The sequence below is a fragment of the Phragmites australis genome, chromosome 5 (assembly GCF_958298935.1).
Source record: "Phragmites australis chromosome 5, lpPhrAust1.1, whole genome shotgun sequence".
NCBI lineage: Eukaryota > Viridiplantae > Streptophyta > Magnoliopsida > Poales > Poaceae > Phragmites > Phragmites australis.
The window spans coordinates 4,533,104-4,604,605 of NC_084925.1; the positions used below are offsets into that span (position 1 = coordinate 4,533,104).

A 71,502-nucleotide genomic window follows, 5' to 3' on the forward strand; every position below is an offset into this window, starting at 1 on the left:
TCGGTTGCCTTTCGCAGCTCTTAGCTAACACCCGTATATAGACGGATCCAGTGACTATTCAAAACAAAATATTTATCTTATTCTTGAACGGAGGGAGTTTCACTCTTGAGCTGCTGCCTGCAGGTATGGGCATGACGCATGGACATAGAAATTTCGTCGAGTAGGGGTGCAGAGACGCGACTGAAGAAGGACGTGAGTCTTGCGAATCGTCAGACGGCCGGCTGAGAACGAGTGGCCGGTCACTTGCTTCCGGCAGTTCGGTGCTGACTCGGCATGGCTGAGGGAAGCTCGCAGAGACTTTGGGCACGGAGATATCACACAGATATAATATATGCTTCCATGGCGCACAGAACTTGGACTTGCTTCCAAAGAAATTACCAGCACCAAGGCAACGATCGCATCGAGCCGATCCTCTGTCGAAACTCGAAACTGAGTAGTTCAAGGCAGTGGCGGATCTAACGGGAGGTCTGGGTGGGATCTAGCTCCCCTACTGCTTGAACCCCATTGGCGAGAGAAGGTGGAAGAGGAGAAAAGGAGAAAGGAAGAAGAAGAAGAGAAAAATGAGGAGGAAGAATGTCAGTACCCTGCTTCTTTACTTGCGTCCACCACCAATTCATAGTTACCCAAACTGAGTATAGCGGCGAAGCAGTAACGAACGCAGACTCGATTGGTTGATGTCTCTGTTCTTTCTCTTCTCTTCTGGTTTCTCTTCCCCACCACCTCTAGTCTTCGATTGAGTTCCAGTTAAAAGGGCATCATCATCCTTGATTCCTGCCGACAGCGACGTCGAATCCCACGGTCATTTTTGACGATTCCATGGTTCTGTCCGTCAGCTAGCCAAGCGATAAATATGGTACACCAAATTAAACACGGCACGTACGGGAAATTCCATAAAATACAACTCAAAAGAGTAGTGATTCGAAAAATACCATCTTAATCGTTACAATTCATAAAATATTATCCTATCCATTAGCATATCTACTAAATACCATTTTCTCTTATTTTCCTAGTTTTTCCTACTTTTTTTTCTTCTTTTCTCTATTTTTCAGTACTTAAATGGACGGTTTATACCCATATCTACCCAACCATATAAGATGTGTTTATTCTGCTATGGGTGTATAATGTTTAGGTTGTATGTAATGTGATGCTCTTTGAAGACATCTTAAGTAATTTTGGGATGATATATTGCATCAGGTGGGATACAATTTAAAGATCGCTCTTTTGTTTACTTATGTGATACCATGGTTTATGCAAACAACTTAATTTATGTTATCTGCAAAATTACATAATGTAATGTTTAAAATTAGTTGTTAATGATAATGTATATGTTTAATTATGTGATACGGTTTCATGTAACATGAATATATGACTATGTTATGTATGAAATAGCTCTAGTTGAAGGTTGTAGCACGCCTGGCTGAGACATGGGTAGAATTGTCCATTCATGTAGTGAAAAATAAAGAAAAAGAAGAAAAATAAAAAACTTGAAAAGTGGAAAAAATAGTATTTGGTAGACATTCCAATAAATAGGATGGTATTTTATGAATTGCAACCGATAGAATATTATTCTTCGAATCACCACTCTTTCCAATGGTATTTTCTGAAATGTCCCGTACTGGGAGTGGGAGAACAGTCAACGGTGTACATGCCGGTACTCCGTATCGTAATAAATTTACAACTAGAGAGAGCCGTTAAATGTTTCTGTTATGTTTTGTACTATACCATAAATTCGGGTACATTCAGACACTAATCACATACACATACTGATAGAGACATGGACGGTGCATCATGCATCTGTGCATCGAGAAGTTTTTTTCCCCCAATTTCTTTTACTATGTACGTACGTCTGTCTCGTTTGTTGAGCACGTGCACTGGAAACATCGTACAGATCGCAGTGTTTTTTACCGTAATTAATCAGCATCTGCACACATGTCCTGTAATATTATACTCCTCCCACTTCGCTGGAGTTTTTACATATTGACCCTTTTAAAAACATATTCTACAAAATACCTATATGAAAATAATTTTTGAAAATGGAACTTTTTGCAAGATGTCATGATATTTTGATCATTTTAATACATATTCTCCTCTGTGAAAATAATTTTAAAAATAGATCTTTGTATGGCAAGATATATTTTAGGACATTATTTTCTAATAGGTCGTACATAGTTTTTTTAATGACCAAAATCTAAAAATTCCACCACTGTGCGCATGTTGCCCCATGTAAACGTACAAGTCCAAGCGCACCCACTCCAAGTCCAAGCGCACCAGTCCAAGCGTATAGCTATATAGCCTGATTTGATTGGAGCATTCTGATTATTAATTAATAAGAGTTAGATTGAGAGAAATATGTTTGCTTGTTTTATATTGTGTATGTAACAGATATAATTTGGTGGTCGATAGTGTTTGATTGGGGCTAAGTGGATGCTTGATGCCGGACGATCAAAGAGGTCGGGCAGAGTTAAAGGTGATTCTAGCTGTACACGTAGAGGTCAAGCAAAACATGAAACAGAGGATGAAAACGACGTGTTGACAAAATCAAACAAAATAGATACTGGTGCAAGTGATAAGGCGGCCCGAGAGATCGAGAGCGGAAGAGACTTGCCAGTTGCCAGGATCGCAAGACGGGGTACACATATCGACATCAGAGCAATTTGCTTAAGGTGTAAGTAAGTGGCGAGTCACGCTTTGAGAAACGTGCAGAGGGTTTCGCGCTTTAGCCTCAAAACCATGGGAGGACTAGAGGAGTACATGACACCATCGCGAAAGTTGCGTTGTGAAGCTAAGTCATGAAGGCGCCGCGGTCGTTCGATGAATGAAAAAGAAAATAGACCAAAATACTATTTGTGGTAGGTAGAAGAGTACTATAAAAGATGAGTATTTTGGAAGAAAAAACTAGAAAACTTATTAGTCAAGTTCCCTAAACATATAAATAATGTGGTAGGGCTATAGGAGAGGATGAACCAGCTAATTGAGCACTTTGTGCCACCCAATTGAGAGTATTGTGCTATGGTTTTAGAGGAGATGATGATGAATGTTTAGTCTATATATTATGTAAGAGTTTTAAGTGAAAAATATTTATAATCTGTCTAAATTAGGGCTGATCTATTTAAGTAATGAAGTATATATTTTTGCATATAATTGAATTCCCCTACTTCTAGTTTCCATATATGGGTACCCTTGCAAATTTGCAAATTTTCGGTGTTTCGTTATGATTTTCATTTTGATTTTTGAGCTGAATTTTCAGCACATTGTGAAGTTATTTTTCTTATTGCTAGAGGCATAAAAAATCACATACGAGTGTATACTCATGAGTCTTGAACTCCATTGCCTCTATATCATCAACTTAGAGAATTTGTTCAACCGGTGACCTTATCTTTGATTTTTGAATCTTTCTTCTCAAGTTACAAACTTTGTGCAGGAATGAGTTGTAGATCGGTTTGTTGTGGAACCTATTGTTCGATTCTAACCATGAGAGCCGCATTTGATTGGATCTTCAAGTTTGGTTTTTGAATTCTTTGAGTTTCTAGACGGATCTTCCAGGGTGAGCTCTGTAGTTCCACTGTGTTTCTGCGTTTTGTGTTGCGATTTATTCTTGAGGTATGATGAGTGACAAAATAGGACAAGATTATCTATTTCGAAAAAATTTATTGAGGTGCCTATTCACCCCCTCTAGTCATTATTCTCGGTCCTACAATTGTTATCAGAGCTGGATTGATCACTTATTAACCTTAACCGGCTTTGTGATCCGTAGGCGACATGAAAAGAAGTGGGAAGATTCTATTGTTTGATGGTCATAATTTTCGTACTGAAAGGTGTGCATGGAGGCTTATCTTCTAAGCTAAGGAAATGCAATATGGGAAGTAGTTGATTCTAACTATGAGATCCATACTTCTCGCACAACTCATGTTCAAATCGAATAGTATGAGGCCAACAACAAGACCAGAAATATTTTGTTCACTAGCTTGAGTCGGAATGAGTTTGACAGGATCCAGCACTTTCGTACTGTCCGAGAGATCTGAAATACTCTGAGTGTCTTTTATGAAGACACTAATCAGATTGAGGCTAGACGCTAAAGTACATACAACTAAGAATATCAAATATTTGTGTAAGGCCCTGGAGAGTATTTGGATGTGATGTTTGCTCGATTTGATGGGATTGTTAGTAATCTTCGATCAATTAGTGTTTTGCCCTATTCTGACCACGAGAGAGCGATCAAGTTTTAGTACGCTCTTCACCGAAGTATATGGAAAATGAAGATCTCGAGCATTGAAGAGTTTCCATGTTACGTCAGATTGATTTATGATGAGCTCTTTAGCAAGCTTAAGTCCACCGAGATAGCCAAGGCAGTTCGAATCGGTCTCCAAAATCCCCTGTCTCAGAATATGGCGTTGGTTTCTAGACCTAGTGATGTCAATCAGTCTATAACTGGCTTTTCTTATGCTAACACTTTATCGAGTGGATTTGCTTTATCTTCCTTGGTTTCTGTCACAGAGGAGAAGGTGGATGCACTGGATGATGAGGACATTGAGCTGATTGTGAAAAAGTTTACTCGCTTCTATAATAATCACTGAGACCGGAAGAGGGGTGGTTATCGTGCTTACTTTGAGTGTGGTGACACTACCCACTTTAAGGCATACTGCCCCAAGCTCAAGAAGAGGGAGAACGGACCACGACTACAACAAGCATAAGAATAAGAATAAAAAACCCTTCTTCAAGAAGAATCATGACAAGATGGCCAAGAAGGCGGTGAAGAAGGCTTCTAGACGTTCGTGGTGGCTCTCAGCGACATCGAAATCTCTTCCAGCAAGCAGGATAGCTCGGAGGAGAATGAACCGCAAGCAAAGAACAAGAAGAAGGCCAAGGACTTTACCGACCTCTGCTTCATGGCGGACGACAACAACCCTAAGCTAGATCCTTCCAAGGTGGCAGGTGGAAGCCTGGAGAACAAGTGACTTATTGACTTTATTTGTTCATGTCATATGACTGGAGATTCATCATGGTTCTCTAGTCTCACCTCTGTGAAGCGACACGAGTACATCACATTCGGGAATGATCTGAAAGGAAGGGTGAACGCAAAAGGTATGATAAGGATGAATGAGAGTTTCGCTCTTAAGGATGTAACTTTGGTGGATCATCTGGTATACAACCTTCTTTCTGTATCTCAGTTGTTGGATGAGGATTTGGAAGTGCGTTTCAAACGTGATACTTCTCAAGTTCTCGATTTAGGAGAGTTTTTTCTCGAGCTGATTTTTCTGAGTCTCTTAGTTCTTCTCATTGTTTGATTGCTCAACCTTATTTTGAGCTTTCGATGTGACATAGAAGACTACAGTACATGAGCATTTGATTTCTTACTTGTTTAAGTACCCTTGGCTTGATCCGAGGATTGCCCAAGATCAAGTTTAAGAATAATCTTGTTTGTGCTCCTTATCATCATGGCAAGATGATTGTTGCCTCCCACCCACTAGTTAATCTGGTGATGACTGAACGACTGAGAAAACTTCTCTATATGGACACTGTTGGTCCTTCTCAGGTTCGTTCGGTATGCGAGAAGTGGTATGTTCTTATCATTGTTGGTGACTTCTCTCGCTACTTTTGTGTCTTCTTTCTTGTGAGCAAGTATGAAGTGTTTTCATACTTTCGGAGCTTGGCTTTGAGATTATTCAAAGAACTTCCTGGTGCATTAAAAGCTATTCGTAGTGATAATGACATCGAATTCAAGAGCTATCTCTTGGATGCTTTCTATCATGAGCATGACATTGAGTATCAATTTTATGTTCAAGCGAAAGGTATACCAGTGCAAGTAATAAGGCAGCTCAAGAGATCAAGAGAGACTTACCAGTGATCAGGATCGTAAGACGGAATACACATATCGATATCAGAGCGATTGCTTAAGGTGTAAGCAAGTGGGGAGTCACGCTTTGAGAAGCGTGCAGATGGTTTTGCGCTTTGGCCTCAAATCCATGGGAGGACTAGATGAGTACGTGGCACCATCGTGAAACTTGCATCAAGGCAAAGCTAAGTCATGAAGACGTCACGGTTGTTCGATGAATGAAAAAGAAAATAAATAAAAATACCTTTGGTGGTAGGTAGAAGAGTACTACAAGAGAGGAGTATTTTGGGAAAAAAAACTAGAAAATTTAGGGGTCAAGATTCCTAGACCGATAAACAGAGGGAGTATGACTATGAGAGAGTATGAACCAGCCATTTGAGTCATTTGTGCTACCCATATGAGAGTATTATGCTAGGATTTTAGAGGAGAGGAGAATGAGTGTTTAGCCTATGTATTATATAAGAGTTTTGAGTGAAAAATATTTGTAATCTGTCGAAAATAAAGCTGATCTCTTTGAGTAATGAAGTTTATATTTTTTACATATGTTTAAATTCTCATAGTTCTTGTTTCTCTTTGTTAGTTCTATTACAAGTTTTTAGCATGTTGTTGTGATTTTCGTTTTAGTTTTGTGAGCTTAATTTTCTGCATCTTGTTAAGTCATTCTTCTTGTTGGTAGAGGTATAAAAATTATATACGAATATATACTTATGGGCCTTGAACTCCCTTACTTTAGATCATGAACTTGTAGAAATTCTTCAACCGGTGACCTTATCTTTGATTTTTGAATATTTCTTCTCATGTACCAAATTTTATGTGGGGATGAGTTATATATTAGTTTGCTGTGAAACCTAGTGTTCGATTTTAAGCATAAGAGACACCTTTGATTGGATCTTCAAGTTTGATTTTTAAATTCTTTAAGTTTTTTTCTGTTCTAGAGGGATTTTACGAGTTGAGCTCTGAGCTTCTGCTGTATTTTTTTACACTTAATACTTAAGATACGTTAAATGACAAATTAGAAAGAGAATATTTATTTTAATTTTTTTTATTGAGACGTCTATTCTCTCGTAAACGCTGGAACAGCCACTGACCGGACGGGCCCAGGTGTTAGGAGAGGCGCAGCACCCGGACCGTCCCGTCCCGTCTGTCAGTGCCTGCGGGCTACTGCGTGTGCACGCAGCACGCGTACTCGTACAACACCGGCTTTCGTACGTCGTCACGGACAAGTGCAGTGCAGAGTACGGTAAAAACTGGCAGTAAAAAGAGACGATTAGCCAGGGACGCAGTCTGCATGGGGGGTTCAAGCTAGTAGTACTGCTACGTAGTATATAGCTCCCCTGCTGCCCTGCATGCGATTCCGTGAAGTTTTTTTTTCTTTTTTTTCTTTGAGAGGAATGTAGGTCCTGATGGTGGTCTGTTTAGATTGAGCTCAGCGCGCCGCTAATCCATTGGCTCGCCAATTTTTGGCGTAGGATTCGCCTGCTGCGGATTCGCCCGTGTGTACGCGCGAAATTACACTAACGCGGCATATTTGCAGTGGCGACGCGGGGCCCGTCAAGTTTGACCTGGCGTGCTGGAATGCTGAACCAAACGATACCCCAAGTGTACATCGTTGCCATACTAAAATTATAGTCAAGTTTAAACTTTTGATTGGCTACACTTTATGTACACACCATCTTCTTCTATCCTGCGGACTTCCGTCCCATGACTCTGGGAAGATATGCAATGATGTGGGGTACTAGGCTACTATGTACTATAAGTAGTTGTCAGAGGGAATTGAATTGAAGTTTGCTGTTGTTGGTGATGTTAACGGAAGAAAATTTTATAAGATTATTTACTGAAATTTTTTTATAATATTTTGATTTATATTGTATTTTTCTAATCTAACGGTTCAGCTAAGAGAGAGAAAAAAAGACATGTAACTTACCCAAGAGAATTTCCTTCCAACGCTCACAGATATAGGAGTATAGGACGTGCAGTCTCCGTGCGCGACCGCTAAATGTAATGCGTCGTACGAGCTCCCGGTTGCATGTCGTGTTCTCACTCGTGGTGCACCATTCCATTTCCATCCCCGTCGGCGCAGCACCCGTAAACCGTCTCTCTCTCGCTCGCTCTCTGTTCTTCGCAGCATGTTAACATCGTGCATTGGTGCTGCGCTGACTGAGCAATACTTATGCAACATGTACAATTAAGCCGATACCGATTAGTGGCTACAGCAATGATGTATTGATGTACAATTAACCGATACCAATTAGTGGCTACAGTGATGCACACGTGTCTAACGATCACATTGGAGTTTCATTAACTCCATAACGTTCGGCTCGGTGTACTGTGGATTTTTTAAAAGTAAATTTTGGAAAACCCGGAGCTTTATGGTCATTGTCTTGGAAAACCTCGAGTATAACGGTTCGTAACAATTAACCTTGATAGTTACGGTACAAATGTATCATAAAATACCAACCATAACCTTAACACAGTAATTCTGACAGGTGGGTCCTGTTTGTAGGCCTAGGTGTCATACATGTATGGCTCATCCACTTGGATTGTGAGGTGGAGGGGCATACTAAGTTTCTTTTTGTTTCGGCTTTGAATTTTAGTTTTTATATTTTAAGGTCTGAAGTTGAAATAAATAAGCAGTTTTTTATCATAACTTTTTACAATCTGCTTATTAGATTGTGAAAGTTTATTTTATTAAATTGTCTATTAAATTTTTAGAATCCACAGTCTAAAAACTATTCATAATTCAATTTTTTACATCTAATTTTTTACAACATACTATCTATAAACTGTTTTAAGTCTTAATAAAAATCACACAGAGGAGAGCTCAAACACAACGCACGGACTGGTTTGAGCGCCGCGTCGTTGTGTAACCCTTTTGCCACCGCCCCTTGCAGCACCACTCGCATCCCCGGTCTCTGCTCCTATCGCAGGCCAAGCTGCCACCTCACTGTCCCTCTCGCCTCCGGCGCGCTCCCCTCGCCGCCCCCCTCGCTTCTGCACCACTGGCCCCCATCGCCGCCCACCTTTAGGATTTGGTGCTTTTGGGTGCTCCATTATAGAGTTTTGGGTCAAATCGGAACGAATCTCCAATCTATTGAGCATAAAACGTGTGTGATTTGAGGATTAGTGGTTCGTTGGAGTTGTTAATTTGGGTCTCTGTTTTGGTCGGAGCTGGATTGCAGCTCCAACTCTCGTTCTTTGTACAAGCCCGGTTGATATAAGCGCCGGCCATGGAGTATACTCCTACGCATGCAATGATTCATTTGGCTACAGAGTTGTGATCTAGTCTGTGTACAAGTTTCACTTTCCTTGAATACAAAGTTCAAACATCGGCATATCTTCTGAACTAGTAAAATTTTAATTTGCCAAAATTTTAGCTCCATGCAAATCTATACTTCACTTGCTGCTTCAGGCATTCAGTAAATAGTTACCTCATTATTTTCTAACTCGTCGTAGTTTTGGAGAAGAAAAGAAAGAAGGCATCCATCACAGGGAAAAATGACGGTTAAAAGGGCCCGGGCATCATCCAACTCCTCCAGGCGCAAATGAACTTGTTTCTTGCAGCATGCTGGCAAGGGAAGCACACATCATTCACTAGCTCGAGACAACGACCATAAAACCCCGGGCTTTCCAAAATTTACTCTTTTTTTAACTAAGATGTTGAATTTTGGAGATGGTTGTGATAATTACAGGCTGCAGCGGGGGAGGGGGCGCGTGTAACGTGTACTCACATACTGTACGAACTCCGGGTATTTCTCACCGGCCTATACGACCTTCATTTTTCTTTTAACCTTTATACGGCCTTCATTTTTCTTTTAACCTTTATACGACCTTCATTTTTCTTTGAACCTTTATACGACCTTCATTTTTCTTTTAACCTTTATACGACCTTCATTTTTCTTTTAACTTTTATACGACCTTCATTTCGCTTAGCGTGGACAGCGACAACCAAAATAGAGAAGAACAGAACGGTCTCTTTTTTTTCTACATTGATGGGCCGCATCATGCTTCCGGGTGCGTAGCAAATGGGCCCGATAACACGTAGAGCAGACCACCACGAGAGCCGGTCATGCACGGGCCTGGACCTCTGCTCACTCCACGATCTCCGCGAAAAGCTACAATTGCTATTAGTAGGAAACAGCAGTAAGCTCAGCCCAAATCCAAATCATATGGAGGCGTCCGGTCCGGGCCCGGGTGGCGGCCCTTGAATTTTTTTATTGTTATTTTTAAAATCAAAAAATTTAAATATATACGTCCGTTTTAAAAAGTTAAAGATGTACTCCCGTCGCCGGGGCGGAGACCGGGGAGGCGCACAGGAGCCTGCCCCCTAACCAATAAGAGCCCCGTTATTTTTCATGCTAATTAAATACTTAACCAAGTGCTTAATTAAGTATGTCTCAATGTGTTACACTTATAAGCCTTATAATAAAATTAGCCCAATCAAAAAAGGCTTTTATCCATCGTTAGCAATTTATGCTCATTTCACACCACATGTTCTACTTCCTATATTTCTTCGCGTTGCCATCGCCCGCATATCGTCCATACATGTGCTCCGCTTGCTACTGGCTACTGATTTAGTATTACGACTGTGAAGCAATGAACTCTAGAAAGGTATGACTTGAATTCGAATTTTAGTATGTTTTAATAGTGTTTACATGTTGACTTGTCTAGCCTGGACGAAGAGGCTAAGTATGATCGATGGTTTTTGAGAGGGACCAGCCTTCAAATTTGAGATACTTGTTAGCTAATTAGTAGATAAAATAATTGGTTTTTTTTTATCACAAAACATATGTTGCTATACTTGTTATATATGCCCCAATTGAGTTAGTATATGTGCATATATACCATCATGTCATACTTATTATCAGATGATTTTTATTAATATTTACGATTTGGTCCTCTATCGTTCAATTCTGGTTCTGCTATTGTCCATCGTTCGTTGAAAGGATAACATTTTTTAAGCATTAGAGAACAATATTTTTTATTTTTAAACATGCCGTCACAGGATTCTAAATTTGTAATTTTTCAAAAGGGGCATATATATATATATATGCAATTTTTTATTAAAAAATAAAAAAATCGGGGGGCCTTGAGAGAACTACAAGCGGTACGTCATGGATGGAGCTCGACTACACTCAACTCAAGGCTGCGCCTCGTGCACGAACGGGCTACCACTTGAAGACGTAACGGATCCCAGCTACATTGCTGTGTGCGCCACACCTGCGTGCATGCACAAGCTTTCAGGCTTTGGCCATGGGTGACTCGTCCGTTCATGTGCTATACATATCCATCCAATGGTCAGTGATGGCGCCTCAGCTCGCTGTCGCCATCTGCCTATACGTGTGTGTTTTAACGACGCAGCAAATCGTCATATCGTGGTCGCACCAACACAAGGATCAGCGGCCGAGATTAATCAGGTGCATGCTAGCAAGCAGTACATGCGAATGCAGCCGGCCGCTAGCTCGTAAAAAAAAAACGTGTTTACTACACTTCAGTCGTCAGTTGACGGAAGCTTCACACCGCCCGTAAGGTTAGTGGTTAGGGTTTTAGATTTTTGAGCTGTTGGGTGGTTTTTATGACTGCTGAACTTTGAAATGAGGCTTTGGGAAGACGGTTGGCTTAGCGAAGGCGATGGGTGAGGTGGGGCACCGTCGGTTATGGGTGGTGGAGGATAACCTATGGGTGAAGCAACAACAGCAATGAGAGAGCTTGAAAACAGATGAGTTAGTGAAGGAGGGGAAACGACAACATAGAGACAGGCAAATGAGTGATTACGGAGAGCTCATCAGACTATATCATATGAAGACAAAACAAAACTAAAATTAAAAAAGATACGATAACCGTCGATTCATGATCAAAGAACTATCCTTTGTCGACTGAAAATCAGCACAAGTGAAGGATAACACTACCAAAAAATAATACCAACTCACATTACAATATGTGTCGATTGACCTCTGTCTCTCTCCACGGACTGCATTATTATACAATGCATGCTGGATCGCAGTGTTGGCATTGTTGTTGTCATCCACTATTCGGGAAGCCATTACCAAGACTGTGGATGGATGGATGGATGGATGGATGTCCAATGGTCCAAACCAGGTGGTCACTCACTCCACGGCATGTGCAGAGTGCGTGCCATTGGCTCCAAAGTCTTCAGACAGCAGTGCCAAGCCGTTACAAAAAATTGTCGCCCATTGGCCAAAGCAATGAGCAACAGGGCAGGCTACGCGGTTACCCTCTATGGGATCAGTCGCTGGGAACTATGAATTTGATGCCCTTGTAGGTCCATCTCCAACGCGGAAACTCTTCTATGTTTCCCCCCAAAAAAAACGAATTGTTTCATGTGAAATTCTCAGGGCAAATTCATATGTCTCTCCGTGGCAAATTAAGACGGCAGCATTGCATGCATCCATGTCGCAGAAAAGAATTAGCCGGAGCAAGAGGCACTGCCCTCTGTGACTGTGATCGACATGCCAGTCTCCAAGTATTGGGCATGCACTCAAGCCAATCACAACAGTGTTCTTACACTGTTAACACTGCATTACTGCATGCTACAAAATTCTTTTTGATAAAAAGCAGAGCAAGCTGATTAAATTCAGACACTGTGCTGGCTTGCCCTCGTAACAGGGGAAAGGCACCGACGAGTGGTCCGGTCCTTATCTGACCCCTCGTGAGTCTGCACTGACGGCTACGCCTGAAGAAAAATTAATGTCAACTTAGATCCTATTTAATAGAGATTTAGCCTTTAGCTCTACATTAGATTTTAAAATTATTATATGTTAAAATAAAATAATTTTAATCTAAAATAGAAATAAGATGTCTCGTCCAAATATTTTTAGTGTACTTATAGCTTCAACTTTACCAATTTTGAAAACTAAAAATAATCAACTATAAAAATTATTAGAGCTAAAGCACTACCAAAACACCTCTTAGTTAGCTCAAAAGGGGGCAATAAATATATGATAATTGCGTGGCATGAGGGTACCAGGGAAGATGTAAACGTAGACGTAGAGTTGAATACCTTTGCTTCGGCAACCGACCATGGTTTAGCACTTAAGCTCCTTTATGACTGTTTCTGTTTCTATTCACAGTTAACAGTAACACCAAACGTCTTAACTGCTTGAGTTACTTGTTGATTAGAAGGAAGTGAGTACTAACACGTACAAACTCACCGGTACCGCGTACCCCGGCGGCCCAGCCTTCGGCGGAATTGGCCAGCTCGGTGTGCACTTGGAGGGGAGGGGAATCGTGCAGCAGCTGCAGGAAATGGAATGGTTGGAGTGCGGCAGCACATGTACCATCAACCGCAGCCCCCCTTTCCCTTCCACCGAGATGAGATGATCAGCGATCGCCATCCACATCTGCGGTGCCATTTTGCAACTGCCACATGACAGCTCCTTTGCTCGACCAACCCTACAGCTACAAGAACGCCAACAGTCTCACCCCTACCCCCTGCTGTCCGTGCACCAGCTTCACCCTCCTCTCTCTCCTCTCTAGTTGCCATCGCTATCCCTCCGTGCTCCATCCCCCTCTCACGTCTCACTGACCCAGGAGATCAAGGAAGGGTTGCACTAATCGAAAAGAAACCGAGCAAGAACAAGTTCTACGCAAGAAACACACCAGAGGAGTGCACACAAGAATCAAGGCAGTGAGACTGTGAGAGAGAACAACCGTGCTGCTGTATCTGCATTTTTGTTTCTTTAGATTCCCTGACTCGCATGGTATCTTGCCAGAAAGGCACAGACTTTTGTGTGCCTATTGTTGTTGTAGCGCCCTTGTGTCCTCTCCAGCCGAAGAGTGGGAGAGAGAGAGAGAGAGGAGCGATGAGGTCAATGCCGCCGCCATTGCCGCTTCTCTGCGCCTCCGTCTTGGTCTTCTTGCTCCTGCTGGATCGCCCATTGGTGGCCAATGGGAGGGCGCCACCGCCCACGGCTTCTTCCCCTTCTCAGGGGCCTTCGCATGAGCCCGTGCAGCAGGCTCCCAGCACCACCAACGGCAGCGTTGCCTCCGCAAACGGCCCCGCCGCCGTGCTTCATGCGGCTGCGGCGCCTCCTCCCTTGGGTAGGTTCGCGGCGGCAAGTAATGTATCTGGACCAAAGTTTGCATTTTATGGGGTTTGAGTGTGTTCTTGCACTGATGTTTCTGGGTCTTGATCCTTGCTCAACTGTGTGTCAAAATTTCGTCTTTTTTGGGGGAAATTTGCTCCTTTGAAAAGTTTGGTGCTGATTTGGTGGTTAAGCCATTTTCTTACTTTTGGAACTGTGGGAAAGAGTTCATCTTGGGATCCTAGTCTATCCAAGTTCTAGCATATAACGTATTTGCTTCGAGACTTCTCTTTCAGATTCTTTTTTGAAGAACTAAAAAATTATATTTGGGAATTCTAATGCAAATTTAACTAGAATAAAGTGTTCTTTTTAGTGTAATGGGGAATTTTGATTTTAGGATCTTAAATTCTGCCCAAATTTTTGAAGAAAACAAGGAATGCTGTCAATATAGTTGCAGTAAATTTACATGCAAAAAAAGTTGTTTCAGCTAAGAAAGAAGCTATTTCTTGGGAACTCCAATTTTATTCTGTCTTTTTTCCTGAAGGCTCAATTTTACTCAGTTCAGTTTTGTTTCAAAGTTGCAGTGGGCATAGTGGTGGAGAGGCACCACCACCTCCGCAGGGAGCTCATCGCTGCCATCGTCCTCTCCTCCGTGGCTGGCATCACGGTCGTCTTCGCCGCACTCTATGCCTGCATCCTGTGGCGGCGATCGCGCCAAGCCCTTGACTCCAAGGACAGCCAGAGCTCAGGTCTTGGCCCTTCTTGCTTTCCTTGTTGATTGGCCTTGTTGCCCATGTGAATTATCTACCTAGCTGCTGACCAACTTACATTGTTCAGATACCGCAAGGATCGCATTCGTGCCAATCTTGAACAGCTTCAACTCATTCAAGACTAGCAAGAAGGGCGCTGCGGCGATGATGGATTATGCCTCTTTGGAGGCGGCGACGGGGAAATTCAGTGAGAGCAATGTGCTTGGAGTTGGTGGCTTTGGGTGTGTGTACAAGGCCAATTTTGATGGAAGGTTTGCTGCTGCGGTGAAGAGCTTGGGCGGCGGGGGGCACGATTGTGAGAAGGAATTTGAGGTGATGATTGCCTATGCCAATCTTTATCCAAAAAATTGTCCATTTAAATGGCTGTGTTCTGATTGTCGTTGTTGATAAGTCAGTGCTCTTGCTAAAAAAAAGATGCTTTGATTGCTATTGAACTGGCAGAATGAGCTAGATTTACTTGGGAGTATTCGGCATCCAAACATAGTGTCCCTTGTGGGCTTCTGTATTCACGAGGAGAACCGTTTCATAGTTTATGAGCTGATGGGAAACGGATCATTGGACACACAACTTCATGGTATAATTTTTTGGAACGTCATGCTATCAATTTTTACTACTGCTTTTTGTTTTTTGTTTATGCTTATTTTTTAACTGTGATCTTTGATAAATAAGAGAAGTATCGATGTAATCCCTGTGGTTGTATCTAGGGCCATCACATGGATCAGCTCTAAGCTGGCACATTAGGATGAAGATTGCTCTTGACACAGCAAGGTACCCATCTTGCACCTTATCTTGGTATGATTAACTATGTTGTATGCTTTTGACTGGATTTTATAATATGCATCTGTATCTGAACCAACCAGGGGATTAGAGTATCTGCATGAACACTGCAACCCACCAATGATCCATAGGGATCTGAAGTCATCTAACATACTTTTAGATTCAGACTTCAATGCTAAGGTATGCTTTGGTTACTTTACTTAAGTCAATTAAATATTGCTATTGACCAATGAGCACAAGTCATACCACGGATCAGTTCATTCATCCTTTCTTACTGTGCAGATTTCAGATTTCGGCCTTGCAGTTACTAGTGGGAATCACAGCAAAGGGAATATGAAGCTTTCTGGAACTTTGGGCTATGTAGCCCCTGAGTACTTGTTACATGGTATGCCCTCCTCCTTTTCTCCTTGCTTCACACCTGTAATCCTGTTTGTAGAGTAATAGTTAACTGTAACACTCTGCATCTAATTCAGGGAAGTTGACCGAGAAGAGCGACGTATATGCATTTGGAGTAGTACTTCTAGAGCTTCTGTTGGGAAGAAAGCCTGTTGAGAAGGTGGCACAATCTCAGTGCCAATCAATTGTTACATGGGTACACAATGTTATCGCATTTGACATCTTGAATTATTGGAATCTAGTATTCAATTAAATAGCGGAGGAGAAAGAAAATAAATTCTCAATATGCAAGAATTGTTTTGTTTATCACTATCTAAATTCAAGCAGATAAGTTGCATTTGCCTAATGCATTGGCATCTGACATATTGCCATACATGGAATCAAACGCAGGCCATGCCTCAGCTAACTGATAGATCGAAGCTCCCTAACATAATTGATCCCATGATCAAGAACACAATGGATCTGAAGCACTTGTACCAAGTAAGCATTTCAGAATTATTTACATAATTACATTATTGTATCTTTGATGTGTATTCATCTTTTCAACTAATCAGACTACTATAATTCGTCGAATTTCCAGGTTGCTGCAGTGGCTGTGCTCTGTGTCCAGCCAGAGCCAAGTTACAGGCCGCTAATCACTGATGTGCTCCACTCTCTGATTCCCCTAGTTCCCATGGAGCTTGGAGGGACAATGAGGGTTGGTCCGGAATCGCCTTATGCTACTCAAAAGCATTCTCCCTGTTGAGATAAAAGATACATGGACATGATTCAGATTCAGTTGGGGCTCATCCAAGTGGTTCAGATAACTTATGATGTTGAGTTCGGGTTATTATTCCTTGCTTGCATTGCGTTCTATGGTGTTTATCTGAGTGCCAATCTAGGGATCTCCTACTTATTAGCTGAATTGGTAGGGTTATCAGGTTTGCGGAGAAAAGGGGTTAACATTTTTCCCAGGCTGTATAAAGAAGTAAACAGAAAGCCCTCTTCTTCTTCTTCTTCTTCTTTTTTCTTTTTGGATCTGATAGCTGTTGTATAGATTAAGGTGGCGTTTGGATTGTTGGAAACGCCACCTAAAGGTTTTTCACACTGTAACTCAATACTAGTGTTGAAGAAATTATTTGCCCTAGTTCAGCGTGCCCCTGATCATGTCATACCTGATACCACTTCATATGCTTGTTTGACACATCGATCTCAAGAACAAGGTTGATTGAGCGTTCCAAGACTGAATCATGACATCAGTTGCTTGGTTCAAAAATTGTGCTGCCCCTGTGCCTGTTTTTTTAGACCACCCCCGTACATGTTTTCCTTTGTAGTAGTAACCTGGTTAGAATCATAAAAATTACTTACCAGACATGCAATCTGGTACTACTTGCAAGCTGATGTATATAAATTACTACCAATGGCACTGTTTACAGTGCCTGGGTTTCAGAGTGCAATCTCGGCGCTTACCCCTAATTTTATCTGGTGAATTGAAACGTTCAGCGTGATGGAATGGAATTATGAGACTGGCACTATGAATTAGGACCAGGGAAATTCCTTTAAAAAAAAGGACCAGGGAAAGCAATGGGAACAAGAACAAGTGACCATGGTGACCATGTGCGTATCAGGTAGGAAATTAAGATCATTTCATATAGTTGAGTGATCATAGGCCGCAAGAAAGCGCCATGCAGCAACTGCCGTGCAATGACAAAGGGGACATGAGGTGGTTGAAGATCATAGATAGATTCATACTAGCTTTAGCAGTTATATAGATTAATGCAACACTTGTGCTGCATTCTTATATGGTCAATATATCACGAGGTTGTTGCGGATCATACTTCCATACTAGCTTTAGCAATTATATTGATCAATGACATGCTGTTGGACTGTTGCTGTCTTCTTATACTAAATGTCTCCAGGCGGCTATGGTGTTTGGCTGTTGAGCAACACCATTGCCTCGAGTCTTTCTCTGGAAAATATCAATACCAATTCTACCTGGAAGGCAGCTGAGTGGTTCATGCAAGAGTCCACTAAGATCCTGCTTTCATTAACAGTAGTAATTTAGTCCTGCTCTTTTTTTCTTGTCGTTTTCCCACTTAACCTTCAAAAAATGTAGAAACAATGTACTTGCATTTTTTTCTTATTCATGGGGTACCAAGATTAAACTGCTGTTAATGAATCAAGATACCCCATGAATCCTTAAAAAAAGCAGTATAATTGGCAAATGGATTTTGTGAAGTTTCCACGTCCCAAATGGATTACGGATCGTTTAGGCATTGCCTGTACCCAAAATTTAAGCGTTTGCTTGCACACGGGAACGGCCGATGCTTCGCGTTTCTTGACCGTGATGTGGTACCATCTTCGCTCAGTTCTGACAGGGATCGCGCCTTCACATGCATTCGCCAGTTTGGTTGGGCACGGGTCTGTACTGAAACCAGCAGTACCTTCTTCGGCAGGAGTAGTTAAACCCTTTGCCTGCTAGCACATGAGGAGGATCACAATCGTCTCATGTTGATCTGATCTGATCCGATCACAGTAGTACCTGTACTTATGTTTAGTATCTGCATCTCAGGATTGTAAGCTTCTGTTTGCTTTGGCCGGTACTGGCTTTGTCTTTCCTCTTCCTGAAAGATATACCAGGTACTAATGGCACCATTATGGTGTACTTAGTAGTACTTAATTATTACATTCAAGACCCAGTTGAGTAACCTGTTATACCATCAAGGACTTCAGTCCTAGGTGTGCTGGAAGTAGATATTTTTTGAGGCAACAGCACGAAGTAGATTTTTTTAGACAACAGCAGGAAGTAGATTTGTCGATGAGCTTTTTTATTTTTATATCTCGAAAACAAAAATATGTAAAAATAAACTTTCGTTTGAAATTTTTTACAAAACTAGATTGTTGTCACCCGTTGGAAGAGCGGCATGCTCTTTTTTAGAAATTTTCATGACTATTTTGATAGTGTTTTGAATTTTGAGACCATTGGAATACTGCATTTTTTAACCTGTCAGTTTAGTTTTTTTAAACGTGTCGCTCTTTGGAAGTCTACTTTTGCAATTTTTTATTTTCGAAATATAAAAATAAAAAATCATTTGTCAATGGTCTGCACTGATGCGCTCATAGCGGCCCAGGGCTTATTGCAACATCTGTTTTCGTGGGCTCATATTACCACTGGATATCCATTCGGCTCATAAGCCCATTAACGATTGACATGGGCCAGTAGCAACTTTGGATATGGGCCTTCCGTCAAAAAGGCCTGGATATCCATATTTTATTTTCTTTTAGTAAATTTTAAAATCCTACCACCATTTTAATATATATTGTAATATATATTGTAAAAATTAAAATCCTATTTAAAAAATTGTAATTTTTTTAATATGTGTTAAAATATTGTGGGTTTTTAAAATAGATATAAGTAATTGTAGTTTTCTATAACTTATGTCAGTGGTAGGTTTTAAAAATTTACTCATTTTCTAATTTTTTCCCCTCGCCGGAGCAAACGAACCGAGCTCGCCGCCGTCACCGAGCGCATCGCACGCCATGTCGGTGAGTAACCTCCAAACCCTAGCCCATGATCTCCGCCTACCTCCTCCTCCTTCCTGCGAGGTCGCGCCCCCGAAACCCTACCTGCTTTACTCGAGCCCCCGTCTGATCGGCGCGCGGTTTAATTCACTTAACCCCCCCCCCCCCCCCACCCTCTCAGATCTTCGAGTACAACGGGAGCGCCGTGGTGGCGATGGTGGGGAGGAACTGCTTCGCGATCGCCAGCGACCGGCGGCTGGGCGTGCAGCTGCAGACGATCGCCACCGATTTCCAGAGGGTGTTCAAGGTCCACGACAAGATCTACATCGGCCTCTCGGGCCTCGCCACCGATGCCCAGATGCTGTGGGTATCTCAGCTTCTCGATCGGTTTGGCCGCTAGGTTTGGTTGGCGGTGCCTGACCCCAGGGAGGGGGCCTTGCTTGGTTTGGGGTTTGGGTTTGATGCGTCTATTTTCGTCGTTTGGTGTGCAGTACCAGCGGCTGGTGTTCAGGCACAAGCTGTACCAGCTAAGGGAGGAGAGGGACATGAAGCTGGAGACCTTCGCCAGCCTGGTCTCCACCGTCCTCTATGAGAAAAGGTGAGAACTTCCAAGTTCCGATAGATTGATGTGTAGGCACGGTACAATGATGATGGTGTCGGAGTCTATGAAGAAAATTGGGCTTACCGAATCATGGTGATCATGTATGACAGTGTGAAGTCATGCTAATTTATCTGATCTATGGGGTTAATTTACATGAATTCAACATAACTGAAAACGGGGCCTACTGAATTAGGCAGGCCCCCATCTGTTGAAATGTTTTTCTCTTATATGTAGGTCTGATATTAAGCTCTCAGTTATGCTGTAGCAAGTGTGCAATTCTTGTGTCTGGTCGTCATATCTGAATCATAAAACTTATCTTTGGTTACTGTAATGTGTAGGATATTTGATATGTTGTTTTGTCACTTGGCAGACCCTTTTGTGCTGAACTAAGGAGACGGCTAACAGATTTATTTCATGATTAATAGGTTTGGGCCATACTTCTGTCAACAAGTTATTGCTGGCTCGGAGGTAACAATGAGCCATTTATATGTACCATGGACTGCCTTGGTGCCAAGTATGTCTCAATTATTCCTCCCTTTGTATTCTTGCGACTCTTTTGCTCACTGCGGTTATTTACTTATTTTCTTGCCTAAATTCCAAATGTCCAATTGGCCTGAACATTATTGACTGCAAGAATAAGGGGTGGCGATATGCGAACAGCGGAGCCCACGCACACACGACAGCATAGTTATAGAACTATGGAATTCACAAAACTAAAATTAGGATATAAAAAGCATTATAAACAGAATATTGGCCCCTTATTAGATAGGTGATTTAGGAAAGTGCATGTTGATTTTGGATTTTTGGTGCTTGCCAGGAGCCCTACGAAGTCATATTGTTAATTTAAACTATAGGGCTATATTTCACCTTTGTGCAATTGCATCCCTTCATGTTTAGCCTGTTGATAACACGGTAACATTGATGGCTGCCTGTTCTTTTTTTGTGGATCTTGTACTGGCTTCCTGTCTGGCCACTATTTCTCTTACGAGTAATCTGAAGTATTTCCTTTGTGCAGGGAATTAGCGAAGGATTTTGTGGTGTCTGGCACCGCTTCAGAGTCGCTTTATGGTGTTTGTGAGTCCATGTACAAGCCAGACATGGTTAGTAACTTTACATGAGAACTTTTTATAGCAAATGCTTTTAGGTGGTTCCTCATTCAAATTACCTCTGCTTTGAGTAAATTTTCTTCTAAAAGGATTAAATTGTGTTTTATGCTATTTTTCTTGATTACTAGATTGGTTCAAATTTCAAACTGACCTTGAGGTGCCAATTACCATCATCAAACTTGCAACAGTTAAGCTGTTGTTTTGTAAAGATGCTGGAATGTGTGCCATCACTTGTGACTCACCCTATATAAGATTTTATTTCTGCTCTATATTATTACTTAGATTAATCTGTATATACTTTGATTGATGCGTATCTCAATTTTACAGAATGACCATACATTTCCACTGTGAATTTGACAGTCTTATCACATTCTCACATTTTTATTTCGTAAAGGAACCTGAAGAACTATTCGAGACCATCTCACAAGCATTGCTGGCTTCCATTGATCGTGATTGCCTCAGTGGCTGGGGAGGTTATGTTCTTGTGTAAGTTCCCCACATCTTTCAAACTTTACATTGTGTACATCTATGCATGTTTGGTCCACCAACACTGATTGACAAGACTTAGTTGTTCATTAATTGGATACCTGGTGCTCAAAAGTGTACCCCTGAAATTGCTAAACCGGCGCACAAACGTCAATGTTTAATTTGTGAACATCAGATGATATGGTTTTATCACCCTTCACCATATGAGTTTAGATGAAGATGCTTATTCTCCATGCTTTGATTGGGTTGGCCTTTTTTCCCTGTATTCTGAAATTTGTCCCCTGATTGCAGCACACCCACTGAAGTTCAGGAGAGAGTGATAAAGGGAAGGATGGACTGAGTTATCCTTACAGAATTCGGAAAACCCGTGTGTTATGCTTACTTCTCAAAGAACGTTGAGCATGAAAGATTCAGTAGTTGCTTTAATTTTTATATGCTCAGGACATCTGCGGCCCCACCATTTTAGAGTTGCATGAGTTGTGGCACTTCCGTTATGAGGCTTGTTTGACTAGTTAACAGCGACAGCCGCAGCGCATGGGTTGTCTTGGAATGACAGTTTCATCTCGTTTCACATCTACGCCATGACACTCGTATAGGGACCTCTTCAATTTGTGATATGGATCACAAGGATGCACGCTGATGAAGTGATTCCATATCCTAATCCTTTGTACCCATCACTTGCCTCGTCATCTCTGGACGTAGGCATAGAAAAAGTAAAGAAATATGCCGCACGAACGGCAATCACTGTTGCATCGGCCGGCCAATATATTCCTGCCTTCTGGAAGCAAAGCGTGCCAAGAAACTAACCATGTCTGGATGATGTGTAGTACGTCTCTGTCGCCTTACCCAACCATGCTCATATCATGTCTTGATCAGTTGTCACGAGCACAAGGCATTTGACTTGTACCATATGGAGGAAGTAGTTGACAAGGGAGGACAGACGGGGCTACACGGTGGCGACGGGGGCAATGGTCGCCGCGGCAGCGGCAGCGGGCCGCCGGTTGAGCTCGACCTCCTGGCGGTCATGGTTGGGCTGCCTGTGCTCGTCGTCCCGGACGCGGCGCCACCGCAGGCTGGTGAGCTTGAGCCGCCGCAGCTGTTCTCCTGCCACTACTGCCGGCGCCAGTTCTACAGCTCGCAGGCGCTCGGCGGGCACCAGAACGCGCACAAGCGCGAGCGCACGCTCGCCAGGCACCGCGGCGACGTGGCGCCGCTCGGGCTCGGCCACCACCACGTGCACGTGCACGGCGCGGAGCCATTCGCTGTTCACGGCTCGTACGTGGCGGCGCCGGCGCCGGCGCTGCTGTGGATGCGTGGGGCGAACGGACAGGCGCCCGCGGCCGGCGAGTGGCGGTTGGGCGGTCGGAATGCCGATCGTCCTGGAGATGGAGGACAAGGGCTGCCGAAGCTTGACTTGACGCTGAAGCTGTGAGCCTTGCTTGCATGCTGGTAGATATACTCTATAATTTTATTTTATTTTTGTTTTTGCTCAAACTAAAGCATTTTGTACCTGGTAACATTTCAACCTTTGTCTCGTATATAACTAGGAATCTATATGTTGCGATCGATGTAAAATGGTGTAGTTTTTCATCAAGTTTTGGGCGCCGTTTGAAACATGGAAGTATTTTCTCCGATTCCACCAGAAATCGAGCTGATTCTTGTGAAATTCTTTTCTAACCTTCATTCCTTCCCTCCTAGCTGTGACGGAGCCTGCCTACAATTGAGGAGGGGGGCAATTATGGAGATGAAATATCGTTTTGAGAAACAAAACTTTGAGACCACGAATTCATGGATTTCAGATGCCAAGATTACTGGTTTTTAGTCTTGAATAGTTCAAGCCATTGTCTCTGAGCTATAGATATAGACATGCAAAAATAAAGGGGGGCCATAGCCCAGGTTGGCCTGTACAAAGCTCCGCCCCTGCCTCCTAGTACAGTCTACGTGCTACCAGAACTGCATGTGCCAGCGTGCAAGGAGGGATCAAGCTGGTGTGGAAGTTCTCAAAGAAAGTATAGCGAATACGATGCTTCGAACTTTTTTAGAAGAACTTACCAGTTTACAATTCACCGTTTTTGTTTCGTTTTCTTTTGAGAAGTAGTAGACGGTAACTCGTGCACATGTTTTTTTTTTAATACGGGGATACTCTATTTTCATTACTAAGTAACAGAATCATTGTTTAAGTATCTTAAATCTGATCAGAAAAGATAGAGAAAAGGAGAACATAGGTTCAAACAAGTATATTACCCACTCACAGACCTAGGAGCAAACCAAAATCAAACTGAAGTCAATGTAGACTATCAGACAAGCACAAGAAATACTATTACTAGAGTAGAATGTTTTTTGAAGATATTACTGAGCCTCATCGGTATCTTCAGCAGGATTTTGATCTTCATCTTTAGACTGATGTTCCGAGATAATCACTTGATTACTTGGAAGAGCTCTACATAAAGACTGTTATTAATTAGCAAGAACATTAGCAAACCTTGAGCCCCTTACATCAGTTCATCCTTGTTTATACCCTTCAATAGATCTGCCCAAGTATTAAAAAAGAATAAGCATAAAAAATAATTTTACTTGGATCACGTATTAACTTCTTATCAATCCTTGCTTTCTAAATGGTCCAACAAACTGCGGCCAATCCAATCATATGAAACTCCTTTTTCAGGAAGGAAAGTGTTAACCCAACTGAAAAATTGATTAATAGAGTTAGGAATAGAGTTGGCTCCAATAAACAGAGCAACAAAATCCCAAGCTGCTTTAGCAACTGGACAAGGGAAGAAAAAGGCACACAAGACTCCTATTGAATGCAAAAGTAGCAAGTTCCATCTTCAACCTATTTTCTTTTTAATATATTATCCTTAGTAAGCAGCACATTTTTTTTTCTAAGAGCCACATATTAACCCAAGTGCACATGCTTTCTGACCAAGTAGATGAGTTTAAAAAATGTTCTCATAAGGAAAGTGATGAACAGACATGTATGTCATATGTGCATGTAGTGTATATATATACCCTCTGTTAGCCCATCTGCACCACCCCCGCCAGCCCAACACAACCTAGCCAACCCCACACCACGTGTCCCCGTCCCGCCCCGCCCGCCATGTGTCTCCCCCGCCCAGACCCCGCTAGTCACGTGTCCTTGCTCCGCGCGCTCGGACCCTGCCTGCCCCGTGCCACCTGTGCTCTGCCCCCACGCGCAACTACTGACCACTAGCGCATGAACCAGTTATTGACAACTACTACAATAAAACTACTAAACAAAAGGACTAACACTATTGAACAAACTGTTGATACCACTGATAACTATTGACACAAACTATTAAACAATTTTACTATAACTTTGAACTAATGAACAATTACTGAATAAAACTACTGAATAAACTAGTAATACCACTAGCAACTACTAACACTATTGACATAAACTACTGAAACAATTTTACTATAATTTGTAACTACTTAATATTGAACTACCGGTGACTATCGACACTACTGAATAATTTTTCTACTAAACAGTTACTGACATAACTACTGAAGCATCCGAATCATGAAAAAATACTGAGAGTTATTGGATAACAACTACTGATAATTACTGAATGAAAACTATTGAACAACTACTGTATTGGGTGGGCGGCGCAGAGGCACGTGGCGGTGTAGGGCACACGCCGAGCGCAAGACGCGAGGCCATGTGACACATGGTGGCGTGGGGCGCCCCTCGAGCACGCAGGCACGCGGGGCCATGCGACATGTACTGGCGTGGGCTGGGCTGGGCTGTGCGCGAGCTGCTTTGTTAGGCCTGCTGTGTTGGGTAGATAGTTGGTTGGCTGAGCTTAGTGGTTTAATCTACACCATAAAGTATAGTATATCACTTTTATATATATATATATATATATATATATATATAGGAAAACTAGTATGTACTCCTGGGTGTATGTACTTCCACCTCTCATATACCACTTTTACACATGAGTTATACTTCTTTATCACTTTAAATATACTTCATTAGTAATTATAAGATACTACAATACAAATCCCACGAAAATTTTTATGAAATTCCATGATTTTTATCTTAATTTGCGTATATACTTCTTTTATGTATAAAAAAGAGTATATAACAAAAATGAAAGGCTAACATTGAATTTTTTTTCATACAACTCATATTGGAGTATCTTAGAATTAGTATTAGAGTATACTAAAAATGATAAAAGAGTATAAAGTGTTTGTTTAGGTGGTATATTGAATGTGGGAGTACATACTCCTAGGAGTATAGAATAGGTGTCCTATATATATATATATATATATATATATATATATATATATATATATATATATATATATATATATATATATATATATATAGTATCAATCAAGTGAAGCGGGAGTGTCGTAGGTAGCTCATGAGTTTGCTCAGTTAGCGTTAAGAACGGTGCATTGTGATGTTGGGAGGGCACAACTGCACAAGCACCGTTCTGTATTATAGAGAGTTACTTGAGCCGGAATCGTAAAAACATTGTTACTTAATTAATAAAGCTATGTCCTTTTTGAAAAAAAAATAGTAGTTTCACCAGGAGTGACTATCATGGTTTTAAATTTTAATAACAGAAGTACAATTCTCGGTCACTGCACCAGCTTGGATATACACACTCGTATGGTCTCGACTTGCAATCGATTGAATTTCTCATGTCGCGGTGTTGTAATTGAATGGATTTGGATTAGATATGAATCTCGTTTTGTTCGTCCAAAAGCAAGTAATCGTCGGGTTTGTCATGACTTGCTACCTGATGACAGTGATGAGATCATGCACAGAAAGAAGTGATTTCTTTAATATTTTTGTCTGGGCAGTTTCAAGTCGATCATCCATTCTTGCAGGAAACTAACTCCTTTGTTTTTTTTTAAAGAATACGCAAGAGGGTTAAGTATCTTTTCATTAATATATATAGAAGAAAAGTTCATTACAAAGAGAGAAAAATACAACACGTGCGGCGCGCACTCGCCCTATCTCATATGGGTTTATATCTTGCAGGAAACCAACCCCTTGAAATGGCACAAGCTAAGCATTTGGGATCTTGGAATCATCATGGAAGATCTGAAATTGACATTTTTGCCAGCGACATAATTCTATGTTAGCTTATCGGATCAGATCAAGTGACGCAAGTATGCTCGTCCGATCACAAAGAAAATTCTTCGGAGAAAATATGGTGACACGTTCACAAGACAAAAAACTATGCTCATCTATTTGATACTTCAATTTTGACATGGATCTGTCCAAGATTATTTACAAATGCAATTCTATAAACCACGTTGACTTGCACCTCAAATAGTACCGGGAAAGAGTCCTCGTAGCTATAGGTTGCTACTTCATTTTTGGGCCAAATGAAGAGGAGTGTCTGCGCAAACTTGGTCCAACTAATCAGCCGAGCAAAGTGCCACGCGGGTTAAACAAAAAGCAGGGTATGGATCCTTTGCAACTCATACATTCCTCTTCCTTTGGGCTAAGATCAAGTTTAATATATGTTCTTATCAGTCTGATATTTGTTGGAAATAATATACTCATACACATTATTCTAATCAGGGGTGAATCCACCGTGGGAACGAAGGGAAGCCCCCTACCCAACCACACCCAAGGCCTCTTTAATTTTTAGGTATAGAAGAGAAATAAAAAGAGGAGGACGAAGAAGAAAAGAAAATGCCCCCTACTTAGTGACCTGGATCCGCTACTAGTTCCAACGAATTTCAATGCTGTTGGAGGAGACATGCAGCCATGCAGGTGAATGTGAAAAGCAAGCAACCTCTATGTCTTCCGTTCAAATATGTTGAAACGATATCTCTAGCTGACGGAGACTTTTGAAAATTTGCGCGTGGCGTTCAGCAGCGGCGGCCTTCGCGGATACGGTCTGTGAAATGAGCAACGAAGTAGCGAGCTGTTGGAGCGTCGTGGAGTGTCTTGTCCCTTCGTCTCTATTCCGTTGCCGCAGAACTACGGCGCAACGAGCGTTGTATCTTTGAACCCTCGCCATGTGAGTTCTTGCACGGAGTGCGTGGCCATTCGACGTCCTCGGCAAGTTGTCTACGATCATAGCTCGACATCGACGACATCATGCCTCGATTATGTTCTATATGACTTGTCGCTGTTGATTGTGTTGCTGTACTGCTTCCTGATCAGCACTGCATCACGTCTGTGATCTTCGCCGGGACAAGCAGTGACTTCATCGTATTTCCTTGACCTCACTAGTCACTTACTGATATACTTGCAAGAGTATCTTGTAGTCTTTCACCATATTGCCTTCTTAGATTGAGATCATGGCTAGTTTAGATTTTGTTTGGTATAACTTCAGATTCAATATTTTTTTGAGCCGGTTAAACCTAGTTCTAAATTTTTTTTAGATCTATAGCTATGGTTAGATTGAGAGTATTTAGTTGAACCATCTAATTTTTATTTTAAACTAAAAATAAAATTTTAAATCACTTTATTTTATTATACAAACCTCAAATCCATCATAGATCTCAAAGCTGAAGCTGTGCCAAACAGATGCTTAGTTGTATATGGTATGATCATCCTATTAGCTGCTTGGACGATTACATGCATGATTAACAAAATTAGCATTCTGACTAATATAAGGCTAATCAATTCTGTTTTGCTAGCGCATGGTCCTGTTGTTCTGTCTACTGCAGTACCAGTCTCTTGTGATATACTAGCGATACGAATTGCGCCTTGCTTTTAACAATATCTAGGTCGCTGACCACTACGATGTCCTTGCGCGTTGCCTAGGCATGGCACTACAGCCTTGGCAGGCGCCCCTCAACCAAAACCAGTTCAAATGTTTCGGTTTTTACGTGTCCTCCCTAGGCGTTGGCCCATCCCATGCATGTTTCCTCTACATTGGCCCATATTTGTTCTGGGTGCCTGTGAATGGCTTGGGCTGAGCCAGGCTTCCTAGTTATGCCGTATGTGAGACTAGGCTGGGTGAGGAGATTTGGATCCAAATCATTACTGGATGCCGTAGTCTTTTGCATGAGTTAGATGATGATTCCCTCTCCAAAAAGATTGAGGAAACGGGCAGGCAGAACAGAGCTCAGGTGTAAAATCTTGCACTCAATCTCATTCGGCAGTACACTTGTACTACTCCGTACGTGTTTAACAAACGAAGCGGCCATGAAAAGAAAATATATATATATAAATAGCAGAAAGGATAAGCCGTTGTGATCCCTTCCTCTCCTTTCCTGTGCTTGGCATCTGCCGCCGCCGAGTGTCTCCACGACTTGTGAAGTCGGCACGGCGCAGCTACGCGTCTCCGGTCCGCTGGCGCCGGCCGCTGCCAGTCATCCCCCCTGCAAAGGCGTGCGGTCCGGACGCCTCCTGCAGGCCTTTTTGGCAAAGCAACCGCACCTCTTTCGGGCGCTTTTTAGGCACGTTGCCGCAGCGCCGGCCGCAACCGCGCCCGCGAGGCTGACGGCTGGGGGCCCCGGCTCCCCGCCCGAGCCGGTGGAAAAGCTCGCGCGCTTGCCCAAGCAAGGCAAGCCGCCTTGAGAAGAGATTGACCGGCACGTCAAAAGACTCGGAGCTCAGCTGGGTTCCCTGTGAAAAGGATGGAAAAAGTGGCTAGAGGGAGTAAACAAATGGTGAAGGAAATGCTATAAGATACTTCACTGAAAAATCTTACGAGGCTCTGATCATATCATCCTTTCCTGATTTAACAGTTAGTATATGCAATTGATAGGAAGTAAGGGATATGTGATATATACAAAAGAAATTTTTTTGGTAAAATTAGATCTTATAGAATTTTCTTCTGATAAATAGAAGAGGTACTGAAGAATGGGAATAGATAGGCCTGGGCGAAAATGCTTCCCAACCGAACCATCCAGATTGATGGTTTTATCGGGTTAGTTTTTATTTCTGTGCTATTCAGCGTTTGGTTTTAGATTCGACCGACTCCACCAGCGTGAACGAAGACAGATTGGGCGGCAATGCACTGGTGCCGGAAAGAATCGCTCTTACTTTGCTGGTCTTTCTGTCCAGCTTTTAAAAGTGGCGCGAGCATCACCCTGCGGTTTTTTTTTTACCATATCTGGTGGTGGTTATTCAGCTTTTGCTTTTCTGGATCAACAAGGTGGAGTTGGCGCCCAACAATGAGCCCGGTCCTCGAGTTGCTACTTGGATCTCGGGCCAAAATACAAAATTAGACAACATACGTGACTATATTTACCGAAATAGACAACATATCGTCGTATTTACAATTTTAGCATTCGTATTTCATATAAATGAAGCATTACAAAGGAACTAACTTTTTCATCATATAAACTAAGGCTGAAAATAATTTTAGAAATTAGTCCATCATATAAGAAGAATATTGGTGAATTTTCCTAAATTTTTAGGAATTTATTTGAGACACTAACAATTATTATAAGTTATAAAAGTAATCTTTTTTTTTAGAATTTTAGTTTTAAATATACAAAGGATTTTTTGGTGAATCCAACTAAAATAGGTTGCACATGGATTATAAAACACGTAAATTTTTTTAAAATTTTTTTGAAGTAACAGAAAACCACCATTTTGAAAAAGAGTGAAAGCGAAATTCAAACGCACTGTTGCTACTGTTCATACGCGGTACTGTTCATTTTCGTCGCATGTGGCCCTTTTTGCATATTGTGTGCCGAATACAGTGCTACAGTACCATATTCGGCACACCGTATGCCGAATATGGTATTTTCGGTGTACGGTGTACCGAAAATCAATTTTCGATAAACGAGGTGCCGAATATGAATACTAAAATTGTAAATACAACGATATGTTGTCTATTTCAGTAAATACGGTCACGTATATTATCTAATTTTGTATTTTTGCCTGGATCTCGCGACCAAAGTAATGTTTCATGACAGCAGTATTCCCTCATCACGGTAAAATACGAGAGGGACTATATTGCTTTGAAGAATTTAGCATGGACGTCAAACGTGGTGATTATATTTACCATATCGGGGGAGAGTTTTTATGTATACATCTATATAATTCATTAATTGTGGTAGATTAGGATGATCTACATCGTCCACCCGACTGAGTCAAATAATCACCGTACAAAGTTGGATACCATTTTTTTTAAAAAAAATACTTGCCAATCACACATTATTTGCCTTACGAAAATATCTTACGCTCTCACACTTGCATCGCCCTTCCATCCTTACTTCTGACATGCCGCCGGTCGAGCCTTTCTTCAACAAATCGTCGCCTGTAGTCCCAGCTCTAGTGCGCCACCAATCAGCCCCTTCTTCAATGTTGTGCCACCCTCATCACCGAGTCATTGCCCATTCACGCTCTTCTTCGGTGAGATGCTTGTAACTCCCTAATCGCTGCCCCCATCTCTATTCCATTTTAGGTAATGACACAAATGAGCGTGTACGCGATGTGGGAGACAGGGCGACAACATGCCACTAGTGTGTCGAGAAGCTCCCCGACGCTTCGCAGGCCTATGGTGTGGAAGTGCGCAAGAGGAAGTGTGGTTGTGATGACATCTCGGAGCCTCACGCGTGTGCTGCTTAACTCAAGCTCGCGCGGTGAACTGTGTTAAGGGATTGTTTGCTTTTTATTCTGATCGTGGATTCTAGCTTCTAAAATCAGAATATAAAACAGACATGGTGATTCTATAATCATAATCCATAATCTGGATCCAGATTATGCCATAATCCATAATCTAGGGGGGAAAATCTAATAGATTGTTACACAAATTTACCCACCATACCATCCCAAAATAACAGTTCACTTCTTTCTCCCTTGCCTTCTTTCTCCCACGCAACCTCTTGCACCCGCTGTCCCACGCCGTCGCCCTCAGCCACCCCTCCACTCGTGCCTTAGCGCCTTCACCCCTGCTTGCCCTCACACTCGCACTGCCAACACCAAGGATTCACCCCTAGTTCACCGGGAGCATGAGGCGTTGCTTGCAGCGCTAACAAGCATGCCACTGTAGGCTCGCTTCTCTGGTGAGCTTCGTGGTGACCGCGTTGCATCAACATCCACTCCTCCTTGTCTGACCCTGCTTCTTTGCTCACCCCACATAGAGATCGCCGGAATGTGAGTCGTCTTCCCTGCCTCCGTCAGAGCACCGCCGCCACCGCATGAGCTTAAGCTTCTTCCCCGGTAAGCTGCGGTTAAATTCCTTCATGCTACACCATCTCTGGACCTCATTAACGTTGTCTCAATGCCCAATCGCAACCCTCAAAGCCTGGAGAGCCCCCGCCGCAGTGAACCCTCTACTCCGCCGTTGATGTCACGTCCCGAACCTGTAACCATGTCTTAAGCATAATCATACATCATAAGTATCATATTTATTTTTGAGCAACTTTATTTTTTAGTACTAGAGCGCCTCGTTTTGAATCAATAGGTAGAGGGAAATAAAATCAGGAGAGAAGAAAAAAAAATTGTAGTTGAAACGGGCTTGTTTATCTAGCAAATAGGGTCCACATGAGTTAGCCAACCACCTCCTCTCCTTAATGGGCAGCTCTCCCTCACTCTCCCTCGCTCCCACGCTCTCTCCCTCTCCCACCCAAGCAGCCAAGCTGCTGCTCCCCCCTCCTCTCTCTCTCAAGCTCTCTCTCAATCTTCCTCGGATTCCTCATTCGAGAAGCAAAATTGTAGTATGTATGTGATACCCATACGATCCTTAGCTTCTAAGATTCTCATCCATCCAATTCTTTTGCTTGTGCCTGAAGGATTCGAGCCGTTCTTGACCTCTTTTGGTGTTCTTGGTTGAAGCAACAAGAAGCAATAGCATTCTTTCTCTTCCCCGAGCTTTTCCTCCTTCCCCCGATGGTCACAGGCCTCAACAAAGGACCTTGGGTAAGTCCCTTAGGATTTCATGGTGATAATGCACATTTTGGTTGGTTGAATCCGAGTTTCGGAGCTTTGGTTGCAAAGTTGCGAAGTGCCTCAAGTTCTTGAGGCTTTGGAGAAAAAAGAGGATTTGGATGAGTTTGAGCTAGAAAATCATGTTGCTTTTTTGGTGGATGAAGTCTAGAACTCATGTGTTAGTGCAAACCCTTCACTTCTTAGATTGGTGAGGCACACAAATCAAATAAGCCAAAGTTTTCCCGTGAAGAACTCTCTCTGCATCAACCCGGAGGTTCCGGTGTAATCCAAAAGTTCCGGGAAGCACTGGAAAATCCCCGTTGAATTGTACTCAGAAATTGTATGGGTTTAGTATGTAAATTGAGTCTAGAACCCTTGGCCTAGTGCGGATATATATTTATGTAGAATAGATTTGACATGCAAGTCGAATCAGCCGAGGAAAATCATCGCAAACTCAAGTTTGTCAGAACTCAGAAGTTCCAGCCTTAGCCTAGAAATTTTGTGTCATCTCGAGTTAAATTTAATTTTTTTTTTGAATTTTTGTGCTCTCGGTTATGAATATGCTTTTGTCCATCCGTATTGATCGTACAGTCACGAATGTGGAATAATGTGGTACAATATGTTGGGATGTGGTTAAGATGGTTTTATTCATAGATATATTTATGATGGTCCCGTTACAGATATTTGTGATGTTGATGCTTACAAGATATGAGGGATATATTTGTATGGTTAAGCATAGATGCTCATATTATTGTGTCCAAATTTGCTTTCGCTTATGAATTTATGTAACCATGCGGTTGTCTCCTTGCTAATATCCAAATGCATGTTCCTTGGAATTGCGTTATTTATATGTACCAATTATAGATTAAGTCTTGTGAGTACCTTCGTACTCACACCGCTCTTTCAGATGCTACCGACGCGGAGGAGTAGTGTTTGGCTACTTCATACCCCCCGCTATAGGTGGTGGGGATGAATAGTGTAAACTACTTGGATGACATTATTTTGGGGTGGAGCCTAAGGGCATATGGCTCCACCTATCTTTTTGTTGTTGATAGATATTTTTTTCCGCTGTGTAGTTTCTCTTTTAGATAGGTGATGATCTATTTTATTGTCCTCCTAGCTCTCTTTTATTGTAAATTATCAGAAATTGTTAATACTCAAAGACTTGTAATATATTTTTAATTACTCACTTTTTATTAAGCTTTGTTGTGATGACGCATGTTGGAAAGGCGTGTGTTCCGATCGTGTATATAACAAATGCCGGTATTACCAGAATTGTATTATGGTTAATCATTACAGTCCTAATTATAGAAATGATCGACTTATTAATTAATTAGAATACTATTTAGACGGTTACTAATAGTCGACCATCGTCGCTAGCTCTACCCGGTGAGGTTCCCTCTTGACCTTTCAGCTTTTCGCAATCCCTAGTCCATGTAGATGCTCACAAATGTACGCTCTTGCCTCGCGCATAGCCACACAGCCACCGCATCATTCGCCCCCTTCCACCTGCCACCTCACACAACACTGGCTTGGTCCAGCCGATGCCTCGCACACCCATGACCTGAGATGAGCTCATGTGAGCCCATCGATACTTCCCAAGCCATCGCACGACGCCGCTGTGGCTTCTCGCGTGGCCACTACTAAACCCGAGCATGGATCTGCCCGAGCGAGTTTATAGGGAGAGGAGAGATTCTAATAATCTAGTGTTATTTGTTTTAGATTCTAACAATCTAGATTCTAGTGTGTGTGAATCAAAATTTAAATTATTATAATCACAATAAAAAATAAACATACACTAAGTATTCACTTTTGGTTTAATTTTTTTTTACGGATCCACATGACTTCAGATTGATACTACATTCATGAGTTCGTTGCAGCTAGGCCTATGGACACACTAACATGGCTAGAACTCTCTCGACCAGTGCCCAGGGCATCGCGTCTTACCTTGCTGATCTCGACGGTGGCCTCTGATCAGAGTTTAATTTATCGATGGTAACCAATTAAAATTTATGGTTACTGAACTTACCGTTTCGGTTCAGTTTCAGAAACCGAATAGTAACCGAATTTAAATTAAAAAAATCAAAAAAATCCTAAAAAACTAGAAACAATTCTAAAACCTTCTGTGAAAAAAAAAATCGTTTGCACCATATTCTATAGGAAGGAAGTTTGAAAAAAATGAAAAAAGTTGAAGCGTGCGGCTCAGTTATTAACTCATACTAAGGAAAATCTTAACAAGCAAACACATATTTTTCTTATGTAAAACGCATCTTAAAAGGATATTTAAAATTGATTTCACTTCATTTAGAGTTTTATTAATTTCTTCATGATTTTTACAATGTTCACAAGCATAAAGTGAATATGTTAAGAAACAACACTGTAATTAAATTTTTCATGTCTACCATTATTTTCTTTACATAAAGCATAGTATAAATAAACTAATAAAAGTGGTTTCACTAATTTTGAAGGTGTGATGATTCAGTTATGAATTAATGTAGTCGCAACATATTTACATAATCCTACATGTTACAATAACTAATTCATGAGTTCATGTATTTTTAAAAGACATAAGATCATGTAAGAAGAATGGTGTGTGGAATATATCACACAAACAACAATAGCAGACATAACATCACATATGGTTACTCAAAAACCATCACTGATAAATTACACATAGACAATTGATAGAAAAATGTGTATGTGATATTCTCAGCCGTCTAGAAGAGTTAGAACACATAGATGGTTTTACTAAAATGTCGTCTATATGTTGATCCCTCATAAATATAAACGATTTTTCAGAAAAATTGTTTGTATATTATTAAACGACATAGATAGTTTTATATAAAAAATCGTCTATGTCTAGTAACCATCTACATATATAACCTTTTAGTAAAATCATCTATATGTTCCCACTCTTTTAGACACAAACGGTTTTTTTTTTATAAATATTTGTCTAAGTCTAGATGATCAACATATACGGTTTTATAAATATTCGTATGTAGTATATATTTAAAAATTCATAAAATATATGTACAAAGTCGGATGAAGAAATTTTTATACGAAAATTGTAGTTTTCGATAAGATCTATAACTTTGTAGTTTATAACCTTTTCATTTAAAGTTATTTAGATGTCAAAATAATTATCTAAAATTTTAGACAACAAGAGTCAAAAGGATAAAATATCCCATCACAATTAGCTATTACAATTAGCTGTGATGCACATATGAGATGTAAGAAAGTTACACTCAAATGCAAAATTATTTTTTATTTTATTTTTCCTATGTTGAAAATACTTTTAAAAAATAATATCATAGAAAATTCTTATTAAAACCATATGTGTTATATCATATTAGATCATCTTCAACCATATTCTCTTTATTTTGTTAATTTTCCGATTTCCCTCTCTGTTCACATTCCCTTTATTTTGTCTTATCTCCAACAGTTTTCCTTCTATGGGATTTGTGATGGAAAATGATAGAGAATCTCGTCCTAAACGTAATAACATTGGAAATTCTTTCGTGAAGAAAAACCGTTAGAGCGCTGAAAGTAACGAAAATCCCTTCCTGAAGAGAATTTGGTCACTTACGGAAATCCCTTAGATATGGTGTTATAGACGGATTATTATCTGTACGTGATAAGCTCAATATCAAATATATTTTTTATAAACAATTTCGTTTCTATTTATGATATGCGTTAAAAATAGTATGTGATAGCACGATCTGTATAGTGGCAGCAGCCTGAGATGGAGGAACGCGCGATGCTACCCAGACTCGACATTGTCTCGTCATTAGGTGGTTCCTTCTGCTCTTCATGATGTTTGTCGTCTTGAACCTGTCGGTCTTAATTTTAAATTCCAATCCAGATTTATCTGTTCTCTGATGAAGGTTACGTTCTCGCCATCATTTAGATGCAAGAATATCTATGTTGACTATTTAGCCAAGAAAAAGCAAATATTTCTGGACCTCGGCCGGTGAAGATGAAGCAGTCCATAACATACATGAATTGCAGATTCTTGATTGACGAGCCATTCGGCTAAAAGACTGATTGTGTATCAACTATTTTAGATTAATAGTATTTTTAGGGAAGGTAGAAGCTATCAAGAAAGTGCTTGATTACTTTTAGCATAGTCTTAGTACATTTAGGTCTATTTTGCGACCTACGGTTTTAAGATTCTATTTCTTGGGTGAATATTGAGGGGGGAAATGTTGTTTTATGTGTTCTTCCAGGTGATTAGCCCTAATATTTTCTCTAATTTGAGATGTCTTGCATGTGGTACTGATGTGCAGCAGTCGATGGTGACTTCTTGAATGAGTCAGTCTTATTATCAAATAGAGCTTGAGTCCAAGTTTTGTAATTATATTAATTAGATAACAATTTAACATACGTGAGCGTGATCAACTGACTCATTCCCTAGCATGGTGTTTTCCATTTTTATCAGTTAGGTACTAGGCTTAATAGTAGAAAGTATGTTTTCTATTTAGTTGTTTGCATGAACATGTCTATTCTCTCACGACAGCTAATTCTTCTTACAGCATCTGTAGTGCTCTGTTCATTTCTCTGCTTATTACAACATCAAAACATACAGGGTCTGAAGTCCTATATCAAGTGGTAGTTTGTTGGTTTTGCAGATACGTATTGCGGCTTAAACGAAGGTTTTGTGTCATGGTTTATTTTTTTCAAATGATAGCGACTATTATTTGTAAATTCTACTACCGTTAGATTTCTTTGGGCATTTCATGCTCTTTGTATTCGATATGGTGACTAAAAATATATTGGTATTGGACCCACTGCATATACTGTATTGGTTTAAAGAAAATGAAACTATGGTGTACTATTTATCGAAAACTCTCAAAATTTCTAATAAACTAAATCTAACTCTGGAGGTGGTGCCACCCTATTTGGATTGACGATATACGTAATTAGCGTCATATAGTACCAATTTGTGTTTAAAAACAAAATATGGGTAAATTTTAGAACATCGGTTCAATCAATTAGATTATCCACGTAGATGTAACAATTTGAGTTTTTGTAGATTCAGGGGTTTTTTTTATTAACTTTATGCACGTGTGAAATGGTCAACAATTATAACTACCTATTTGCACTGTGAGTGCTCTCAACGGTTTTGTGGTTTACATTATATAATTGGCCATTTGGTTGTGCTTTTTTTGACAATTACAATAATATATAATGCACTTACATGATGAATACGAACTAAGAAAGAATTTCTTGGTTGACCTACTAAAATACAATATGAATAAATTTAAAGACATCTATGAAGTTATACAAGAATTTGTTAAATGCATCATGAATTAAATGGTTCAAAATAGGAGATTAGTTATGCTATTATTTTTCTCATGACTATCGTGCCATTAATTTTTCTATTTTACATATTTTAAAACCATCTGATCATATGTTAGCTTAAAAAAAAAATTATATTGGTTATTTGACTTCAGTTATGTACAATTATAGTAGATGACCGTAAATTTCTACACTGTAGTAAACTAATAATATAATAGGTGACCATAAATTTGTATACAGTAGTTTGCTTAAATAATATAATAGGTGATAGTAAACTTTTACATCATAATTTGCTTAAAATTTCGACTTTTGTTGTATTATTACTGATTTCATATATATATATATGCTCCCGTAGTAACATTATTAATTACATGTGTAACACATATGCACGTTTTCTAATGAATATTTTGAAAAATAGTGTTTATATTTATGTGTGGCTTTCGTGTCAAAGTTACCGATTCTATTACCATTGCGGGGAGTATCTTACTGGTATGTAAATTTGGCACTACCTGGCAGGTAAACTGTTACCATTGGCTGGAATATGTTGCTGCTACCTTAATTTAGCATGCCTGGTAGATCGCAGAACCGTAGATAGACATCTCAAACACTCGTGTAGGTACGCCCGTGGTTCACCGGTGTGATGCAAGAAACGAAGAAACTCTGGCCGGGTTGATAGATAGCCACTACTGCTACTGTTGGAGATGAAGCAATTTTGAAGCTCCAATTTCTTTTTCCTTTTTTTTTTTTGCTCCGTCCAGTCGTCCACAGGTCCGATGCCGCACGGAGATTCGTTCGCTGTAGCTTGGGATTTGTGCGAGCGGCCGGCTAAACGTGCTAAGGACAGCTCCAATAATTTGAACTAGCTGACTATTAAAATATATTTTTTCAAAATTATATGGGTCTCAGTTGTTACTCTCTCCATTTCACAGTATTTATCTATAACATCGGAAGTATCTATCTCAAATTATTTATCTATTATTGTAACAATGATGCTTTATGGTCTATTTTTCTGCTATACTCTTGAATTCATACATGTATTTACTCTAACGCTGGTGAGTTATTTGTTCTCATCCTTACATTGATTAGAGGTAACATGATCATCTCTATGTAATTTTTCACTCGATTTCAGTATTCCTTAGTTTGTACGAAATGATAGGCGTGAATAAACATTACGAAATGAAGGAAATATGAGGTAAGAGTTCTTTCGTGATTTTCTTAACAGAGAATAGAGAAGACAGATGCTAAGGTGAGAAATGTATCGTGCTCAGAGCAGATTAAGAGGTAACTCTTCAAGATTTCTGTCAATATCTATAAAATCAAAGTTAACAGCTAGTTTTTATATTTACCTTCACTAGCTTTTCTTCTTTATATCTACAAAATAAGAGTTAGGAACTGGCTCTTATCTTCACTGTACTAATTTATCTCTTTTCTATATCTGTAAAATAAAAAATTAGAAGCGAGCTTAACCATTAAAGCTGCACTAATGATTGTGACAGTGGGAAATGCAGCTTCTGCGTAAACGAGGCTGGTGAGGCAGTAAAAAAATCATTGCTTCTGGGAAAGGGGCAAAGCCAGTAACTTTACTGTCACTGCACGCTACTGGCAATCGCGTCAGCTTCTTTCTTTATTTCCTCTGAACAAGTGGCAACCCTCTCAATTTCTATTATTACTACTATGTAAGGCTATCTCCAACGGAGTCTTCAAATTTGAGAATTCTAGTGCTACAGTGTTTTGTGCTATACTGTAGCACTAGAAATTCATCTTCAACAGATTCTCTATCCAGTGATACAGTACTGCTACAGTGTTAGGGATAGGGGATGCTGTAATAGTATTTTGAGGATGAAGATTTGAGGTAGCTGTTGAAGATGGTCTAAATACATGTCATTTAAATAAGATATGATTTTTAATATATTGTTTTGATCATTATTTTCTAGTGTTAGAATATATTTATAAAATTCATTGAATTTATCATATTATGATTTTAAGGTTAGTTTCCAAACTATTTTTTAAAGCGGTTGTTAGTTAAAGTTTTAAGAGTTTTACTGAACTTGTTTTTAAAACGATATGTATTTATGATCGGAGAAAGTATTGACAAGCTAGTGTTTTTTTACAGATTTGGGACCCGTTTGAACTAAAAAATCATAAAAATTCCTCATGATTTTCTCAAGGGACCTTATGTGTTTCTCGCAAAAAGTTACAATGTTCCTGGTAAAAATCACCTTTTTAGTAGTATCCAAAATTCCATATATGGTAATGGTAGTACGGTGGAGACTTTCTATCCAATGTGAGTGTCACTGTTCTCCTTCTCAACGCGCACCGGTGATAGTGGTCGTTCCAATTATATGCCACTACTGTTTTGAGTGGTACAAGTCGAATAATTGTATCTTTGCTAGTGAAAAGTGGGAAACAAACGTGCATAAAATCACCCACCATGGGACAACATATGACGGCCAATTATACTTGATCCGACCAAGTGGATGCAGATGAAGCCCACCATGATCGGAAAGGGGATCGAGCAAAAAACAGTCACATGTATGATGTACTGCAAAATCCACTGGTACCAAACTATGTAAGATATTTTTATCTTTTATATTCACTACAACAAAAATAGTTAACAGTGTCAATTGAAAAATAGTTTTACTGTCGATTTTTCAACCGATATTTTTCACTCGTACTTATAGTTGGCAACTATCAGTGATAGTTATCCACCTGATACTATTGGTATTTTAAGACAATAAAAAGAGAAAATTGGTGGCGACGGGAGCAGCATTCGAGCCGGCTCAAATGACGCTCCCACCACCGCTGCTCCATTGGCTCCGCCGCCGCCACTGTTGTTGCTCTTCCACTGCCAGTAACGCCATCATCGAGCTCCCCTCCACATACACAAGCACGACATCGCAGCCCAAAAATCAAAACAAAATTAGCAAGCACAGGCACAAGCATCGTTGCCACGCTAGTTGAATTGCTCGGAGCTCCCAGCCTCGCTCTCCCCCTCCCCCCCCCTCCAAGCTAGCGCCGCTTGGCGCATCTCCTTCCCCTTGGCGTAGTTCACGTTGCCCCCTCCACCCCGTTCAAGGCCGAATCCGTGCGCGATGGGGTACCAGGTGGGCAGATCTGCCCCTCCTCTCACCGGTTACTTGGACACTACGGGCTGGATGTGAGCGTGCGGCCCACCCCATCCCCAGCACAACCACTTGCGCCTTCTCCCCCTTCATCATTGGCCCCAGCACTGGGAACCCTGTCCCCGCCTCATCCCGTGCCTCACCGCCGCGGTGATGGAGAACGGCGACCAAGGGTGGTGGCTGAATGGGCCTGAGCCCGCGCTGCCGCGGCACGTGTGGCGGGTGAGCGAGCGGAGCAGGGATGAGGCGGCCATGGCACGAGATGTGAAACGTTTAGTGCCACAGAGAGAGAGAGAGAGGAGGAGGAGGAGGAAGGAAGGATAGTGTGGAGAGAGAGAGAGAGAGAGAGAGAGAGAGAGAGAGAGAGAGAGAGAGAGAGAGAGAGAGAGAGAGAGGATGGGATAAGGTGGAGAGAGGGAGTGTGTGGAGTGGTGGAGCCGGTGATTGAGAAAATATCACGTGTGACCAAGCCGGACGGGAGTGGAGCCTAAATCCGATCGAAGTAAAATTTCGAGACCGATCGTTTCACTGCCGGTTCGTCCTACAACCGGCACTAATGGGACCATATGAGTGCTGGATTTTAGCGGCTCTTACCACGATTTGGGCATTATGAACCAACAGTGGTACGTTTTCACTACTAGTTTTTAGATAACTAGCAATGATGAAAGATTACTTATGGCTAGTTCTGTAATAGTGATTTGAGAGTGACTATAGATGAGGGGACCATAAAGTAGTACATTTCGTGTAATAAAACAAAGTATACATATAGATATTTCTCTTCACAAAATTTCTATGTTTCAAATGAACTCGACAAATTTCCCCATCTAAGTTTGGCTTGAGTTCAGGTTAAGGCTAGGTCGGGTTCGGGTTTGAGCTATGTCAAGCAAGGCTATGCAACAATTTGAGCTATGTCAAGCAATATCTTGCATAATTAAAATCCACACCTCATTCAAAAGAATATGTTCGCTCACATTACCTCGTATGATCCTCCTTTTATTTACATTACTACAAAAAGGGTCATTTGCATGCCCTCTTCACTGTCAGTTCAAAAATAACTGGCAGTGATATATCACATTACCTCGTATGATACTCCTTTTATTTACACTACAACAGAAAAAGTCATCCACGCCTCCTTTTCATTATCGATTCAAAAATAACTGACAATGATAATATACCACTGTCGGTTCTTAAATTTCAGGCGTGCAAAAAAAGTTATGCCAATAAAAATTGATAGTGATAGTGGTTACCATTGCTAATTTATGTTACGAATCGCTAGTGATATAACAAGAACCGGCAATGACGTTCAAATTATCACTGTCGATTCTTAAAAGACGTGCCTTTAATAACCGATAGTGGTAATTTTTATCTCAACCGATTTGTATTGCAAATCAGCAGTGATAATGTTTATCACTATTGGTTCTTAAAAAGACATGCATCAAAAGATGTATCTTTAATAACTGACAGTGATAATATTTATCTCTACTAGTTCTTAAGTTGTACCGACAGAGCAATAATTGAGAATGATAAAACAACAATATTAATTATTATCGCTACAGATTCGTATTTCCAATCGACGGTGATAAATTTTCTATAAATTGAACCCGTCTACGTCAGCCATGGCCATCTCTCATTTTTCGCTCTCCTAGAAGCCGGTCTCGAGGGATAGTGGCGGTCGAAGTAGAGCGCTGATCATTGCCCGTCTCCATTATGGCCGCCTATACTCCTCGTGCCTAACTTCAACACCACTCACACGAGTTCCTAGAAATAGCCAACGTTCACCGAGGTTAACATCCGCCATCTCCCGAGCCAACGTGTGCATTCCCCGTCTCCTCATCTCCTCTCATAGTCCTCCGAGCAGGTAGCCACGCCGCGTACATTCGCCGAGCTCATTGTCTCCCGAGCCAACACGTGGCAGCGTGACTTTTCCGTCTCCCCATCTCCTCTCTCCATGTATCCACCGCGCGAATGTTGTGTGAAGATGGTTGTGGCAATAGATAGATCTAAAGGAATGGCAAAAGGTACAATCGCTTCAAGTTAAGTTTGAGTATTAAGGTTGTGCTTTTGTCATTCATTTAGACTTACTATTGTCATTCTCAGATAATAAATTCAGTCGAAACTTGTGAAGAGCGTGCAAGATCTATAACAGATGGGGAAGAGCTACTGTATCAATAGCTCTTTGACGTGAAAACATTTGAAAAACTCTGTATAGCAGTTTCGCAACATCTATTTCTATTTTTAGTGAAGCCCTCATGCGACACCGGCTTGAGGAAGAAGGGCTCCGATCGGGCCTGCACACGATGGCTTGAGCGAAGGAGTGGGCTGCCACAAGCCGCAACGACAAGCGCCAGGGCTGGGATGGTGCCAGCACGCACCATCGACGCACGCGGGGGCCTCCTGCGGGCCTGCACCACCCCCAGCATGCATAAGATGGTCGCCGGCGACGCGGTGCACGACAGCTCCTGCTACTGCGGTGTCGACCATCACGCCTACGCACACGACGAAGACGAGGGTGGCCTCCACAGGCATAGCTTCGCCACGCCCTACAGCGGACAAGCACTACTGTTGGTGCGAAGGAAGCATGCATGGGGCGCCGCAGCCGATGCGCCGGGTCGAGCTTGGATGAGGGCCATCGTGCATGCTGTGCCTCCTCGGCCTTGTCACGGTCGTCAAAGGCGGCGATCGTGGTTGGTGAGATGCGGGAGCGGGGGAAGGCAGAGGAGGAGCATGACAGTGGCCTTGCTATTTGGTGGCGGGGTCGCCAGATCGGGACGACGACATGGCTCTGTGCGGAAAAGGCGAGCACGAGGGGAGTCCCGACTGATCCGGTGGTCAGGGCCAACAAGGAAGACAACGACGAGCACGACGACTCAACATGCTACGCAAAGGAGACGGTCGCGAGGGTAGGAATGCCATTTTGCATTCGATTCCACGGCGGATAGATTAAAAAGAAAAAAAAAAGAAAATACCAGGTGGCATTGTGTCTTTTGGGAACTTGCCATCTATGGAATAGCAAAAAAATTAATTAACCCCCTGCAATGGTCTCGCTGGTAGCGACAAGGAGCGGGAACCTCGTCTCCCTATCTATATAGTTAGAATAGTTTAATTCCTAAATAAATTTTCCTAGTAGCTTAGATCTACTAAGATTAGGGTTTAACTTCTCTATGGTGATGAGTGCGCTTGTAGGTTTTTGCTTTCTCCATCTCTTCGTTGGTAGTGATGTCGAATTACTCAAGTTCCTCGACGAAGATCTAGGAATGTATATTTTCCCCAGCTAATTACGAACGGGTTCGATGAAATTTTGCTCCCCTAGTTTGGATGTTCATTCTTTCGGGTTATCTATGCTCAATTGGTAGCGTCGACTTTGTGTTCCTGGTCATCGGCTTGCTGATTTGCCTAGAAAACGAAGATAATAGTCGATGCTTGTTCATAGGCTATTGTGTGTGCTACAGTTGGTTAACATTGAGGTTGTGAATTGGTGCATGTGTTTATACTGTATAATTTAGTTAATCTCAAGAGTTATTATTCGATACTAAGATTGCAATCACTGCTATTAATTTAATATAATTCGTGCCCTCACGGAAGTCCTTCCCTGCATTTGCAATTCATAGCAATTCAATAGTTCCGGGCCAATGGCAGGTGGAAACGTTTGGTTCGGACGGACGGCCGGCCGGCCGGCCAGAGTAGCAGGAAAAGGCGGCAAAGTACACGCGGTGTTGAGTGCGGAATCTTTCCCAGGCTCTCCCGGAATTACCCACTCAGCCCCCACGTTGTCGCGGAAAAATCGCCGCGTGGGCCCTACCCAACTCTCTCACCTGCAAGTTGAGGGCTGCAGAAGCAGAAGAGGACGACGCGGGCATTCAATTTCTGATTACTGAAATAAATGCGGGTTTCTGCTACCCTCTCAGCTCAGTGAAGCAATAAAAAACGAGAGAATTTTAGGCATACAACAAGGATTTATATTACACTATCACAATCATATTCTCTTCATTTCATTTTTTTTTCTTAAATTTTCTTCTTTTTTTCATTACTTTTATTTTCTTTTTATCTCTAACAATTTTTCTTCGAAGGGATTCGTAAAGTAAAAGAAGAGAATACCATCATAAAGTGAATAACTTGATAATCCCTTCGTGACAAAAATCATGATGAAAAATTATTGAAATGCTGAAAGAAACGAAAATCTTTTTATAAAAAAATTCTGAGCCTTACGAGAATCAGTTAGAATGGTCTTAAAATGTGGTCAAAAAAATATCAGTTTATTTTCAAACGTGGACAGATTTTTTCAGCTTATTTTCGTGTTTGGTACATTTCAATATTAATGAGAATACTTCGAGCAGCCAGAGTTAAAATGACCTGATTACACATGTTCTAGTACTACCAGTGTTTCTATTTAACCGGGCATAGAGCTCACTATACCACTTATTATTTGAACTGAACAAATCGATGGAAGGAACCTTTTGCCGAAACATACTCCAGTAAATTTGGAAGTACTCTACTTACCACACGAAGAGAGAGAGAGAGAGAGAGAGAGAGACTCGCTGCAGCAGCAATGTTACTCCACTCTGCAAAAGAAAAAAAAGTTACCGCCGCCCTCTGCCACCTCGTCACGCCCTCACGTTCTGTTCTGTACCGCGCCGCGCCGTCTTTACCGCACGCCGTATTCACCTGCGTACGTAGTGTACAAAAAAATATATTCACAGTACCGTACTGCACCATGCCGTCGTACGTGCGTGCCGTGCCGTGCGGTGCGTGCGTACGGCGGCTGCTGGTTTGTGCCGTCGCGAGATTCTTCTCGAGGTTCTTTTAACGTACGCCACGGACGCTGTCATGTAAAATTTGGATCCGTATGTTAGCAGAACTGAAGTAGACATATAATATTTCTTTTGATTGTAAATGTATGTCGTTTTAGATTTATATTTAGAGATTAAAAAAATAGATTAAATTAATTTGTTGTTCTTTATTTATTTTGTATTGGAAAAGATAACTCATTTATGTGTAAGAGTAGTAGTATTTATTAAATAAGAGTAAGAAGTGAACAAAAGAGAAAAACGTGCATAGAAGTTCAAAAATAACTTATATTTAGAGAATAATTGAGAAGTTAAAACGACCTATATTTGTAATTAGAAGGAGTATGTCAGAAATACTCGTCTATAAAACCTAAATACATTTTTCTTAAAAGAAGCCACAGCGTGAGTTGCTTGATAGCGGCATCGCTCTGACATTTCGTCAGGCTTCCAATTGGTTCTCCAATTTAATTCACGGTGAAAACGAAGTTAATAGTCGTCATTAGAGTGGTATCGAAGGCATTAGGACGGGAGATCATGGGGCATAATTGCGGTGTTAGTTGCCGTGGTCGCTGACATGTAAAATTTAGGTATGTATATTAACATATGTGCTGTACAATACGTCATAAATACTCATGTATGAGACCCGAAAGGATAGGCACTCTTCTTAAAAGAAGCCGTAGTAAAAAAGAAAAGAAAGGAAAAGGGAAAGAGCATGAATTGCTTGAAGATGCACTGACATTTCGTCAGGCTTGCAATTGGTTCTCCAGTTTAATTCACGGTGAAAATGAAGTTAATGGCCATCATTAGAGTGGTATCGGAGGTATTAGGACGGGGAGATCATGGGGCATAATTGCAGTGTTAGTCGCCACAGGTGCTGACATGTAAAATTCGAATATGCAGTAGCCATATAATATGTCATAAATACTCGTCTATCAGACCCGGAAGGATAGACGCTCTTCTTAAAAGAAGCCACGGTAAAAAAGAAAAGAAAAGAAAAGAGAAAGAGCATGAGTTGCTTGACAGCAGTATCGCTCTGACATTTCATCAGGCTTGCAATTGGTTCTCCTATTTAATTCATGGTGAAAACGAAATTAATGACTGTCATTAGAGTGGTGTCAAAGGCATTAGGATGGGGAGATCATGGGGCATAATTACGGTGTTAGTTGCCGTGTCGGCCATTAGGGAAGCTCCAAGGTTAGCATCATCTTAACCTCCTCTTAGCCCACTCCCAATACTAGTTTTATAGGCATTAATTTGATGTCCATCTAAGAAAAAGATGATGTGGCAAGCAATTTAAAGATGTGAAAGAATGAACTTATTTTTTATAGAAGGAACTAGTAACTCTTTAAGTAGTCATAGATGATTGTGAGATAATAAATTACCTTGAGAATCTTTAAAAAACCAACAGCACACATGCATGCATTGTAAACTTGTTTCTTAAAAATAATTTCTTACTCTCTCTCCTTTTATACATCAACTAAGAAACAAGACCTTGGGAGTGAATTTAGACCACTTCCAATACTAATTTCTTAGATATTAATTATGTATCCACTAAAAAAAATATGACAAGTAATTTAAAGATGAAAAAGAATAAGCTGATTTCTTATAGGAGGAACTAGCTCTTTGAATAATCATAAATGATTGTGAGACAATAAATTACTTTATAAGAATTAAAAATATTAGCAAGAAACATGCATATTTTAAAAAATTATTTCTTAACATCAATTTTTTATTCTTTTTTCTCTTATATATCAAAGGAGAAACAATACAGTGAGAATGGCCTTAACCATCTCAATTACCACTCGGTAGCTAGAGCTAGCTACGTACGGCCGCAGATTGGGAATGGTTGCTTCACGCGTTTGCCACTATGCCTCGACTCAAAGGGTTTGTGTGTATAGGCTTTGCAAATCAGTCGCACCTGCCGGTACATGTTCTTGGATTCGCCACTGCTCTCGACACTATTGAAAGGAATAGTTAGGTATATGCAAATATGTGTGAGAAAATTTCATTAGTAGCGTTACTATCGAAAAATTTATACATACAGTTTGAAAACTCTGTATGAGATATTTTTTCAAATCATATGTACTAAATGGTTTGTATAGATAGTTTTTGAACCATATGTATAAATTATTAGTACAAATTAGAACCACATGTAATAAGCTAATTACTTCAGACAGCTTTAATTGCAGGATACTTTGAGCCACTTACTCGGTTTCTGATTTTCTGAAGGCGACGGTACCACCGAACGAGCATACTACCCTCCCTCAGTACCTATTTTGGGCCCGCCCCTCTCGGATATGGGAAAAAGGTGCGGAGTGATTCTCCTGACCTATATGTTTGTCCTTCCTATCTCAGACCAACTCTTTGCACGCGTACCCATTAGTATTAAGATTGTAGGAGTGAGTGTTACATGTCTGACGCACCTTGTTAGCTTGAACAACATGACGCGTAGAGGGCGACGCCGTAAAGCATCTGCAATGGAGCGTCCACTTTGTTAGAACTGCTTGTTGTTATTATCTCGAACGATTCTAATTTGAAGTCGTCTATGATACTATTTACACAGACGACTTCATATATCCGTCTGTATAGGAATATCTCACTAAATGGATTCTATATTAGTATAGAAAACATGATAATACCTCATTGAGTTGTTTATGTTGGAAAAGACCAATATGATTGTTAAATTCGGGTGTATATAATTGTTCCAAGTTCATAGCAAAAGATAACATTTCATGATGGCGACATTACAACAACAGGAGGGAACGAGTGAGTCCATGCAATGTTATCTTGTTTGGAGGTCACCGTATCTTTCTCATCACCATGTTCATGTTGATGTTGTGAGCAGAGGGCACACTGAGGAGACCTCTCATGCATGCCACTTGGAATATGAGAGGGTCCCTCCAACTATGGCCATATGCATCACCTCCCCAGTGTGCATAGCAAAAGATCAGGACAAATGATATGGGCTACTAGATGTGACATTGGGCTATACTTAGTGGTAGATCGCATGCACATCGACATAGGTGATAGGTAGGAAGATGTATGGAGTTTGGTCTCTATGATTCACCAAAAGGGCAGATCAAGGTGTGGTCCATGTGATGTGAAGCAGAAGGAAGAAACAAAAACACAAAAGATCAGAGGCATCTGGGGGGAACTGTCTAAGGATTGGCGTTTTGTGTAGTAATAAGTAGCACACTAGCCTTTGAGACTCTGCTGTCGGCATGTAAGCTAGGCTGGATATGTTCGGTTAGTGGGGTTCCTTAAAATATACCTTGGTAATGTTGCCTCATAGCATAGGGGCATGCAGGTAATGGAGTAGTGCTTACTAGTAACTAGCCTTTGGTAACTGGTATGATTAAATTTCAGAATAGTATTTCTACGGGGGAAAGAAACATTTTGTGAGCAGTTGTGTAGATTCTAAATATTTATAAAAATATCAACGATCAGACTTTACAATATGTTTTGCACTTACAAGAAAGATGCAAATGCGCACATCAAGATCTTTAACGCTAGTGGGTGAAGCTGCACCTCTAAAATTTGGATCCTGAAATATAATTCTTTCGGTAGAATTTTATGCCGTATGCGTTCCCAAGTTACTCTTTATACACACACACACATATATATATACTTGTTGGGTCATTTGAATCTCAATAACTTCGTGATCGGTTCATTGTCCTGACATTGACATCCGTATCTTATCGTATCTTATACTACGAATTAAGCTTACTTAATTTTAACTTTACTACAAAATTAATGGGAAATTAAGATCATTTGTGACCATGAGATTCCGTGAGTGACGGCAAATTGACGTGTTGATACCCTAGAATATTGCCACAAAATACTTATTAAAGAAAAGGCAGGAAAAGAATATCATCGCAAGTGCAAGGGCAGGGTGCGAACCAATAATGTACTGGTATCTCACGTACTTGAGCAGTATAGTAATACAGTTCAAGGACAGAGTGTATATTAAAACCAGCAGCCATTTCATGTGCATATTTATTTAAGGGTTGTGGAAGGCAGATCAGCAATAGCAGCACTCAAGAATATGGGAGGTTATATGCTTAATTAAAGTGAACATTTCAAAAAAAAAAAATCTGAGACCGGGAAAGTTTCAATTAGGAAATGCATTACGTGCCTCGTGGTTTAGGAAATTCTACAGAGTGTGAAGGAAATAATGGATGATTGAAAAAAATCTTGATTTGCAATAGCAAAGTGCTTTACTTCCACATAGAGATTTAATTATTCTATCCCCGTGTAGAATTATTCGTATCCTCTTACGTTGCGAAGCAATGTCATCGAAATAAACAGTGATTTGAGTCTGAATGAACAGTAGCAAGTGATTTTATTGTACCTTGCTTTACTGTAGCGATTTAATGTATATTATTTCCTGTAGCAATGATCAAATACACTCGTTTCAGATCTAACTATTGATGAGAGTTAATGTCACCGTTCACCGATGACATTACTTTAACAATGTTAGAGGATGCAAATCCGTAGCAGGTGGGAGGGGCTCAAGCCCCTTACTGGCTAGCACTTCTCTATAGCTCTAGAGACCCTCTCTAATTTTTGCAAAGGAGAAAGAAGAAAAAGAGAAAAATAAGATTAAAAAGGAGGATGAGCAGAAAAAAGATCAGTTCCTATCCATGACTTCGTTACGTCCCGCTGAAGAAGTCGTATTTGGATCTGTGATCCCATCGAAGTGGAGGCTAATCCTGGAGATGAGACCGAGCTGTCATACATCACTAAATAATCTTATCGTGAGCTTTCTTTAATCAACCTCATAAACCAGTAATCCAGCTCAACCCACGTCAGCATCTAACACTAGACGAAAAAAAAAGAAATATTTGTCTAACTCTGCGGTGAAGTTAGCCTTTGTCATCGGGGTCACATGGCCTTAAGCCCTTAATGAAATTTCACTAATCCTATAAAAAATTACTATTACTAGCTGATCATCTATGTTGTTGATCCTATCATGCAAAGATGATAATCTTGATGGTCTTTTCGGCTAGCTCCATCCTTGTACCAACTAATTATATAGGTAGATCCAAAACTATTGCTGTCCTCGCCACTTTGTGGCCCTAATGCTCCAAGAAACAAATACATGAGAAATCAAAGTTTTTGCGGCACAATTGTTCTGCTCACGCTCACACCCAAATGTGAGACATATTGACAACAACTAAGGGCACATCAGGATATACACATATAACACTTATTTGGAACACAGAAATTTTCAGTGAAAATTTTAAGAAACTATATATATATATATATATATATATATATATATATATTTACTTCTAAAAGACCACGGAAATAATTTATGTTCCAAATAAAACCTAAAATCAAACATAACCGTGCGGACTCCGGTATGTTGTCCACAAATGCAGAATAGGAAAAACCAAAAGGCGACTCCAAATTAGCCTTAAAAAGACGGGGGCGCGTGCCCACGCAGAATACACGAGAGCAACAAACAAACCCAACCAATCACCCAATTCTGACGGATGAATGGATGGATAGCATATAAAGGACTGAATAAATGGCATGAAATATGGAAGCGTAAAAGGAAATGAAAGGGAGGCGAAAAAAAGCTTACCATCTTTGCACTGCATGATTTCCAATCCATTCACCACCTCTCTCTCCTCTTATTATTGGTTTCATTCATCCCCCTCTCTCTCTGTTTCTCCCCTCCCTCTCTGCTTTGGTGCTACTACCACGCACTCCCTGCTCCCCTGCTTTGACCTTGCTGGCGTTATCCGCCTTTCCCTGCCGTTTCTTGGATTTCTAGGATCCAAGAAACTACATCGCCAAGCTGCAGAAGAGGAGGAGTTCGGAGTCTGGGATTCCGGTGATCCGGGTGGGCGTTTCTTGATTCCTCGCCGTTGCTGTTGGATACGCGGAGGCGGAGGAGATGACCGTGGAGGAGGTGAAGCTTCAGGTGAAGGCGAACGGCGGGCATGGGGGCAGGGACCAGTTCCCCGTTGGCATGCGCGTGCTGGCCGTCGACGACGACCCCACCTGCCTCAAGGTCCTCGAGAGCCTCCTGCTTCGCTGCCAGTATCATGGTATATCGTCCTCCTCTCTTTCCTTCTCTTTCTTGGTCTCTCACCCAGATGTTAGGATTTGCGCTGCTTCCATCAAAATTGTATCATTGAGTCCTGTTTGCCCTTTTTTTTTTCGATTGGGTTATTTGCTTGGTTTGATTTTTGTTGTTTGCATGCCTTTTTTGCGGCCTATTTTCGTTGTTTGCGTGGTGAGGTGACAAAAGATTTGGGCTCCTGGTTTTGCATTCACATATGTAGTTCGTAGCTCTCACGGCTTCATGCCCCCCCTTCTTCCTGTTGGTTTGGCCTCTTATTTTCTCGTGATGTATAATGTCAAATCAAGATCAGTTTTTTTTGCCCCCTAACAAAAATAAAAGATCGGAATTCTCTTTTTTCGTGCACATGTTTATTGGAATAATCATATGTTGTAAATTCTGCGGTTTTCTGGACTGCTACGTGATTTCTATACTTCTCTAATCTTGAGTTCCACTTTTGTTTGGTGGTCTATTTTCGTTTTCCCTGATTAAATTTTCTTTTTTTTGGGATGATATTTTTCGCTATATTTCAGCGACTGATTCTTCCGAGAATTTTACAAAAGACTTGCATCTGCGTAATGTGTTGTTCTTGTCTTCGACTTCGGTCTAATGTGTTTGGATTCGACTTGTCAGTTAATCTTCTGATCTATTTTCTCTTGAGTGATTCTTTCACAGATTTGACTCATATGTGTAATATGTTCTTCCAGTCTTTGACTTGCGCGCTAATGTGTTTGGATTTGATGTGTTTGTGATGTCGCAGTGACAACAACTGGGCAGGCAGCAACAGCCCTGAAGCTGCTGAGGGAGAAGAAGGACCAGTTTGACCTGGTGATCAGTGATGTCCACATGCCAGACATGGATGGCTTCAAGCTCCTCGAGCTTGTGGGCCTCGAGATGGACCTCCCGGTCATTAGTAAGTCCCGTTGCCTTCGTGTCATTATTGCTGTCAATGATATGGAAAAATGGCATTGCTTGAAAATGATTGTGGAATGAAAAGATTTGGTACATATGTCTAGTTTGGTTTTACTTCCTTTGGACTGCTGAACTGTGGAAATTTAGGAAACATGGATCTTTTCTAGTATTGAATTTCGAAAAAAAATACCTTCATTGTCTTTGTGCAATTGGTTATGACGCTGTATTGTTCAATGTGTCATCCAATTTAGGGAAATTTGATTATATGTCCGAAGTTCATCATCCTTTGATAATATGTCCCACATACCAGTTTGTAACAAAGTTTATCCTTCACCTCTTTTACCCAATACAAAATTTTGTTATAAACTTGCCCTGTGGGACATATGATCAAAGTATGATCAACTTCGAGCATATCATCAAAGGTTAATCAACTTTGGGACATATAATCAATTTTCCCTCCAATTTATTAATTTGGGAAAATGAGCCTTATGAAAACTGTGCTCAGCATGTGCGACTACTGAAAAAGAAGTTAGAAAGGACAAAAGTCTGCAAGCATAGTGAAGGCCAATTAGTTTCCTATAGAAAGTTCATTTATTTTCTAAAGTTCAATGCATAATGAACGTTGCTTATGCATTTCTTTTTTTTATAATGTAGCCACAGTGTGAATTTTGTTACATTTTTAAATTGTTTGTTTGAATTCCGAAACTGTCCATATATATCATGCAGTGTTGTCTGCAAATGGAGAGACACAAACAGTCATGAAGGGTATCACCCATGGAGCATGTGACTACCTGCTGAAGCCAGTGCGTATTGAGCAGTTGAGGACGATTTGGCAACATGTTGTTAGGCGGAGGAGTTGTGACGCCAAGAACAATGGTAATGATAATGACAACGACAATGCCGGTAAGAAGGTGCAGTCAATGAATGCTGAAGGTGAGAATGGTGGTGCTAATCGCAACAAGAGAACTTCACGCAAGGGTAGAGATGATAATGGAGATGATGGTGATGATTCTGACGAGAACAGTAACGAGAATGGAGACTCGTCGAGCCAGAAGAAGCAAAGGGTCGTGTGGTCTGTTGAATTGCACCGAAAGTTTGTGGCTGCTGTCAACCAGCTTGGCATTGATAGTAAGAGCTCTTATTTCATGGCTTAGTTATCAGAATATTCACTAATTATTTTTTTCCAGATTCATTCTATTATTTGTGAATCATAATAGCATGCCTTTGCATCTATAAATGCAGAGGCTGTTCCAAAGAAAATATTGGATCTCATGAATGTTGAGAACATAACCAGGGAGAATGTTGCGAGTCATTTGCAGGTTTAATTCCTGTCCTTACGTTTTATCTCATATTTGCATTTCTATGACAATATTTCTACCATGTTTATTGTTAGATAACTTTGGATCAAACTTTTGTTCATTATGATTATCCTAACTATAAGCTCTAATACTTTATCTTGAAAGAGGATTTGTTTTGAATTTGATAAATGTAGTTCATAATGCACATGCGCTATATTTTCTTGATATTTTCTTCATCTTACCAAGACTAAATATTTCTTTGCTTTCTTCTGTATCTCAATTTCTTTTTCCTTTTTGCATTTAGAAGCACATTTCATCTATTCTTATTGGTTTGTTTGTTATTTCAGAAGTATCGGCTGTATCTGAAAAGACTCAGTGCTGATGCAAGCAGGCAGGCTAACCTTACTGCTGCATTTGGAGGAAGGAACCCCGCTTACATCAACATGGGACTGGAAGCCTTCAAGCACTACAATGCATATGGGAGATACCGGCCAGTCCCAACTACTAACCATTCACAGTCAAACAACCTTCTTTCTAGGATGAACTCCCCTTCTGCATTTGGGATGCATGGTTTGCTGCCTTCGCAGCCACTTCAGATCGGGCACACCCAGAATAATCTGAGCACTTCCCTCGGCAACGTAGGAGGGTTGAACAACAGTAACCTGATTGCGCACATGTCACTGCAGGATAGTAGCAAATGCTTTCCTACTGGTCCTTCTGGTAACTCTTTTGCAAACATATCAAATGGCAGACCGTTGGCTCCGGCAAATAACATGCCGTTACAGTCTCTTGAACCAAGCAACCAGCAACACCTTGGTCGGATGCATTCATCTTCTGCAGACCCATTCAACTCATTTGTTAGTGAGTCTACCCAGTTGCTAGATCTTGGAAGATGCAACACCACCTGGCCAACTGCCGTTTCATCCAACATTCAGGAACTTGGTCAGAAGGACAGCATGTCCCAAGCAACCCTGCGTGTGAATGGCCCCAAGATCGAGCCTCTCTCAAGCTTTACATCCCCATCCAGTCAGATTCCCTTGCTGGGAAATGAAATGCAGAGCCAAGTAGCATCACTAGCCAGCAATGCTCTTCCAATGCCATTCAGTCAGGAAGCAGTGTCATTCACATACGGAAGCAGCACAAACTCAAGAGAGATGCTGAATAACAACCTTGCACTCAGTAATTCTGGCATCAACACCTCATTGCCGAACCTTCGCATAGACAATTCTGTTGTACCAAGGAAGACACTGGATGGTGGGAATTCAGGTGTTGTTGTTCCCCCTCTGCATGATGGCAGGATTGAGCAGCAAGCTGTTAGTAATCAGCTAAACTACAACAACGAACTCATGGGGACAAGTAGGCTGCAAAGGGGACTCAGTGGTGGTTTAGATGACATTGTTGTCGACATGTTTAGGCTGGTATGATCTTATCTTTTTATCTTCTTCAACAGATATCTACTAATGTTAACATTCCTTTTAGGTAAAAAACCAGCCAGGTAATAATAGTTATTAGTAGGTCAAATATTGATAACTTAAACTCATTAAGCATCTTCAGGCTACATGAATCAGTCAGACTTGGCCCTTTTCAAACAAAACTTCAACCTCTGGTTTCTAAACTCTAAAGAGAAATTGTCGATTCTACCCGCCAAGATGTCCTCCTTTTCCACAAGCATGTATGTTCTGGTTTCTAAACAACACCACATCTTACAAACAGTTTTATATTCTCTGCTGGGATGATTGCCCTGAATATATTTTTACATATATCTAACACTTCCATGATTCTCTTTACTTAGTCTCCATGTGAACTGCCTTTTTGTGAACTTCTGATGATAGCCTCCGATGTAATATTGACAAGTTTTCTGAATACTAGGTGGGAATATCTAACCTAGTTAATTCTCTGAATGCAGGACCGCACAGACGATGGCGCCCCCTTCATCGATGGGGACTGGGAGCTGGTCTAGTAGGTTTCGGTTCCCTACCTACATCAGCCTTCGTGTGAGATTTTTCGCATCTGTGAGGGTCGGTGGTTGATTGGTCCATGATAACTGCCTGCTCAACGTTGTTTATAGTAGCAAGTCTTTTAGTCACAAATGCCTTTTGCATTTGGTTTGTCCAGTTTAGGGACTAGGCTCCAGTGTTATGTCGAACAACAACCGAGTGGTATTTGGTACCTTAACTCGTATGGCTATGTTAAGTCAGGTTACTCAAGGTATAACTGGTTATCATGAGATATATATAGTTTGCTTGATGAGCCAATGAACGCTTTTCGTTATATTTGTTGGTGATCTTTCTGTTACTCTCGTTGGCGATATTGGGGGAAGCTTGCAATGTCAGGAGATCTTGAGATTTTAGCAGATTGTTGCTGTTTCCAGAATCAACTGTTTTGCTATTTGCATGAGAGCTTGGTAGCCGTATTAAAACATCTGCGTTTTTTGAACAAAGGCAGATGACCCAGCTTTGTTCATGCACGGAAACACTGAAGATTTTGTTTGGGTAGTACAGTCGCATCATGGTGTGCTTACTCACTCTCAGAGCTGGAATTTCTGAGATTGCTAAATTTTTGGATGAGATTTCTGAGCCAGTATCTGAATTGAACCTTTATCCTGCTGTCTGGAACTGAAGAACTAGCTGAATATATACCTTCTCCTTTTATCGTAGCTGTCAAGTGGAACCCACGGTACCGTCTAGACGCTGGCCACCGATGTCTCGAATGAACGGTCTAGAGCAGACGATAGATGGGCATGGGATCACGCACAGTCTGCCGGGCAAATGCAGGAAACCACCGCACCTTGCAGAAGCTTCTCGGATTGCAGACGGCTATCAGAACCTTCGTTTACGTTGAGTTTCCTGCTAGGAAGGTAGTGATAAAAATTATAAGTTATAAAGTATATAAGAGAATTAACAGATAAATAAGTAAAAGGGATGAATGAACTAGATAAATTATGAAGGGGTTTGGTTGCTCACATATTTGAGCCTAATTTGTAGCAATTTTTTTCACTGAGTGCAGCTGTAGTAATTTGTTTGGTTGTTTGTATTTATTTAGTCTGATTTAGAAAAGATGGTATTTAGTTGTCCGCATGAAGATCTATTGCATAAGAAAAAAAAAATAAGTATTATCATAATATTTATTTTATATATTATACTAATATAATAATTAATTTATCATATTAAATCTTAATATTCTTTAAAATACATTAATACCATCTAAGAGTAAGACGCGCTGATCGTATACTTGCTCCGGTCATAAATATTTGTCACTTTTGATTTTTTACGATGTTCGACGTGCAACTTTGACTATTATTTTTTATTAAAATATAGTTATAATATCTAATAAAAATATTTTTAAGACAAATTTATATGTGCGTTTTTTATATTTTCAAACCAAATATTTTAAAAGCTATTGACAGTCAAAAATTTAAAAGTTTGACTTAGATTTTGATAAAAAAAATAAGTAAGTATAAACGGAGAGTACTTGATAGCATCATTAACCGAGCACTATGCTATATTCAGTGAGTCTAGCTCTACAGAAACATATTTACATCATATATCTACAGAACCAGTCTGATCACATATATTTACATTTTGAAAATCAGACTCAAAATAACGCACAAATAACAAACACCCCACCACCGCAGCGTGTCCTATAAATCAGATTAAACCATATACAAACAACCAAACGGACGCCGCGTCCAAACTCATCGAAGTTGCCTTTCCCGAAGCTTCTCCCACCTTCGATTCCCTTCGCCTCAGCTGCTGCTGCTTCTTTTCTTTCCCCTTCTCCAAGCATCGCTACCTCTCTCCACCCTCCCACCCCACTCCACCGACCACCGCGCCGCCACAAATAATCGAAGCGACATCCACGCGGCGCAACCACTTGGCCTGCCCAGCCCACGCCGCCCCCGCTAACCCCTAAACCCAAACCCCTCCTCGCGATGGCGCGCTCCGCCGCGACCAGGCTCGCGCGCGCCGCCCGCGCCGCTGCCGCCGCTCGTCGCCACGCTGCCGGAGGCGGCGGACGCGATGTTTTCCCGCGAGCCCTCGCGCCGCGCGCCGGAGATGCTTCCGCCGCCGCCGCGGCGAGGAGGCCGCCGTGGCTCGCTGGCGTCGGTCGTTTTCCCGTCGGTGGCGGGCTCCTGGTGCCGCCGCGCCGCCTGTTCCACTCCACGACACCGGCTCGGTACAGCGCCGCCGGCACCTCTTCCTCGTCTCAGGTTCGGGGTTACACATGCGCCGTTCAAGTGTGTCTGGTTTTTCTGCGGCGATTGGTTGCTAGTAGTGGCGATTTGATTTCATCCAGGGCTGTAGATACACTGCGAATCGAGCACTTGGATCGTGAAGCTCTGTAGTATTAGATGCTTGTAGTTCTGCTAGAAATTCGTGGATCCCGTACCGATAATTTGCTGCATCATTTGTATAATATATGATTTTTACTGTGGTCAACTAATTTTTCAGTTTCTTCTCTGTTCTTCACCTGTATAATAATTCCATGTGCTCACGGCTCATGTTGCGGTACATGTTTAGATGGTTCTTCCTATATATTGATCTCAATCCATTGGCTTGTCGGTCATTGGAGCTCTAATATCAAATGTGTTGTATGGTTTTGTGGGGTGAAAGATTTGGGTAGCTCCTAACTTAAGAAATTGTGGCATGAAAAGGAATGAGCTTCGGTGAGGTGATGCTTTGGGTGCTTGCTGTTATCATGTTGTCGGACTGGTGGTACTGCTTAGTTGTATTAGTGTTTAAGAGGTGTCTTCGCCCATCTTGGGTTGGTCATTGTACCCTCCTGTCCTATTAATAAAAAGAAATAAAATGAATTATGCTTGGCTTGTACATAAGTCGTCCGATCATGCGTTTGTGTGTTGGAAACAAGTCTGGCAGAATGTGAATGTAGACAACATTTGGACACTGCTTGCAAACAACTCTCGACTGATATCTTAATCTCTTCCGTTTTTTTATTTTAAATTTTCGTGACAAACAGATAGCGCCAGGAGAATTCACTGAGATGGCCTGGGAGGGCATTGTTGGTGCAGTTGATGCAGCAAGGTTGTCGAAACAACAGATAGTGGAATCAGAGCACCTGATGAAAGCTCTTCTCGAACAAAAGGATGGATTAGCACGTAGAATATTTTCGAAAGCTGGAATAGACAACACATCAGTCCTGCAAGCTACTGATGAATTTATTTCTAGACAGCCGAAGGTATTAGCTGTAGCAGTTTTTTTTTATAGATTAGAGGAATTGTAGTGGTTCTGTTTGATAAGATAATAGTATAGGTTTGAGGCTTAAGTACTTCTTTCTTTGATAGGTCTCCGGTGATACAAGTGGGCCAATTATAGGGTCAAGTTTCGTATCGATCTTGGATAATGCAAAGAAGCATAAAAAAGAGTATGGTGACGAGTTTGTCTCAGTTGAGCATATACTGCGAGCATTCACATCAGATAAAAGGTTTGGGCAGCAGCTGTTTAGAGATCTGAATGTTGGTGAGAATGATCTGAAAGATGCTATTTCAGCTGTACGTGGAAGCCAACGAGTCACAGATCAGAGTATGTCTAATCAGTTACATATTTTTCCCTTTTTGTATCGGTCTTTGCTTGGTTCTTTCACCAGAGGTCCTGTAATTTCTGTCCTATGTTCATAACTTTATTCGGCTCTAATTGTTTTTCCGCTGCCAGATCCGGAAGGGAAGTACCAAGCTCTAGAGAAGTATGGTATTGACTTGACAGAATCAGCTCGGCGTGGAAAACTTGATCCTGTTATTGGTCGCGATGATGAAGTGCGCAGATGCATTCAGATCCTTTGCAGGAGAACTAAAAACAATCCTGTTATTATTGGCGAGCCTGGAGTTGGCAAAACTGCTATTGCTGAAGGGTGATTACTTGTTCTCAGTTTTTGCTGAAGAAGTACAAGAGCATATGGGATGCCATTCTACCTTATCTGTAGATCTTCAGTAGCATGCCTACAACTTAGCTTCTTTGATCATGCACTAATAAATTGTCTTGTTATTTCTCTCAGATTGGCTCAGCGTATTGTGCGGGGAGATGTTCCTGAACCTCTAATGAATAGAAGGGTATGCAATCTTTCTGCTTATCTGGTTGATTTAATGCCACGGACAAGAATATTTATGCTACTATGACATAGATAACTTTTAATGCATACTTGGCATGAACTAAATGAATATGTACATCTAAACAATTCATTCAGGAATTACAATGTAATGTAATATGCAGCAATCAGATAACAAAAGGCATACTATCAATAACAGAAAAGAACAGATGCGTACAGTCATTTTAATATCAACACTCAACAATGTAATGGGCTGTTCATTCTGATGCCGTATATACACATGCAACAATACAGCTTATTTCATTGGATATGGGAGCACTACTTGCTGGGGCTAAATACCGGGGTGATTTTGAGGAGAGACTTAAGGCTGTTCTGAAGGAGGTCACTGCTTCTAATGGACAAATCATCTTGTTTATTGATGAGATCCACACTGTTGTTGGTGCAGGTATGTATTTCTCTGAGTATGGTGTTTGTCCACTTCCATTTTTAGCTTTACTGAGCTGGTCCTCAAGGCCTAAATAGTTTAGCCATTAATATTTTTCCTTCAAAAGTTAATCCCTACAATTTTTTTATTGTAGCAAGGATATGCCTATAAACTTGGAAAATAGTAGTCTGAGCACTAGTTCGAATGTTATAGAAACTCATGCTATTATATATTTATTTTACATTTTTGTTTGTTTGCTGCTGAGCATTAAGTTGTAATTGCCTGATTTTATCAAATCCACATGTATAACACAAACTGGGAGAGCCTACGCAGTTGCACCTGACTGCATGAGTATTATCATTCTTATGCTTCACTTTAATCTTGCATCAGGAGCCACCGGTGGAGCAATGGATGCCGGTAACCTGTTGAAACCAATGCTTGGCCGTGGAGAACTCCGCTGCATTGGAGCAACAACATTGGATGAGTACAGGAAGTACATTGAGAAGGATGCTGCTCTTGAGCGTAGATTCCAGCAGGTTTATTGCGGTGAGCCAGCGGTTGAGGATACTATCTCCATACTACGTGGCTTGCGAGAGCGATATGAACTGCATCATGGTGTTAAGATATCAGATGGAGCTCTTGTTGCTGCAGCAGTTTTATCAGATCGCTACATTACTGGACGCTTTTTGCCTGACAAAGGTACTGCATATACTGCAATATGGAACAGTTTGAGTGGCAATGCATTATTATATTTATATTCTTTCTAAAGTTCTTCATTTGTGTCTGCAGCCATTGATCTAGTTGATGAAGCAGCTGCTAAGTTAAAAATGGAGATAACATCGAAGCCTATTGAATTGGATGAGGTAGATAGAGAAATAATAAGGCTAGAAATGGAGAAGCTCTCATTGAAGAATGATACTGATAAAGCCTCCAAAGAACGGTTGAGCAAGCTTGAAGCTGAACTAGAATCTCTCAAGCAGAAGCAGAAAGACCTTTCAGAACATTGGGAATATGAGAAGTCCTTGATGACCCGTATAAGATCAATTAAAGAAGAGGTAGGTGCTTGCATTATCTTTTGTGTGTTAATAGTTATTTACAGTTTTGCCATGGCATCATGTGGGCTATAATTCTCTTTTCTTCATCTTGGCATAGACTGACAGAGTTAACCTGGAGATTGAAGCTGCTGAGAGAGAATATGATTTGAACCGTGCTGCTGAACTCAAGTACGGAACACTTTTATCTCTACAGAAACAGCTAGAAGAGGCTGAGAATAAACTTGCTGAATTCCAGCAATCAGGAAAGTCAATGCTTCGAGAAGAGGTGACTGACATTGACATTGCTGAGATTGTTAGCAAATGGACTGGTATTCCAGTGTCCAATCTTCAACAATCTGAAAGGGAAAAGCTGCTGCTTTTGGAAGATGTACTCCACAAGAGGGTTATCGGCCAAGATATTGCAGTCAAGTCAGTGGCCAATGCTATCCGTCGTTCTAGAGCAGGCCTATCAGACCCTAACCGTCCAATAGCAAGCTTCATGTTTATGGGCCCAACAGGTGTAGGCAAGACCGAGCTGGGTAAGACACTGGCTGAATTCCTTTTCAACACCGAGAATGCCCTAATACGGATTGATATGAGCGAGTACATGGAAAAGCATGCTGTCTCCCGCTTGGTTGGTGCCCCACCTGGGTATGTCGGTTACGATGAAGGTGGCCAATTAACTGAAACTGTTCGCCGGCGGCCTTACTCGGTCGTTCTCTTCGATGAAATAGAGAAGGCGCACCATGATGTCTTCAACATCTTGTTGCAACTGTTGGACGATGGAAGGATAACTGATTCACAGGGTAGGACAGTCAGCTTCACTAACTGTGTCATCATCATGACCTCGAACATTGGTTCACCATTGATTCTAGACACGCTTAGAAACACAACAGATAGTAAGGAGGCAGTGTATGAGATAATGAAGAAGCAGGTGGTCGAGATGGCCCGGCAAACATTCCGACCAGAGTTCTTGAACAGGATAGATGAATACATTGTGTTCCAACCACTGGACACCGGAGAGATAAACCACATTGTGGAGATCCAGGTAAACCTTTAATAATTCTTTTTAAATGCATGCTTGATAGATCTACTTGAGTCTTACTATCAAACTTCAGTTACGTTGTTTTTTAGGTGTTTGCACATAGTTGGCCTGCTCTCTAAATTTTAAACGTTCCATGCTTGCAGTTGAACCGAGTCAAGAACCGGTTAAAACAACAGAAGATTCAACTTCAGTATACACCAGAAGCTGTGAAGCTTCTTGGTTCTCTTGGCTTTGACCCTAACTACGGTGCTAGGCCTGTCAAGAGGGTGATTCAGCAGATGGTGGAGAACGAGATTGCTCTTGGTGTCCTGAAGGGTGATTTCAAGGAAGACGATACCGTCCTCCTGGATGTGAATTCTTCCGCGATTGCAAAAGGTCTTGCTCCACAGAAGAAACTGGTCCTGCAGAGGTTAGGAAACGGAAATGAAGAGTTAGTTGCCAATGACTAGGAAGCCGGGGTTTACCTTGTAGAGAGAGCGTTTCGGTGGGAAGATAAGCAGCTGCAAGGTCTGCGTTTTCTCCTCTTTGAAGCTTAGCTTGGTTTTGTAGGTTCTTCTGAAGTCGTGTCCAGTCTCCGGTGACATAAAACGTGATTTTGCAAATAATGATCACTAGAGAACGAGGACGGTCTAATCGGAAGAGTTGAGTGAATATCTGTTTAGAACTTTAGATAACTTGTACTTTTAAGTCGTTTCATCTCTTGAGTTTTAGTTATATTTATTAGACATTCAGGGCTGGGCTTGTGAATAAGTAATAAGTCTCCCATGATTTCTTGGAATGGTAGTTTGGTCAGATTCGTTGCTCAGCGTACTATCGCAGTTTGGTACTTCCATTAATCCGTAGCAAATTGAGTTATACAAAGTAGTGGTCAAATCCATGAATTGGAGATGTGAAGTCAACCACGCCATGTAAAAAAAACTGACTATATAATCTTTCTGTGAATTGCGATACCAAAGTATTGGAGGCGGAAATAGGGATGGGTATCATCAGTTGCCCAACATTATTGGCTTTAGCAACTGCCATGTCCTCAACGTATAGACCATTACGGGCCTACATATTAGTGAGACCGTTGATTTCATTTAATTTCGCCGTTGGCTGCAGGGCACAATCAGTCAAGTCACAGGCTCCACGCAACCTCGAACCTTTGTTTAGGGTTTTACTGGGCATTTTTATCAGTTCTTACATTAGTAACTAACGTATATCCCAATAATTGATATTACATCCGATGACATGATGAGGTGCTTTGTGTGTGCATGCAAGGGCCTAGTGGAGCGAACACAGAGGCTCGGGAAGTGGAGAGAGAGGTCATGCGGTGCTTACCGGGAGCTGGTGAGGTCAGGTGGTGGCTAGAGTGGGAGAAGACGGCGACGGCTTGGTTTTGCTCCGGCTCCAATCAGTCCTTATTGGTTCCTGAGCTGTACAAGGGGCGCTGGAGTGAGAGGAGGGCACAAAGAGGAGAGCATGACAGAGAGGGAGAGCGATGGCTTAACGTCAGAGGAGACTAACGATGGTGGCCAGAGATTGGGGAGGAAACATAAGAGCAGGGCCGGCCCTGGAGGGAAGCAAGCGGGGCGGCCGCCCAGGCCCCCAAAACCCAGGGACCTCTCTCATATCCTGCATCAGTGTATAGTATAGGCTTTGGCTATTGCCAGTTGGCCAATTGACTGGCCCAAAACCAAAAGAAACAGCTTTGTTGGATCAGTCATCAGTGCATGGGCCCGTATGGGGTTTGGCGGTTCAGCTTTGTATTGTGCAATTGTGGCCAACAGAACAGTGCGACTGCTGTGCATAGTCTCCTAGTTCCTCATCTCAGTGATTCAATGATGTGGCCAACACAATGATTCAACGGATGGTCTTGTGGCTTACCAAGATTGCAGTACAACTCCTTGTCTTCTCGAGCCTCGAGGTTTAGGTGGCGCCATGGCAGTACTTTGAGAGTTCAAGTGCGACTGTGCAAGCCTCCGATGATAGGCCGACATGATTACAAGAAGCGGAGTTCAGGAGTTGAACTGCCATTCAACAATCGATTGATTTGGTTCTAGTGAGTTCGGCGACTTGTCCTTTGGTGACACAGATTAATTAACTAATCATCTAATGATTTGAATATCTAATTGACTGTCGATGATCTTCTCGTATTCTCGTGTAGTCCTATCCTAATCAGTGACTCGGTGACTTGGCAATTGGCGTGATCATTTCGTATCAATTGATAGGTTGGGATATAATTTTTTTACAAGTTCTATGTAATAATTGGTAAGATTTCTTTGAGTTGATTTGGTGTTTTTATAGTTTTTCACTAGTTTTCAACTGGTAATGTATTTTTTTAATTTTCAATACGTTTTTGATATCTTATTGATTTTTAATGCATCGAATATCATATATAGAATTTATATATTAATTAATTTTTATATTTAATAGGGCTTCGTTTTTAGTTTCATCTCAGGCCATCCAAATCTCAGACCGACCTACATGAGAGGTGGCATGATGGAGGTGAGAGGGTTGTAGGTGCTGTATTGATGCAAGAAGGAGGCTCGCCATCCTTTTATAGACGGTTCACTTGAGGAAATATCAAATATCTCAGGCACCTTCGAGATATTTTTTAAACCACACGACAAGATTCCCCATTTAACTAGTATATATTTTTTTCTTATAATCATCGTCTTGTCAAAAGAAACGTGACCTGTAATAATCTAGTTTCTTTAAAAAACCCTTAGGAACCCAAAAAAACAACATATACATAGCAAGCTACTAAGCACTGAATCAATTAAAACTAGATGACCACCAACAGATAACAATTAAACTTTTCAGCTACTTAAATTTTTTTTAAAACACTCCTCCACCGCTTTCCAATCGTTATTACTTAGTCTGTTATGATGTATAGAAATATTGAGATATCTAAAGGGGTGCTCCCTATCCACAATCAATATGCGAAATTCATATGGATATCAATTCAGATTACCATCGTGCTGCAACCATCAACAAATGTAGCTAATTTATTTGGTACTTGGTTATAAAATGTTGACCCAGCATGGAGATCTCAAGTTATGGTTGGGGCCAGCGCTCTATGTTAGATGATATGGTTGAGTAGAAATGATATTGTTGTTTATAAGATTCGATCATTATATTACATTTAGGTTATCTTCATGAGGTATATTGGATCTACTTCCGATACTTACTACAAAAGGAAACTGCGAGAGTAAGAATGAAGTAGGCATATCGCAACCTGAAAATGACAGAGATATTCGTGTTTACTAATATGCTATGCTTATGATGTATTTTCATTCATGTTTTGGTGGATAATTCAATACTTTTTTATGACATTTTCTTCTCAAGCCTTTGGCTAGAATTTATAATAATAAGTAGTTAGGTGCAAACTTTTTTAGAGGTCGGAATAAAAACATTTCATTAAAAAACACGACAAGAGCTTGGGCTCACACATGCTCCATAGACCATCTTCAATAGTTTTCTTTCACGAGTATTTTTCTCTTCACGAAGGGTTTTTTTTCCTTTAATGCTGTAATATTTTTACTTTATGATTTCTTTCATGAAAAGATTTTCAAAGTTATTCCCTTTATCTTGAGATTATTTTTTATTTCACTTCACCAGTTCTTTGAAGTTGTAGATGAGAAAAAGTAAAAGAATAGAAGAGAGAAGTGAATCAGGAGCGAAATAAAGAGAAATGGTTGGAGATGGACTTACGTCGGTGGCGGAAAGGCGACAACGCTCGCTTGCGAGCACAGAGAAAATATGAGAGGACAAAACATCATGGCGGAGAAGATGGAGCTCCGCGGGTGGTCAAAGGCAGTTCGAGCTTGGTCACGGCGCCGGCGGAAAACCCGGGTCAAGCGGCGAGCTGGCCGACGGGCTCTCAGGGCGCACGTGATCCTCATGGTGCCGGCGGCATATCCTACAGGACGTGACGACGGAAGATCGGGAAGAGAGAGAAAGAACGAGGATACAGGGAGGGATGGCGAGGCGCGGGCGTCCGGAGGAAGACGACGACGACGCAGCGTCATGGGCCAAGACGGGCCGAAGTGGACCGGTGCAATGCGGACGCAGTGAAGATGGAGGCTGGGACAGGCTAGGCCGAAAGAGAGAGGAAGGGAAGTTTTGGCCCGATAGTAAAGGAAGGCAAAGAAAAAAAGAGTTTTGGGCTGGGGTCTTTAAGGATTTTGAAATGTTTGAACATTTCTAGAAATTATAAGGAAGCTCGAATTTGAAACAGATTCAACTTTTAGTTGCAAACAAAAAATTTAAAAACAACAGAAATTTCATAAATGTAGCATGATTCTCTTTGTGCAGGTTTTCAAAATTCAATTTTGGTGTATGTTTGGGATACTTTGCCCGTATTTAACAATATTCATTCGAGTCTGTGATAAATTCTAAAAAGTTCAAAATTTTAGCAATTTTTATAAGAGGTAAAAACACAATGTATTACATCAACGAATTCACTGGCTCCGCGCGCACGTCAGAGCCATTGCGCGTTGCCGTCTCCCTACCCGACGCCAGTGTCCCGCCCAGGGTTTAAAAAAACCAAACTTGGATAAAAAAACCGATCCCAGTGGTTTCATCGTTTTCGTGAATACTGCTCGAAAACTAATAAAATTCAGACAAATTTTGCCAAAAAATTGATTTTTCAAATTTGAATTTGATCAAATTCCCCATCAGTTTCGGTTATCGAACCGCAATGAATTGACTCGATCACACAGGTCTCGTGCGAGGTCCATACGTCAAATAAATTTCGGTGACACCACTGTCTTGTGATTTCTAGTTAATGTTCGTTTGTTCGGCTCAATTGGCAACCTCAGATGTTAGCGTGACACAGCTTTTGAATACCAGGATTAGCATGGAACTAATGCAACAGTCGAAAGTGAGCCATGGAGTTATCGATAACCACTCAGATGTTAGAGGAAACTGACGCAAGACCGAGGTCCAGTGAGCCAGGAAGAAGAGGTCGCGACTGCTAAAGATATTGAGTATTTTTGGAACGAAGATGGAAAGAATGAGCTGTAATAGGTGAAAACGGGATGGATATTTACCGATCAAAGATTTATGAAATAAATATGAGATATAACCGTAATTATCCAACTTCGGATTTAAGAAAATAAATAAGATAAAAATATAAGATGACTGATATCCATATGAAATATCCAAATATTATATGTTACGAGGGACTATTATGATTTTATTTAAATATATGATAATATATAGATAGATTACCATACATATATTGACAGATAAAATAAAATGTTCTTATTTTTATATCTCAACAATCACTCTCTTTATGCACAATTTGATTACATATCTTTATTGTTTAATGTGTTATGTGAGGATGCAAATGAAGTGAAAATTTTCTATCTATCTGACTAACCGAAAGTTTACGGTACTATCCGCTCGGACTCTGAATTCGGAAAAAAAAAATACAACATAGGATACAAGATAAAGAAATGATTATTCGACGCTATTTATGTTCGACTTTAACTTAAAAAAAATATAAACTATAATAAACTATATTTATTCGTATATGATCTGATTACACGCTAGGTGTAACCAATCTTTGCTGCTACAATCAAAGACTGGCTCGCCATTGGTAGCTTTTGCCAGTAAAATCAGAGCAAGGCAATGTTTTATGCCATTCAGTCCATGCTGCTGCTGCTGTCCGCTTTGGCTAAGATTCATGTTCTTCAAGATCAACTTGGTACATCGGTCAAATCCTGACTATGTGATCTTGGACACGGTGAATTATTTAAATTTCAAAAGTCGCACAGTAGGTATGCTCATCAAGAAAAATCACGTCTTGACTGACCGATCGTCCGTCCATGATCCATCCATCCATCTGCCGAGGTGTCATTTCCGATACAAGATCGGGTGGCCTCGACCGAATTGGATGGAAGTAATCGTTTAAATTGTATTTGAGTTAATCAAGTAGAGAGATATGAAGTGACGGCGATACGACACAATTTGATCGTGCGCCAAAAGCAACGACAAAAGTGACAGCCGCCAAAAGCATCGTCGTATTCAACACCTGAGGTGTCAAGTACGACACTGTTACCCATATTTGGCAACTCATGTGCCGAATATGTCCCGAGCCCACACTAGGGAAAACCGACCCCAAGGAGTGGCTTTCCATCCTTTCACCTAGTATAAACTAGTTTGATTGGCGCGCGTACGTTGCGCCCATTTTTGTTTTGCTATGTAGAACACGACAAAAGAAGACTAAAAAATTAAATTCACAAATTTTGTACATTTCAATATTTATTTATAAAATTATTAATATTAAACACATTAAATTAATTATAGAGAAAACAATAGTACTTTTATGCATGCACATAGTTTTAACATGTAGGTGAAAGTAATACTAACTAAAAAAAATTGTTTCATATTTTTTTAAGTTTTAGATATTTTTCTTTGCATTGTAGATTTTTTCAGCTGATTTATTAATGTAACTAATATTCATTTCGATATTTTTCTAGAATTTTTGGAAAAGAAAATTACATATGTATAGTATACGTATATATATGTATGTATGTATACGTATACATACGTATAGGTATGTATACGTACTCAGGGCCCACTGCTACAGCAGCAGGGCTCCTGAGAGGCCTCCGATTCTTCCACGCTTAGGATATAGTATTAATTAATATGTAAATACTGTTGATCAATAATACAAGTTTTTTATTCCCTTTAATCTCTCAATCTATTGTTCCATCTCTACTCTAATAGTACTAAATCCAAATCCTACCAAATTCCAATACAGTAACAGGCGGAAGAGTGAGTTACGCTAGATGCTAAAGTAACCAACGGGTGGGTTAGATTCATGCTACAATAAGTGGCAGATTGGTCGGGCATGATGCTATAGTACCGCAGAGAGGGAAGTGAGATAGGATATCAGGTGGGTTAGGTTTGTGCTAGAGTAACTGACGGGTTAGTTGGGCCTGATACTATAGTACCACAGAGAGGGAAGTAAGCTAGGTTGTTTAGGTTAGAGCAGGCTGTTAGTTAGATTGGATGTTGGGTTCTGTAGTGTAAAATATTATTCTATATCATAGATATAATATAGCACTTTTATTTATTTATATATAAGATTTCGTCAAATGTAAACGGCCATTTACTACTATTAAATACCGTAGCAAAACCTGTCGATGGCCGTGGCTAATTCTGACTTCACAAGGCAAATAAACAGCACAGAAACAGGGAAATATGTACAAGCAAGTTCAGTAGAAATCCATAAAACAGACATGAATAACTTTATACATCAGTAGCTCCACTGTGGCTGACGAAAGGATCTTAGTTCACAGGAAAGAAAGGCGAACTTTCAAGATGCCACTACTCCACCCAAAGATGCCCCAAGGAATAAGGATAAAAAAAATCAGTAGCATATCAAGCTCTTCTCACTGATCATGTCTGTCACTGGAAATACCCTGGAAATACCTATAATACATTATCTGGCTATTCAGCCCTTCAATGAGTATTTCTTTCCCGTAAATGCTGCAAATTTTGGTTCTTCTTTCTTCGGTTCCTCCTTGGCTTCCTTTTCAGGTGTCTACACATTGAGTGACAAAATGTTATAGACTTTTGGTGATACACCGCAACAAAGCTGGAAACCTGTAATGCGATTGTTCCATGTATCTGAAATGACTTAAACTAGAGCTCAGAAAATAATGTAGATGCTCATTGAGTTTCCTGGACAGTTGCCACAAGGCACATATGTTGCAAATACCAACCTTATCTGCTCGACTTCCACCAGAGCCAAAGACAAGCTTTCCTGTGGTTTTGCGTGACGAACTACTCTGTGATATGGAGGCTGTTGAGGGCTGCACACCGTTGGTTGCTTTAGCTTGCCGCTTTGCAGGGGATGAGGCCAGTACATCTTTATCTTTAGAAGGCTTTCCATCCAGACGCCTTCCTGAACCAGTGAACGGGATGAACTTCGGTTCTTCTTCAACTGGAGCCTCTGCAGTAAGGAGACATCTTTTCTTAAGTATAATGGCAAAAGAATTTGAGAGTCTGTTTCTTGTCTAAACACCACAAAATAAATGACAAACAGTAATCACATCCATTAATGTATAAAACAAGAGCATTACCAGAAGCAGGGTCTGTGTTTGGAGGAACAGCAGATTTTGGTGGCTCTGGTTCTTTATAGTCAAGTGGTGGAGCGAAGTCAACCTCACAATCAGTCTCAATAATACTTATAGCATTGGAAGGCTTTGTTTCCACTATATCAATGTAGTACTTCTTGTTATTATATGCTACCATAATGCTGTCACCTGTGGTTAGACAAGAAAAGTTTCGCAAAGTTTTCTCCAAGCTGCAAGAACGACGCAAATGGGTCATTAGTGTTCATCAGGGATTTCATACTTGCATTACTCATTACCCATAGCATGAAACTCCAGTCACAATACAGCAGTCAGCCAGTCATACAGGAAGGGAAGGGGAAAAAGATGTTTCACTAGGAAAAGAAAGAGTTCATCAAAAAAATACTAACATTGCTTTGGGGTTTGAGATATCTAAGAAATCTGTTGTATGAGGCTGCAACTTCACATACGTTCCCTTTGGGAGATTGGCATTTTTTATAAACACCATATCTCCCTCTTGCAGAAGAAGATTTTGCATCATCTGATGAGTACATGGAATTAGCTTTTTTGACATGATGATATCCATAGAAGTAAGCGCAACAATATCCTAAATCTCGACATACCCAATATGGCATGTAGATCATGCCTTCTTCTGCAATAAACTCCAGTACACCACAATGTGAAGTCCGTTCTGCTGCTGCATTGTGGACTTCAAATAGCATAGGATATTCAATATGCAGAGATGCTGCACAGAAACCGAACATATTTGAGAACTAAAAACTAACTGTGAAATGAGTGTGGAAAAAATAGCTAAAAACAGGTAAGATGAAATATCATCACACATGCCAAAGAAAAGAGATGTAAAGTATTCTAACACGCCTAACTTACCAAGACGATCAAGAGACGATGGTGGCATAATAACTGAAAAGAAGCAAAGTAATAGTCACTTAAACTTCCAATGGTAAGTTAAACAGATACAGAACTCAGTGAACAGAGAACATACTTTTGTCACCAGCCTCAAGTTGTGGCTGAAAAAGGTG

The 71,502-nt window shown here is 40.9% G+C and overlaps 4 protein-coding genes and 1 pseudogene across 5 annotated transcripts in view; 4 read left to right on the forward strand and 1 right to left on the reverse strand.

Moving 5' to 3' along the window:
• Positions 1-13,107: 13,107 nt before the first annotated feature.
• On the forward strand, positions 13,108-16,944 carry LOC133918514 (probable receptor-like protein kinase At1g80640). 2 transcript variants are annotated; one of them, XM_062362418.1, is made up of 10 exons: positions 13,108-13,891; positions 14,454-14,624; positions 14,713-14,957; positions 15,087-15,219; positions 15,350-15,413; positions 15,506-15,602; positions 15,705-15,807; positions 15,896-16,014; positions 16,209-16,298; positions 16,399-16,944. In XM_062362418.1, exons 1-10 carry the CDS (start codon positions 13,549-13,551, stop codon positions 16,561-16,563), a joined length of 1,530 nt encoding a protein of 509 aa, XP_062218402.1. In that variant the 5' UTR covers positions 13,108-13,548; the 3' UTR covers positions 16,564-16,944. The 2 variants fall into 2 exon arrangements, with proteins under 2 accessions (XP_062218402.1, XP_062218403.1); XM_062362419.1 differs by having other exon boundaries at positions 14,460-14,624.
• A 2,279-nt stretch (positions 16,945-19,223) lies between these two features.
• On the forward strand, positions 19,224-22,006 carry LOC133918515 (proteasome subunit beta type-3-like; annotated as a pseudogene).
• A 29,021-nt stretch (positions 22,007-51,027) lies between these two features.
• On the forward strand, positions 51,028-56,098 carry LOC133918516 (two-component response regulator ORR24-like). Its single transcript, XM_062362421.1, has 6 exons — positions 51,028-51,603; positions 52,378-52,530; positions 53,256-53,657; positions 53,772-53,848; positions 54,175-55,245; positions 55,734-56,098. The coding sequence occupies exons 1-6, from the start codon at positions 51,450-51,452 to the stop codon at positions 55,785-55,787; spliced, it is 1,911 nt and encodes a 636-aa protein (XP_062218405.1). The 5' UTR covers positions 51,028-51,449; the 3' UTR covers positions 55,788-56,098.
• Positions 56,099-57,515: 1,417 nt separating this feature from the next.
• On the forward strand, positions 57,516-63,090 carry LOC133918517 (chaperone protein ClpB3, mitochondrial). The gene is made up of 10 exons (XM_062362422.1): positions 57,516-58,037; positions 58,805-59,023; positions 59,130-59,367; positions 59,497-59,692; positions 59,837-59,891; positions 60,182-60,332; positions 60,702-61,010; positions 61,101-61,366; positions 61,464-62,393; positions 62,534-63,090. The coding sequence occupies exons 1-10, from the start codon at positions 57,759-57,761 to the stop codon at positions 62,837-62,839; spliced, it is 2,949 nt and encodes a 982-aa protein (XP_062218406.1). The 5' UTR covers positions 57,516-57,758; the 3' UTR covers positions 62,840-63,090.
• A 6,500-nt stretch (positions 63,091-69,590) lies between these two features.
• LOC133918518 (uncharacterized) overlaps positions 69,591-71,502 on the reverse strand; it is a 4,103-nt gene continuing 2,191 nt past the window's right edge. The window contains exons 4-10 of the mRNA XM_062362423.1: positions 71,466-71,490; positions 71,351-71,383; positions 71,086-71,207; positions 70,873-71,003; positions 70,472-70,695; positions 70,112-70,341; positions 69,591-69,930 (exon numbers count right to left, since the gene is read on the reverse strand). Coding sequence (XP_062218407.1) covers positions 69,841-69,930; positions 70,112-70,341; positions 70,472-70,695; positions 70,873-71,003; positions 71,086-71,207; positions 71,351-71,383; positions 71,466-71,490 — 855 coding nt within the window. The 3' untranslated portion in view covers positions 69,591-69,840. The remainder of the gene's footprint in view (positions 69,931-70,111; positions 70,342-70,471; positions 70,696-70,872; positions 71,004-71,085; positions 71,208-71,350; positions 71,384-71,465; positions 71,491-71,502) is intronic.

What these genes read in the sequence shown, in the direction of transcription:
- LOC133918514 (XM_062362418.1), top strand. Translation starts at nt 13,549, where the DNA reads ATGGTATCTTGCCAGAAAGGCACAGACTTTTGTGTGCCTATTGTTGTT. An exon ending in ATTGTGAGAAGGAATTTGAG is followed by an intron (nt 14,958 to 15,086) that starts GTGATGATTGCC and finishes TTGAACTGGCAG; the next exon opens with AATGAGCTAGATTTACTTGG. An exon ending in ATTGCTCTTGACACAGCAAG is followed by an intron (nt 15,414 to 15,505) that starts GTACCCATCTTG and finishes TGAACCAACCAG; the next exon opens with GGGATTAGAGTATCTGCATG.
- LOC133918516 (XM_062362421.1), top strand. Translation starts at nt 51,450, where the DNA reads ATGACCGTGGAGGAGGTGAAGCTTCAGGTGAAGGCGAACGGCGGGCAT. An exon ending in CAACCAGCTTGGCATTGATA is followed by an intron (nt 53,658 to 53,771) that starts GTAAGAGCTCTT and finishes CTATAAATGCAG; the next exon opens with AGGCTGTTCCAAAGAAAATA. An exon ending in TTGTCGACATGTTTAGGCTG is followed by an intron (nt 55,246 to 55,733) that starts GTATGATCTTAT and finishes CTCTGAATGCAG; the next exon opens with GACCGCACAGACGATGGCGC.
- LOC133918517 (XM_062362422.1), top strand. Translation starts at nt 57,759, where the DNA reads ATGGCGCGCTCCGCCGCGACCAGGCTCGCGCGCGCCGCCCGCGCCGCT. An exon ending in GCACCTCTTCCTCGTCTCAG is followed by an intron (nt 58,038 to 58,804) that starts GTTCGGGGTTAC and finishes CGTGACAAACAG; the next exon opens with ATAGCGCCAGGAGAATTCAC. An exon ending in CCACACTGTTGTTGGTGCAG is followed by an intron (nt 60,333 to 60,701) that starts GTATGTATTTCT and finishes ATCTTGCATCAG; the next exon opens with GAGCCACCGGTGGAGCAATG.